The sequence below is a fragment of the Carex rostrata genome, chromosome 27 (assembly GCF_964058835.1).
Source record: "Carex rostrata chromosome 27, lpCarRost1.2, whole genome shotgun sequence".
NCBI classification, from domain to species: Eukaryota; Viridiplantae; Streptophyta; class Magnoliopsida; order Poales; family Cyperaceae; genus Carex; species Carex rostrata.
The window spans coordinates 581,758-639,356 of record NC_135944.1 but is presented as its reverse complement, the minus strand read 5'-3'; the positions used below and the strand labels follow the sequence as shown (position 1 = coordinate 639,356).

General features: G+C 34.5%; 1 protein-coding gene across 1 annotated transcript; it reads right to left on the bottom strand.

Moving 5' to 3' along the window:
• Positions 1 to 31,112: 31,112 nt before the first annotated feature.
• On the bottom strand, positions 31,113 to 33,878 carry LOC144544789 (protein neprosin-like). The gene is made up of 6 exons (XM_078293342.1): positions 33,762 to 33,878; positions 33,050 to 33,136; positions 32,780 to 32,950; positions 32,251 to 32,304; positions 31,881 to 32,033; positions 31,113 to 31,542 (listed from the first exon to the last, which is right to left on the bottom strand). The coding sequence occupies exons 1-6, from the start codon at positions 33,876 to 33,878 to the stop codon at positions 31,144 to 31,146; spliced, it is 981 nt and encodes a 326-aa protein (XP_078149468.1). The 3' UTR covers positions 31,113 to 31,143.
• Between the last annotated feature and the right edge of the window lie 23,721 nt (positions 33,879 to 57,599).

The window sequence follows — 57,599 nt, the reverse complement described above, 5'->3', positions numbered from 1 at the left end:
CCCAAAATTATCAAAGAAGAGACCAAATGCTACAAACAAATTATCAACAAAACCCCCAAACGGGTGCACCGTATTATACTTCAAATGATCCAAACACATTCATTCCACAAGAATCACATCAACTACCACCACCGTATGCATATGGAGGCACTTCTTCCGTTGCATCGTCGAGTCAACTCAACCCCCCTATTTCAGGTACTCCTTCGACAAGTGTCACTGAAATTCAAGAAGAAGGTCTCGCTCCTCCTCCGCCAATTGTCCCCCGCCCCCCACAACAACCAGCAGCAAAGAAGGCTAGAAGACCTCCCGAATACAACCAATATTGGTTTGAATGGTATGATGTGACCAAAGATGACGACGGTTACTTGAAAACTCTTTATTGTAAGGTAGACCATTGCAAGAAACCTTATTTTGTTTATAAACAAGCTAGTGGTATGAGTAGCTTTAAAAGACATGTTGATGTGCATATTAGAAAGGGTGAAAACTATAACCCGAATAATACCCCGCAAATTCAAACTCAAATCACCCCGGATGGTACTTTAACCAACCCAAAATTTGATGAAAAAAGAATGCTTAGTGAATTGGCCCGGTACATAACCCACAAAGCCCAACCAATCAGTATGGGTGGTTGCACAGCCTTTGCCCGGTTGGTCATTCGGGGGTGTGCTCAACCAATGTACAAGAGGATGCATCATAGAAAGTTGGTTGGTGAAATAAAAAAACAGTTTACAACCATAAAAGATGACCTCAAAGGTACATTTGCATATCAATCCAACAAGGTCTCAATTACCTCCGATATATGGACTGCTGGTAAACATGGCCTTGGGTACTCTTGTATTACTGGGCATTGGATCGATGATCAGTGGGTATTACAAAAGAGGATATTAAGTTTTCGAGTGTTAGATTCCCCGCACACCGCAAATGTAATTTTTAAATCTATTATTGAGGTTTTACAAGAGTATAACCTTAAGAGGGATATGGCTAACAAGGTTTTTTCAATATCTTTCGATAATGCTAGCAACAACATTGCTTCCATTGAAATTTTTAAACGGTCACTAAACCCGATTATGAATGGTGAAATGTTTCACCAAAAGTGTGCTTGTCATATACTTAACCTCGTCGTGAAGGCGGGACTTAAAACAGAAGCCATAAAATTATTGATAGTTAAATTTAAGGATGCCCTCAACCACATTGTTTCAAACCATGAAAGAAGACAAGAGTTTGCGAAGTTGTGCGTAACCTATCGAGTAAGCAAGTTGAAAGTACCTTGGGATATAGATACCCGTTGGAACTCAACCTATAGGATGTTGAACCGATGCCTTCCTTATAAAGCTGTCATAGGGGAGTTTTTGAGGGGATCCACCCCTCAGGCAATGCAATTGGAACTCACCGTCGGGGAATGGGACCAACTAGAAAGGCTTTCAACATTTCTAGGAACCTTTTTTGAAGCAACCGTCAAACTATCCTGCTCGTATTCACCGACGGCATTTGAGTTGTTGGGGCAAATCTATCAAATTTCCAAGGTTTATCGTATTTTGGAACAAGCAGAAACCCACGATAAATCTCTCACACCGATTGTAGAGGCCATGAAACTAAAATTTCTAAAATATTGGGAAGATGTACCCCTCTTGGCCATTATTGCAAGCTGTCTCAACCCGGCATACAAGAAATATTACACGATCAAAATGGTTGAAGCGTACAAAGATAATCTACATTTAGTCGCAACCGGGGTCGAGGCATACGTGGATGCGAAGTTCGCTGAGATGTTTAACATATACAACTCAAGAATTAGTGGCAACCAGAACCCCTCTTCGTCCCGGGCTGGTCCTAGGTATGAATAAATATACATTATGCTTTTAATCTTTATTATTTATAATATCTACATTATTTGTCCACTAATTTTTTTTTATTTTTTAATAGTTCCACTTTCAGGAGCACTAGCAGTAGTGGATTGTTAGCAGATTTTCAATCAGATGGCGAACCGCACGCATCCACAAACGAGTTAGTGAGCTATTTGAATATGCGCAACGAAAATGAAAACGTTGACATCATGACGTGGTGGAAGAGGAATCAAAGGTCTTATCCAACACTGGCGATGATGGCCCGCGACGTCTTTGCCGTACCCGTGTCAACCGTCCCTTCAGAAAGTTGTTTTAGTTCGGCGAACAGGATCCTCTCCGACAAACGCAGTAAATTGGGTCCACATGTTTTTGAAAGACTTGTGTGCTTGAAAGATTGGATTAATGCTGACGAGCGCAACCAACATCAAGCTCAAGAATCATCTTCTGCAGCTGATACTGAAGAAAGCGTTACCGAGCCGCAGCCTCAACCTAATTCAGATTCAGACGGTGCGGAAGAAAACGAACAATGGTATATGAATCCAAACTACTAGATAGGTAGTGTCGGTATAATTTTCTAACCTCTTTTAATATTTATGGTTATTTTAAAAATTATAATTTCTAAACATTTCAATTAGTTTTTAAATTATTCATTTTAAAGAACAATTACTAACAAAAAAAAAGTTAGAACTCCGCCTATGTTATTTTACATAGCCGGTCCCAAGCCCGGAATAAAGGAGGAGGGTAACTTTTATTTTTTAATCTATTGTTTTCAAATTATTCATAATTATTTTTAATGTAATAAATTAATTTAAGATATTATTATTTATAATTTATTGTTTTAATTATAATGAGAATTTGAAAATAAAATAAAATGACTTGCTTAAAGAAATAAATAAATAGATTTGTACTTAGCCGTATAAATATACAAATTTTCGTACGAATAATTTTTATATATAAGGTACAAATTTTATTCATTTATAAATTATAAAGACGCGACTTGATAATTTCATGTATATATATACTCTATTTGATATCGAACTATTCATATTATAAAAATCGAATTATAAACACGTAATAATATTTATACGACACTGTAAAAAAAACAGAAAAAAAATATTAAACAAAACAGGAAAAAAAAACAGAAACAAAGACAGAAAAAATAAAAAAACGGAAATACAAAACTGAAAAAAAAAACTGAAAAAAAAAAAACTGAAAAAAAACAGAAAGAAAAACAGAAAAAAAAAACAGAAAAAAAAACGGAAAGAAAAACAGAAAAAAAAACAAGGAAAAAACAGAAAAAAAAAAAAAAAAAAAATGGGCGGACCGGACCCGTACCCGGATACCCGGACCCGTACCCGCGGTACCCGTACCCGTCAACCCGCAACGGGTACGGGTAATAAACGGACCGGATATACATTTTTGGAAATTTACCCGTCTACCCGTTACGGGTTTTACCCGTACCCGACCTACCCCTTTACCCGTCCTACCCGTTACCCGTAACGGGTAACCCGGAACGGGTCACGGGTTACCCGTTAGCAAAAGTCTAGTTTGAACTACATGAATATGGGAAATCATAATCTCCCTCTAATTAATTTCGCATTTATATGTGATAACATATACTTATGACATTTACGATCAAATTAAAACAAATTTGCAAGATTTTTAAAAAAAAAAAATCTTTGCAGAGATAGCAAAATTGTGGGGAAAAATCAAACTCTCAGCCTTTAAATAATCAACAGACAACAGTTCTATAACATTTTCTTCAAACCAAGTATGCTACCTCCCTTTCTCAATTTGCCCCTTTCTCAATTTACAAGATTTCATAATAGACTACTTAATATAATATGCATAAGGTACGTTATAAAATAAGAGTTTAATAGATACTTTATAGTGTCGTAAATATGATCGTGAAGTAGGGCTGGGAACGGACCAAACCAAACCAAACCTACCCCAGGTTCGAGTTCGGGTTCGAAATAATTTCGAACCAAACTGGTTCGAAATAATTTCGAACCAAACTGGTTCGAAATTGAAATTGAATTTTGAACTGAATAGCCCAGTTCGGGTTTGGTACGGTACAAATTCGAACTGATTCGGTTTGGTTCGAAAATGGTTCAAAACATAACCCACTTATATGAGGATTTATAGTTTTAGTGTTAACCAAAACCATAACCCACTTACAATATTTAATAAATTAAAACAGATCTAATATCAGTTCAGTAGGAACCAAAACCGCAACCCAATAAAAATATTCTATTTAAAAAAACGGATCAGATATTTGATAACAACAAAACCTAATCCATATTCTCTATTGCAGCTGAGTTGTTTCTGAAGTTGATCTCAACTGCTTTTATAGGCAGTAAAGAGATGCCTTTTTTGTTTTCAAAAGATGTGGGACTAAACAGAATGGTTATAAACCGGATGGAAGCGCACTTTTTTTCTTTGCTTTTTGCTTGTGGGGCCAAGGGAATCACGTGGCAGTGCATTTCCTCTTCTTTATTTTTGCTTATGGGCTAACTGGACTTTGCTTATTTATCTTTTCTTCTCTTGCATTACACATAATTAATTTCTATGCTTTGAATGTAATTAATTTCTTATGGGCTAACTGGGCCAAGGGAATGACGTGGCTTTGAATGTAATTAATTTCTATGTTTAATTGTAACTCTTATATGAATCCAATTTGTCTTTTCGATTTGATCGGATAAAATGAATGACCAGTGGTTTTATGAGATTCGAATCATAAAAATGATCGAACCCATTTCGATCGAACCAGGCTAGGTTTGGGTTTGGTTTGAATTAATTCCGAACTGAACCTGGTTTGGTTCGTTTCAATTCGAACCCATTTCGAATTGAATTAAACTCGAATCAAACCCGAATCGAATCACGAATCTCAAATTTTTTTGCCAGCCCTATCGTGAAGTATACTAATTAATGTCTAATATCATATCGCCATAATTAAATATGTTATTTGTGCAAGTTTTTGTCATATGAAAGTTATGTTCATGCATCTTACCTCATTTATATATATGACTGGCCTTTTGTGTATATAGAAAATAAGAATCCAAGAATTAGACAATATCTATTATATTTTTCATGGACATATATATATGAATGCCAATGAGATGTTTTGTTATTAATTTTCTTCAATCTCTCAGAATAAATTGTGTAAATATTTTTTTTGAGTTGGATAAATTAATTTGTAATACAATAGCATTTGTTCATATATAGTATTTGATTGATGTGCAAAATGCATGAACCAACTAACACTAGTGGAGAATGTACTTTTAGTATCGGCACATCATCAGACAAAGCAAAAACACGATACTGGTATATATCAAGAACGGGCAAACTTAAAAGCCGACCCTAAAACTAGGTATCAGGAACGCTCATTTATAAAAAAACATTCCTGATAGGTCAAAACAAATCAAGAACGGTTGTTTATAAATGATCGTTCCTTATTTGTTCTGACGTATCAGAAACGGTTTTTTATAAACAACCATTCTTGATTGTGTACTCTCAGGAACGGTCGTTTTTAAACAACCATTGTTGATTTTTTTTTCTTAATTAGCCGCTCCTCTCCTTATTTCGTCTCCTCCAAATTTTCCAACTCCCGTCTACGGTTTTTTCACCTCCTGCGTAGTCAATCCCGCTTCCCCTCTTTTAGTGCCACTGTGATTTCTTTCTTTCTCCGATATCCGTTTCTTTAACCCTAGCCACTTCTCTTTAGACCCTAAATGCACAAGCCAAAACTCGTCAAATCCTTTAGATCCTTCATCGCCATGAGACCACTTGACGAGAACAAGACGACACTGGTGTTCAAAAAGCTGTTCAAGTTTGTCAAATCGATAGATCTCGTCAAAACTCGTCAAGTTTGTCGCCATGAGACCACTTGACAAGAATGAGAAGAAAAATAAACTGTATGATCTTTTAGGTGATTTTCAGGTTCTAATGATTGTTTTTTTCGTGTTTAATCTGTATGATTATGTTTCTTTCAATTGATAATTTGTAACTAATCTGTTTCCTGTTGAGGGGACTCGAGAAATCCAAAGAAAAGGGTGAGACGGATGGTGATTCAGAATTAAATTAATTTCTTGATTCTCAAGTAATATTTATTTTTTCAGATAGATTTCTCATAGATTAAGTGGTCTTGTTCGTTCTATCTTTAATTGCTTTATTATTCCTAAAGTTCTACTATTTTTGTTAGTTTACGCTTATGAGTTGATTGTATAGACCTTAAATTAATTGGTTTGTGTTGAATTGATCAAGCACCAAGTTTATAAGATAACCTTCTTGTATGATAAATTTTCAAAATCAGTGGGTTCAAATTTGCAGGGTGCTGATTATAAAATTGTTAAGTGAATTTGCGAAAATTCACAAGATACACGTGAAATAAGTGTAAAATCATCATTATAACCATATACATTAATTATCATTGTTTTTCTGTGGACCCCTCTGTTGTTAAAGTTTTTCTGTCCCTTAGCGTTTGGTCTAACACCCGACAACCATACTGTGTTATTGTCCTTTGTTTTGTTGTCTATTCCGTTTTGCACGTGGTATGTAGCAAACATGCGCACATATAGTTTATTTATTTATTTTCTTATTTGCAAGATTATATTTATCATTGTACTCAATATAAAACAATAATATTTTTAGAGTGAGTCTATGGTACTATGCATATTACGATTTGGCACTGTGTTATGGTTCTATATTCGAGTTTTCAAATTTCGGTTTGATTATATTTTTTTTCGGTTTGAGCCGAACTAACAACTCAATGAACGTATGATACCCAATCTGAAATTTATCTATGACATTACTTAATTATATGAGAAATGTTCTGGTCCCCAAGCCATTATACTCTAGCGCATCTCTCAACTAGTTTAACAAAAAAAAAATTTTTCAATTTTGTTTAACTTCCATTTTCAGCGCCCATATTAAATTTTTATTAATAACATTTTAAAATGCTATTCACAAGTATTTAAACCTCTGTATGCAAGTAATAAAATTCCAAAACTGTGTAATTTTAATTCCTAACTACTTTTATCTTCAACCCAAATCGTGTAAAAAAATTGATTGCATTTCTTTGTGGATCTCATTTGAAAGAGAAAATCGTGTAAAAAATGTTTGTATTTTTAGATTCATAAAATTAATCACAGATTATCGGGAAAATGAATGAAAATGATCAAAGGAAAAGAAAAACTATGGGTGAAAAGAATCTTTTCTTTTTGACTTGAATACAAAAGTAGTTAGAAGTTATAATTACACAGATTTAGAATTTAGTTGCTTGCAGATAGAGGTTTAAATGCTTGCGAGTAGCATTTTACACTAGTACAAAAAACTCCTTCACTGACTGTTCAAATACCCCTACACCGACTGTTATAGCGGCGTTAGTAAAGCCGGCGCCAGTGAAGGTTATCTTTTACTGACGCTTTAAAAACAGTCAGTGTTGAACACTAACACTCACTACAACAAAGTAGACACTTTTTGCGAGGGAAAAAGCGCATTTATGACAGTACTCCCTTGCGAAAAGTACCGTCACAAAAAGAAAAAGTTGAACAATGAGGGTAGTCCGTCGCAAAAAGTCATTTTTTTATCCTCGCGAAAAGTGTCACATTCTTGTTGTGACTGACTGTTTTTAGGCGTCAATGTTAGCGTTCAACACTGACTGTTTTTAAAGCGTCAGTGTTGGTATTCAACACTGACTGCTTTTAAAAACAGTCAGTGTTGAACACCAACACTGACGCTTTAAAAACAGTCAGTGTTGCAGTTAGCGTTGGTATGGTTCTGTTTGATTCTGGGCTCGCCTCCATATTTTTGCTAGCCATATATTACCATTCAACATTTATTGACGTTAAAAAATTAATATGCCACAATCACAAACAAGTTAATTGCCATTCAAAATGATCCAAATTACATGCCATATATCCACAAAACACACAAAAGACACCAAATTATCCAAGTTAATTGCCATCAAAAATCTATTTACTTAACTTAAATAAAAAATGATTCTCTTTCTTGCAATCTATAACTAATATAAAGGATAGTACCACCCGAGAAGAAATGACATTCAATTGACGAGGCCTATTCAACGTAATCAACCTCACATTGCCACTTCACCTAGTACAACCTACAGATAGCAATTAGTGAAAATTAGAATCTGTGCCATTAACATCTACATGTTAGAAAGACTTTCGTAACTAATTACATCTACATGTTGGATAGTTAATAATAGTTTAAGATATTTGCAGGGATATCTAACCAACCTTAGACACATGAAACAGTAGATAATCTCTCGGCGTATAGCTTAAACAATCTACATCCGGTGTTTATCTACCACAACTTCTGGAGTCTTCAGCATCTGCAATTTCTACAGCATAAATTATAAAACCAAAAATGAGTTTACCAGTAAGGAATGACAACAGCTAGTGAGAACAATCAAGAACAAACTAATTAATAGAAACAATATTTCATCGGCTTACTGTAATAAACATAGGCAGATCGTCCAGACTACTGGCCCCAAGTCTTCTCTTTGAAGTTTTGAGGTTAATTTGTGAGCCACACGCAATTGAGCAAAGAATATGGTAGTGTTTGAACAAAGGGAATTATATAAAATATTAAAATTTCATTTCGTCAAAACCATTATAAATATGTAAGGAATAGGTACCTCAGATCGAGTGGCCCCACCAATCATAAATAAAATTATTCTCTTACCCATCCTCCTCAAGCTGAATTCACTCGAGGCATGCCTCAGAACTGACTCACTGCATAAATACAAAAATTATTTGTTCTCTCAATAATATACAAAATTCTATTTGGAGTTTTATTCTATCATAGAAGTCATTTAAAAGTAACATATGAAAATAGATGCAGAGGACTCATTTCTCAGGTACTGACATAGTAAGATTATAACCAATGGATCATGAATTCAAGTCTACATTAGTGCAATTATCGATGTGCCAGTTTGAGCATCTGTAATCACCATTTCGACAGTAATAGCATGAAGGGATTTTATAACTAGATAACCTGCATCAATTTTTCGCCTTTGTCACCTTCAATTATAGAGTATATACTAATAGCATATGTTAAATCCTCATAACCTTTTCTGGTTCACTTCGATAAATCTCTTTTAGCAGAGATGCTTCGTTTGGCCCATCCATGTAACGGGGTCGTCTTGAAAATCAAGTCGAAGGAACTCCAAACACTGTGCTGCTGGTACTGTCTGCAAATCAGGCCTAAAAACACATCAAGACCCAAAAATAAACCAATTATTTTTACAAACAGAAACTAGACATTATAATGGATATTTAGAAACAAACCTCATGTCATTTGGATTTTTCTAAAATTTATTACAACATTTCAAAGTTCTAACTCTAAAAGGTAAAAAATACTGGTAAATAACCTTGCTGTCCCAGAATATGCCCTTTATAAAATTACAAATTAAAAATAGATTTAGCTCTTCTAATTTCTTGAAACTTTTCGAGGATATAGATTGTGCTTTCCTGAATCTTTTGGTACTGAGAACACCCAAATCAGAATTGTAGTCTGCCCTGTACAAATTTTACAAAAAAGGTCGTCAGCAAATCAAAACTGGTACTGGGCTGAAACTCTCCTCTTATAAAAGTTATTAGAAAGCATGGCTCAAAAATACAGAAAAACATGAAATAAATCAAGGGTATAGGTTGCATCCTCCTGAGAATTTTGGTATAAAGAACAAGAAATTTGGACTTATGGGCTGTCCTGTGCAAAAATCACAAGACAGGCAAGTTAAAAGACCAAAAATACCCTTCAGTTGTCTATTTCAGCAAAATGAAAGGAACAAGCACTGTAAAGGTCATGAGATAAATTGTATAAATCTTCATAAGAACAATATACACTAATGTAGAAGAGAAATCTAAATAAAAAAATGTCGAGCATAAATATAAGCATAAGAGCATCTCAAAGTTCTCAAAGGCCATAAGAGTGCCAAATAAGGCAAGAGGCGCTGACAGTGGCACCACCAGCCAAAAAAGAGCTCTCAAATACAACACTGAAAAGTACAGCAAAAAGAAGACAACGTGGTTGACCAGCTTAAAATAGATATATATATATATTAGGCTAATGTGCTTTCGGTAGCATATGGACTGAAATACACACGGTCTAAATTTGAAATTTCAAAATTCAAAAAGTCGATCTGAACCTTCATCTTGTTCTCCATATTAATATGTGCTTCGAGACCAAATCAGTTTGGGGAGTGCTATAATTAAATGCTTGATGTGATTGGACGTACAGTTTTTGATGTGTGTACAACTTCAACAGATCTTACACTCAAACTGTGTTTACATTCAACCCCCCCCCCCCTTTTTTTTTTTATCAAAAATACTAATTTTGAAGTTTTTGATTGGTAAATACCTACATCATGAAGTTATTATAAATATCTCAATCGGCAATGAGGTTTTAGTGTAGAAACAACAGTGACACCCCTTCTATTTGCCATCTAATCAGAGATGAAAAGTCCCTAATAAATTGATTTGACAGTCAGCTGACGTCATCTCCAATTTTACACCATTGGCCTCTTCAATTCGCCCCAAAATGAAAACAACGTTGGCATCGCTCTCGCTCATCACCTGTCCTCTCTCGCTCTTCCTCTTCCTCTCAGACATCTAAATTCTTCTCTCTGAATGTGTTCATATGACATTTGCTGATGTCGACTCAATTGAATTTACTCTTCGCTTCTCAAATTCATTCGAAATTTTGCAAGCTGTCATCTCCTTCTTCCACGGTTGCCACATGCTACCCCTCCACTACATGCACTAGTACAAAAAACTCATTTACTGACTGTTAAAAAACCCCTTTATTGACTGTTATTGAGGCATCAGTGATGGCGCCGCCAGTATAGATACTCAACATTGACGGATAAAAAACAGTCAGTGTAGATAGCCTACACTGACAGTTTAAAAAACAATCACTGTAAGGTACCTACACTGACTGTTTTTTAAAAACAGTTACTGTAGATTACCCAACATTGATGGTTAGAAAACAGTCAGTGTTGACAGAAAATTTTTGGCATGATTCTGCTTGTATCGGGGCTAGCCTCCATATTTTTGCTAGCCATATATAGTACTATACTACATTCATTGACTGTTAAATAGAAGATCATGCAAATAATGTACACAACATAAACAAAAGACAACACAATTTAATAACATAACATATTCATTCACAAAAAAACCACACTATTGTAAAATTTACATAACACATAGTAACAAAATATGCATTTGAAATTAACAACATGTTATAACTAATTTAGAAGTTGTCCAAGAAAAATGTACACCATTGTCGTGTTATTGCATGAAGTTGCGTCAATGTTTATTTTTCTGTCAGAAAGTCACACTGCATGAATACAAATTAAGAAGTTAATTTTATCCAAGTTATATGAAAAATGAATCAATTTCAATCATAAAATACATGCATTAGGAAAAACATCAAATTGCGTAGTGACTAGGTTTTGCATGTGTTTCATGACATAAAATCCACACACCTAGCCACCTTTTTGCGTAGGGCTCTGAAATATTCAATGTAAGTAAAATAATTGCCCGAGAGAGCTCAATCACAAAGAAGGCAAAAAGTTAAGCATTAAATTAAAACTCAAGTGTACAAGTTCATACCTTAACGAATTGCCACACACATTGCGTTGATCCCTCCTTGTGCACTCCTCCGGACTCCACATAAGATTCAAAAATGCTGAAATTTTATTAAATATCAATGAATTAATTAGTATTACCAACAAATAGTACGATGATTGTAAGTAAATGAAATTAGACTAAATGTTATATTTATTGCTCACTCTATATATAAATGGCACCTTGATTTCATAATCTGGTTCCCTTGGCGCTAGAGAATCAATAACATACACCATACACTAATAATTTCAACTTATAATTTTATATGAAACCCTAAACCCGATACACTAAATTAATTTCACAAAAAAATAGAAAACATAGTTTGGTACCACTATGATTTTGAGGGCTGCTGCCTTCTCCAACCACACCTTCATCTTCAATCGACATTTCAATTCTTCTCTTCCTCATAGAATCAGGAATGCCAAGTTGTTTCATATACCATAAAAAAATCACATGAATTTAGATAAACCCAGAATAAACAAGTTGAGCTGCATAAACCCTAAACCTCACTTGAATTTACGTTCCTCACTTTAATTTTATTCCCACTCAAGGTTACTATCTTAGGATTTATTTGGATTCAAATTAATATTCTAATATGTTAATATTTGATATCTTGTAATCATTCACCATGTTGTGTATTTATTATCATTTTATATATCTAAAGTATGACCTGGATATGTTGTATGAATATGTAGTATGTGGCAGTAATTACTATTATGTTGTTGTTTGTGTATATAATTATTTGGGTAAATTTCGCTGGAGGTCACTAAACTTTGTTATTTGTCACGAATTGGCCACTCAAGTTTGATTTGTCCCTTTTGAGTCACTCAACTTTGTTATTTGTCTCAATCAAGTCCCTCTATACTTTTCCATCCAAAAATTTAACGGAATATTCTTATTCCGTCCAAAAAATTAACGGAATATACTAATTCCCTCCAAAATATTAACAGAATTAGCATATTCCATCCAAAATACTAACAGAATTAGCATATTCCGTTAAAAATTTGGATGAAAAAAATAGAGGGACTTGATTGGGACAAATAACAAAGTTGGGTGACTCAAAAGAGACAAATCAAACTTGAGTGACCAATTCGTGACAAATAACAAAGTTTAGTGACCTACAGCGAAATTTAACCTAATTATTTGCATGCCAAGCACGAATATTTTGGGAATATATATACAAACATCAAAAACTTGTGGTTGTAAAATTCAAGTTCTATACAATTTCGTAGCCCCAAAGTCTTAATAAAATGAATCGGTTTTATACTAAATTATATGTTAAACAAAAGAATCGTGAATAGTTAAATGGAGTTTCTAATGGCTACTGGTACCGTATACCAAAAACAAGTATCAGGTCTCTCTCCTCTCTCTCAAAAACCGACGAAATGCAGTTTTGACTCTAAATACCAGAAAATCTCATACCAGAAATGCAATTTTGGCTCTAAAACCTAAAAGATTGGAATTAAGAAATTGAAGGGAACATTAACCTGAAATTGAAGGGATATTAGGAGGAGACAGGGAGACGGCTGAGCAAAGCGGAGGTGTACTCGGTTCTCAGAGGATTAGGCAGAGGGGTTCTCGGTTCGCAGTTCGTCGAGAGAGATAGGCGGCGGAGCTGTGCTCTGATGAGACGGCAGAGGTGTGCTCGGTTCTCAGAGGAAGACGACGGGGGAATCTCAGAGGAAGACGGCGGAAATGTGCTTGCTTCACAGTTCGTCGAGAGAGCAACGTGGTGTTGATCGACAATAGTTCGCCGAGAGAGAGGGAGAAGAGCAGTTTTGGCCGAGGGAATTTGAAGTGGGAAATGAAAATTTTGGCTAGAGAATTTGAAGGGGGGTATTAATCTTCTGTTGTTTTGGCGAGGGAATTTGAACGGGAAATGAAAATTTTGGCAGCTGATCGGCTTCTATTTCGGGACCTGCACCGACGGTTTTTCCCTAAAAACAGTCAGTGTATGCTACAGACCTATACCGACGGTTTTGTATATTAAACAGTCATTGTATGTAGGGACCTACACCGACGGTTATTAAAGGTGAGCCGTCAGTGTTGTTTTATTTTTTTCCTTAGTTCTATATAATAAGATGCACATGATCAGTTGAATAAACCTTATAAATTCTAATGATCATGTCGTAAATATGGATTTGTGAAAATATTTAATTCTTTCTGTACTAACTCAAAATTTCAAAATTTTATTTGTGCATATATGCATGCATTAATAAAAAAGATGTGTATAGTTCGTATATTATGTATGGTACCTAAAATTGGTAACTTTAAAATCCAGACTATTCAATTGAAGTTTGAACTAATTTAGTCCAATTTTAAAATTTTCAAGTTTATTTAATATTTATGTCAATACAAATTGAACGATATGAATTTTTTATGTAGTAATACAAATTTTGAATTACTATAATATTTGTGCCAATACAAAGAAACACTGACCCTTTTATTTAAAAAACAGTCACTATAGAGTATACTATCAACACTGATCCTTTTATTAAAAAAACTGTCACTGTAGGGTGAGGCAACACTGACCCTTCCTTTAACACAACAGTCAGTGTTGGTATACCGCTCAACACTAACGGTTTTTTTGAAAAACAGTCACTATAAGGTGAGGCAACACTGACTGTTTTTTTTAATAAAATGGTCGGTGTTGGTGTATAGCTCAACACTGACTGTTTTTTAATAAAAGGGTCGGTGTAGGTTGTGATCAACACTGACAATTAAAAAAAAAACAATCAGTGTTGATTCACTGATGGTTGTTTACAATTGAACAGTTAGTGTTGAAATTCTTCTTATTTACGATTTTGCCATGCAGTCTCTACACTGACTGTGACACGTTAAAACCGTCGGTGATTGGGGATCAGTAAAAGGGTTTTTTGTACTAGTGATAATAGGTTCAAGGTTTGAGAAATTTAAATCTATAAATGCCAAGTCAAAAATATTGTTGATATAAATTTTTGATAGCATCTATAATCATTCATAAGAAGTTTGGTGTATGATATATTCGGTCATCATCACATGATATAGTCTGAATAACAATGGTGCAATATTTATTTCTATGTTATACTTGTTGGGAATCATAAAAGTCAAACAATTACGCCTTATCTAGAGATCAAACACTTACATCTCATCTAGGGGTCAAACCTATGTTATTCGGATACTCCAATATAGGGTTCGTATCCGTATCGGACATGTATCAGATATCGATATGTGCCCCATACGGCCACGATACGTATCAGATACGCTAGCTGGCGTATCGGCTAACGTGGCGTATCCTTAACGCACTGATACGATCGCGCGATAGGGCTGCACATGAGCCGAGTTGAGTCCGAGTTGAGGACAACTTGTATTCAACTCGCGAACTCATGAGCCGAGTTGAGTCTGAGTCGCTAATCCAGTTTCGAGTCAAAAACTCCGATTTGGAATCAACTCGCAAGCAACTCGAATCGAAGCGAGTTGACTCATGACTCATAATGTAGTACATAGTGAGGCGGTCTAATTTAATTCTAACAAAATAAATATTACATAGGTTACCAAAATAATACACAATTAAAGGCAATACATAATGAGATAATGGTTAATACATTATTAAAATTACGAAGATACCAAAATAGTATATAATTAAAAATTACCAAACTGAAAAAGTCTAACAAAACAGTACATAGTCTAATAAATTAACAAAATAAAATAAATCGTACATAGTTCATCAAATTATCAAATATTACGATGTTTAACAAAACATTACATAATTATCAAATTACCAAACAAAATTACCAAAAAAAAAGTCTATTAAAGAAGGTATAAGGTTTAGGGGGCACTCAAAAATTGGAAATATATGAATTAGGGTTTGGTGTGATGAGTCCAACAGAGTTGATTCCGAACTGAGTTGGGGCTAACTTGGAATCGACTCATAAATCAACCGAGTCAATAAACTCGAGTCAATTTCGACTCGAGTTATAGTGAGTTGAATCCGAACTGAGTTTCGAGTCATGAACTTTTTGTGCACCCCTAGTCGCCGATACTCGTTGAAATGAACTAATACGGCTCTCTCTGTCTGGACACGGATCTGATACGCGCCTATGCACCGTGCTAAAGCTGTGCGACACGCATCCCGGATGCTCGTGCACCGCGACTACTCCATGCTCCTGCAACTTCATGTACCGCTTAAGAACCAAAATTTAAAATCTATAATTTGGCCGCTGCAGGAATCAAACTGTACTTATGAAGTTCAGCGCCATACCATCTTTCCACTACTCCAACCAGTGTTTTAAAATGCAGTTTTGTTCATGCATGCAGAAGGCCACTGCATACCGCATATGCGGATTTTCATGCGGATTTATATATGCGGATTTTAAAATAAAAATTCACGTATATATATATATATATTCATATTCATATATTTGAATTTATTTTTACATAATAACATAACCAACAATAATTTTTTGATTTTTTTAATATAAATTTTAATTAAAATACAATCAAATTATCAAAACCGCATGGAAGACTGCATGGCTGCATATTTCAGTCCGCATGGCCGCATATTTCAGTCTGCATTGCCGCATATTCAGACCGCATGGCCGCATATTCGGACCGCATGGCCGCATATTCGGACCGCATGGCCGCATATTCGGACCGCATGGCCGCATATTCGGACCGTATAGCTGCATTTTTAATCCGCATGACCGCATATTCGGACCACATATGCGGCTGCATGGAAAAACCACATGGGCATTCAGAGCACGGCTGCTGACCGCATACGCATATGCGGCCCATGCGGCCGCATTTTAAAACACAGACGCCAACTCATTCTTTTTGTGTGAATATAGTATCTTTTCATATATGATATATACTTCACTTATTGTACACATATTTAATATTTATAAAATTAAATTAATAAAATATATATAATAGATGTATCGTATCCGGATTTTTTTAAAATTATCATATCGCCGTATCCGTATCGTATTCGATATGATACCCGTATCCGTATCCGTATCCATGCAACATAGGGTGAAACACTTACACCCCGGGGAAGAAAAAACAGTCCCCATCTTAACCTAAGAACTGTTCTATATATGCCAAAGAGACTCAAAACATAATCTTTAGTGCGGAATACAATACCTGATTCCATGCCGTTTTTCAAGAAATATCCAAAGCCTATGGTGGAGCAACAACCATCTCCGTGAGCATGAGATAAGACTCTTGATGCCAAGATTTTCCTCTCACCCTTTTGATTGAATCGTGGATTAAGTCTTCCAAAGCAACAAGATTCGCTCTTAATAAATCATCTCCAATTTTCTAATAGATTTCTCTTCTCAATTATTTGATGGTGGAAGAAGGAAGAAGACTCTCAAAATTATGTATAAAAATAACATCTTTTAGAATTCTGAGTTGAGTTGGTTATCTTGTGCCGTGGGGACCCATCCTTATATAGGATTACACATCTGGTAGCGTGAGTTCATTTGCATTAGGCCGCACTAGGACTTAGTACGTCCGCACTGGGTTGAGACACATCCAAATAACTGCTTTTGTTTCAGCCTTGAATTTTACCTAAGTCCTGAGTGCTTCCGCATTAGGCTCATACTTTTCTGCATTGAACTTCAGAACATCGTCCAATTCCTGAGTGTGTCCGCACTAGGTTTGGACTTTTTCCTGTGTTGTTCTGAAGTTTAAAAAAATTGGCTAAGTACTGAGTGTGTCCGCACTGGGGCTCAGTGCATCCGCACTCAAGGTTCTGAAATCAGTTTTCTGTATTTGCAAATCTCAGAATCAGTCCATCAATGATTTGATCTTTGCCTAAATTGTTTCTACACATTTATAAACCACATCCTATTTAATATATAGATTGTCTAATGTTTTAATTCCATATTAGATCACTTTAATTATGACAAACATATATGACAGTAAACAATTCATAATTATATTACATATATGCTCAACGTTAGATTAAGATCCAAATGAAATCCACCACATGACATATTTTGAACTTATTCATTAATTCCATTGTTTACACTTTGTTCAAACTGCCTTCTTATTTTTGTACAGAGCAACCGCCTGGTCCTCCATAAAAAAAGTGGCGCCCTGTCTCTTGCTTACTCTCATACCATTCAGAGACATCATAACAATCTGGTCTGTCTATATAGTACTTCACAGGATCATATTTTTCCTCATAAACTTCACCAAATTGATCGAACCCAATGCAATCATTGAAAGAAGCTGCTTTACCCTCTAGCTCTCTGGAGAAATGCCCACTGCCCATGGAAGGACTAGTCTCATTGGAGTAGTGGCTAGCAAATCCTGTCCATTGAATTATCTCAGCTTTTTCAGACAAATACTTGAAGAGTTTCCCTGGCCACCACCCAAGCAATACCACCTTGCCACTAAGATCTTCTGTGTACAATGACCAGTCTCCTGTATGTTCATCCTACACATGATAAAGTTCATACAGATTATTGTAGTTTACTAAAGTTCTATGAAATTTCTATTTCCAGTGATATTACTCATGCAATTACTTTCCTTGAATCAAGGGAAGAATAGTTTTTAAACTATATAATTAAAATGAATTACAGGAATTATCCTAAATCACTGCAATGCAAACTATGCAAGATATGAGTTGAAACAATCTTAATATATAGTGCTATTGAAACTTTCTGTTAATTATAGATAGTATACATGGCAGATAGTGACATAGCCGATTATGCAAAAATGCATGTGTTTAAATATTTGTTTTGTTTAAGAAATAGCACTAAGAACCTTTTTTATCCTAATTATAATTGCTCTCTGTTCCCCATCATAAGTTGATAATGGAGGTTTAAAGGGTTCTCCCGGATAAAGATCGGAACCATCCGCTTGTACGAAACCTCGGCAAGCTTTATTGTAGCAGCCTGTCGAGTAGTCACGTGTAGTCTGCAATAGAGATTGGTTATGTATTCCATATTAAATTGAGAACTAGACTTAATAAAGTACCAATGCGATCCCATGGGAAATTGATTCACATTAAATTGAGAGCCCATCGCTTGAGCTATTACAAAACAATTAATTTGCCTAATAGTCTCTTTTTTCCAGAGTTTTAACTGGTTGAAAGATGAGATGAGTACATCCAATAAATTTTAAATAAAGAGAAGAACTTTTGGAATACTTACAGTCCAGTATGTGAAGAAATGCACCTTATTATCATTATAAAGACTAGGATTTACCTGCCAAAATTTTTCTTCAAAGTTAATATGCAGTAACAAATCAAATGAAGATTATTACTTCACTACTAGAATCTCGGTTTGTTGCATGGTTAAAAATAATTGTTGCATGGTTAAGTAGTGTCCATGCAACAAATATTGGCATTTCTGACACAGTTAAATTTGTTGCATGGGTAGTCCCATGCAACAGTTACTCATGCAACAAGTTTGATGGTTATCCATGCAGCTGCCTCTTATTTATCCATGCAACAAATATTTGATGACCCGTGACCCGCTAGCAAGGATAGAAAGTGTATTCTAATGAATGTCCATGCAACAACTCATCCCATATCCATGCAACAAGTCTTCCAAATTTAGACTAACCAGTTGCATGGGTAACCCATGCAACAATTATTTGAAAACTATTTGTTGCATGGACTTGTCCATGCAACAAATCTCCAAAATCTAGACTAAACAGTTGCATGAGTAATCCATGCAACAAGTCTGAAGGATTATTTGCGAACTATTTGTTGCATGGATTACCCATGCAACAAGTTTTGACAATTTTTTTGAACTATTTGTTGCATGGGCCTACCCATGCAACAATTATTGAATTTCTGGACAGTGACTTTTCTATATATATTTGATCTCTCCTTTTGAAATTGAATATATTCTTATAAATTACAACAAGGGATACATTACAGCAGTATATTAATTTATATTAATTTGTTCACATCCTACTTAATATTCTTCAAATTTAGAAGGAAATTTGATCTCTCATTTGAAATTGAATATATTTTGTAAATCACAGCAATAAAAATTAAAACAGTATATTAAAAAGTAAATGAGATACACAAATAATTCAAAAACTTAAATTAATAAATCTTTAAATTTTGGTTTAAGAATAAACATTAGAAAGTAATTGAGATACATAATAATTCACCAAATTGCAAGACAACACATTACACAAGATTAACCAATTAATAGCCATCTTCATCAAATTCATCGTCGAGGGTAAACCAACCATTCAGTATAGTGTTCCTACAAATTGAATTTGCAATCCTTACAAAATATATATGACAGTTGCTATATAAAGATCATTTGTACATGTCTATGTATGGATGAAATTTCATCATTGAATTGGTCTATCATGTGGACCCTGTCTGCTGCTACAACAGCATTCTCATACATGTAAATTTGATTTCAATGGTAATTATTTATACAATGCTAATTTATCAAGGCCCGTGAAAATATAGTTCTTGCCACTGTATACAAATCTGGTACCAGCCTAAACAAATGGTAATATAGTATAAATAAATAAAAACTTACAGTTTGCCTTACCTTCCAATTGCCAACTCAATTTGTGCATCAATATCACATAAGTATGCCTCAGGCAGCATGCCGAAAAATTTGAATGAACTTGGTACCTTTGACTCAAGCGCATCAGATCTCGTGATTGTTTCCTTGACTTGGTCAACTTTACCTAGCCTAAGAAGCATCTCAGCCCTAAATACCAAGATCTGAAATTAAGGATGTCGATCTGTGAAATTTTAAATTAAGGGATGTAATTTCTGACTTGGGAGGACCCTTCACTGCCTTGGAAATACAAACCCACATGGAAACCACATGGTTATACTAATGAATTATTTCTCAAAGTAGGTCAATATGAAATTGAAGTAATTGAGCAAATTCAGTAATTATGTGCGCTGGTGCGCCATTTCTCTCTTGCTTCCTCAAGTTCTCATTATGCCATATAATCATGGCAAGCTGATGTGTTAGATCATCCTGCTCAAGCATAGATAACCCATTTTGATCAGCCAACATATACATGAAAAAGAACGATATCATTTTTTTTGTACTTTGTCAAAAATAATTTTACCTCACTCCTAGCAAAGGTATCCATCATAACAGAAGGCCTAATAGGGGGAGGAGGGATAGAGAGCACTTGAAATATCATCCAATCCGGCTGGGCATACTTTTGGATTTTAGACCCAATTAGCATATTCGGTTCTCAAGCAATATTTTCATTATGTGTATATATTTTCTTTGTTCGGTTTTCATTTCCTTAAAGTTGCCTCATCTCAATTATTTCAAATGTAGGTTCAGAAAGCATACCAAATATGAGCTTGCAATTTGTTGCTTTAATTGACAGCATGAAGAAGGGGAAAAAAATATCTTACAAAGTATGCATCCAGAAATACTAAGTGAGCAAATGCCAAAAATAAAACAGTAATTATAACAGTTGGTGGTCCAGATCAATCACCGCCTCCATTGCCTTTTCTTCTGGATTTACCATCAATTATAGTTGGTGGTCCAGCATGGTTAACTGCAATATCAAAAGTTTAAATAATTAAATAACTAGCACCCAAATATAACATAGCCTGCAAGTTGTTCGAGTAAATGCCTCACTGAAAATTCATCTAACAAGAAAACTTGGATTGTTAATTAGTGAGATTAACTACCTCGAGAAGCTCAGAGTTGACGGAAAGCTGAATCGCACCAGAATTGCATAGCTGCGCACGGGTCTCGCCTTGAATCGCGCTGGCCGAGCTCGTAGGACTCCGCCTCTTTTTCTAACGGAGAGTGTTTCTCAGAGACGTAGGGTTTTAGGGTAGTAGAGGGAATCAAAATTTAGGAGGGAAAAGAAAACTTTCTAGAGGGAAATGAAGGAGGGAAGTGAAATTTTAGTCTTTTGATACAATGGTGAAATTTTCGTCTTAGAGATCTTTCAAGTGAAATTTCAAAAGAAAAAAAACGCCAAAGTCCAGAGAGGAAAGATGGAAGGGAGATCTATCCACAATACACTCTAAGGTAACATAATATTTGTGTTTAAATCAGAACTATCGATCATCATTATGCACGACTGTTAAAGAATCTAGTGTATCACCTTCACCTAGGACCAAATATAAACAAAAATATTATGTTACTGCAGAGAATATAGACTCCCTTTTCCTAGGAGGAATCCTCTCTGGATGCCATAGGGGACAAAAAATTTTGGCCAAGTGCATATTTTAACAGAGCAATTTTAGCTTCAAGAAGCTTGTTAAATATATTGGACGTTCTTTAAGTTATATAGGATGTGTGTTGCATACAATTAAAATTGCTCTGTTAATAAAATCGCTCAAATGAAGACATCAGGACTTTTAATTGTTTATCGGACGGTTCGGAGCTTGATATTTACTAATTAGATGATGCATGTACAACAAATAATATGAAAATAATTAAAAAAAATTGTTTACATCTTTTATGGACGAATCATACTTTAATTGTCAATTTTAAATAATTTCATGATTATTTGTCCCTTTGAATTTAGTAAATATTTGTGAACCGTTCATTTTCACGTGAGCGATCGACGGTCGATCTAAAATGAAATGATTCCAAATTTATTTTGAAATGATCAAGGGAAACCGTTGAACATAACCAACATAAAAGTTTTGAAGTTTTATTGTGTCCGAGCTTCGATCCAACATAAATCAGTTATAGCCCTTCGATTTTAAATATTCCGTCGTCTCGATGGACAGGTAAATAAAAATAAATTTTCGTTAGACTTTGATGCAAGAAAATAAATGTAATGCTCTTTAATTCTAACGGTTCCGATCGACAAACCGACGACATATTTCCGTTCGTCTTCATTTATTCACAAACAAGAGTTTATGTTTCATAAGACATAAACTCTAGTTTGTAAGTCAATGAAGACGAACGGAAATATGTCGTCGGTTTGTCGATCGGAACCGTTAGAATTAAAGAGCATTACATTTATTTTCTTGCATCAAAGTCTAACGAAAATTTATTTTTATTTACCTGTCCATCGAGATGACGGAATATTTAAAATCAAAGGGCTATAACTGATTTATGTTGGATCGAAGCTCGGACACAATAAAACTTCAAAACTTTTATGTTGGTTATGTTCAACGGTTTCCCTTGATCATTTAAAAATAAATTTGGAATCATTTCATTTTAGATCGACCGTCGATCGCTCACGTGAAAATGAACGGTCCGTAAATATTTGCTAAATTTGAAGGGGCAAATAATGATGAAAGTTTATAAAATTAAAAATTATAAGTATAATACGGTCATAAAAACTGCATCAAATTTAAATATTTTTTTTTGAATTTTTTTTCATATTATTTTCTGTAAATACATTAACTAATTTGTAAATATGTAAATCTGATCCGTTTGATTGAAAATGTGTTGTCCTGATGTCTTCATTTAAGAGATTGTGGGCAGCGAGTCTCTATTCTCTGTGGTAGCATAATATTTTTGTTTAGATCCGAACATAGATGATGCACATGATCCTTTAATACTCGTGTGTAATTATGATCAAACGGCTCCGATCAAAACATAAATATTATATTACCTCAGTGACCATGAATTGGTGGTTAAATCTCCTAGCGCAATACGAAGCCCCTTCTCCTCTCAACTTCTCTGGACTCGGCGTTTTTTTTTCATCTGAACAAGCCTCCAATTATTTTTTCTCTTCCCGCTAATTTACGCCAAAACCCTAACTTTCTTTTTCTTCCCTCCCATTCTACACTACTCGCCCAAATTCCTTCATCCTGCTAATTACCAAAAATCTCCCCTCCTATCCTCTCTTTTGTGGTCTCTCAGACCCGCCTCTCTCTTGCCCAAATCCGATCTGAGTCGCCATGGAGTCGTCCAGCCCTCTGCTTCGTTCCAAGAGAAACCCCTTGCTACCTTGTTAGCTCAGTCGCTTTCACCTCTCTGACCTTGTGTAAGCGACTGGTGGCCGTTATAGGCGGTGGCGCCTCCTAGGACCCTGATTCTAGGTTTGAGATGGTCTTTATTGATTTTGTATTGCATATCTCAATAATTTTGACTTAGATTGGACATGTGAAATCGTTTAGACTTATTAATTGAATGCATGTGATCAATTTCAGGTTTCATTCAAAGTTTAGGGATACCTCTTGAATCAAACACTCCCGGTCACGGTTTAAGAGAGTCTTTTATCGATTCTTTGAAATTTAATTTGTTATTGTAGCTCAATCTTGTTTTAAGTATGCTGATCATACATGGGTATTCAATTTAATGTCAGGTCAAGTTTGGGCATGACTTTCTGTAACACAGCAAGTTTCAATTCAGTTTGGTGGGTTAATGTTTGCCTTCCATCATGATCGAATTTAGGTAATAAGCATTTCACATCCCTATTGTTGTTCTAAAGTCCATTATGAGCATTTTTGGAAAAGCATATTTCAACTTAACATATGAATCCACTGTACCCAATTAATTATATGCTTTCAATTCAAATTATTAGAAATTTTGTGATTTCTTAGGCAACAAAGAAGCACCTTTATTTTGTCAATTCAAATAAAATCTGACTGTATCTTTATTTTCAAGGTTTTTGTATTTGATTCCATCTTTCTTGTTTTCTAAATGTTTATATTTTTCTAAGAGACTGTATTTCTAATGATGCAGGCTTTTCTATAATCAAATGACAAGATGTAATTTTTTTTTATTTTGATGTAACGAGCAGCTACATAAAAATAATTACTTGTAGGTGTATATATGCATGAATGAAATCATGATGCACACTAGTACGAATTTACTTGTAGGTGTAAATTTTCTGCAATGGTTAAAATAGTTAATTGAATAAACTAAATATGGATTTCTAATAATCTTGATGCAATCTAGTATGAATTTATGTTCATGACTTGAAAATGTTTAATGTTCTCAGGTTGCTGGCAAGTTCAGAAACAGTGGCCAAACATGTGTATGTGCAAACAGAATTTTGGCACAAGAAGGTAATTTTACCAAGATCAATGGTAAATGGTAATAATTAAATAAGAATGATGTTATAATAGAAATGATCAATTAATATACTATGACACGTACTTTAGATTTTTAGGGAAGAAAACTAGATTGGAAACTTTTTGTAAACATCTATATATTAAAAGTCAATAACATGCTTCTTTAGTTGCTGGGTCATTGTATTTTAATTTGACTTGGTAAGCAAATTAAAATCTAATTTGACTTGGTACGCAACATAGGTTTAGGGTATAGGGTAATGCCAATTGAAGTGTAAGTGCTGGGTCACTGTATTTTAAGTAATTGCCATAAGTGCTGGGTTATATAAGTAATGCCAATTGAAGTAATTGCCATGTACATATAATTATCTTAGTCTTTATCCCCATGGCTGATACTGTAACAAAATTACTTTTAGTTGAGATGTCTTTGTTTGTACTTGTCTTTGTCTTAAGATTAGCAACATTGGCTAATCCATATGAGCCAATTAAATAAATCTTTCCTTCTAAGTTTTAGAATCAGTGAGGATATTCTTAGTTATTTATTAAAGCAAACTTTTAGTTCGGACCCTTGAAAATGATTATTTTGCAATTGATGCTTTTCTAACTCAATATTTTCCAATTGATGCTTTACTGGTAGTAATTGCAATATATGTTGTGAAATTTTATGTACAGGAAGCTAGCACAGAGAGAGGAAAGGCATAGTTGCACTTCGAGGAAATCCTAAAGAGCAATATTGCAATATATGTTGTGAGTTATTTTATATGGTTATAATTTCAACTAAGTTATGCTTAGGTAGGAGCTATGTATAATGTACCTGACCTGGTTGGTAGAAATAAACTTTGACAAGGTGACCTAATTTGCTATGGTTATAGTTTATTTCTACCAACTAGTGAAGTAAATTAGGAGCATGCATCAGTTTAGTAGAAATATGTCTACAATTCAAAATTTTATATGGTTATAGTTTTCAATTTATTAATTCACACATGTGGTGCTGTTATTATTTTTTGTACTTTTAAATTTTCTATGTTCTTAAGTTCTTAACATCAATTGAAAATTCTCTTAATGCAGAGAACTTCTTGACTGACCTTCAGATTTGTTCAGTCCAGTGTTAAATCATTTATTTTGGATATATGTACAAGTTTATTATATTAATGTGATTGTAATACTTTTTGGTTTTTGCTACAATGTATGCTTGATGACATTATGTTGATTAATTCTTATTGCAATGTGTTGTTATTAATGCTTTTATAAATTGAAATGTAAATTATTAATGCCAATGGGTTGGTACCAAATCGGTACAGGTACCAAATTGGTACGAAGTGAAATATAGAATTGGGCCTGAATTTTTTTTTTTGGAACGACAATTTTTTGCATCGTAAAATCTATACAAATATGGGGACCAGACAATATCTTTGCAAATAACCTGGTGGGGCCCACCTTCTTTATCCATGCAACTAATAAGTTAATTACCCATGCAACAAACCATGTGGGGCCCACGATATTTAACCATGCAACTACTCACTCCCCTATCGTTGCAACTAATCCATGGGACCCACACACTTTATCCATGCAACAACTCACTCCCCTATCGTTGCAACTAATCCATGGGACCCACACACTTCATCCATGCAACTAATCAATGCTATTTCGTTGCAATTACTTCCTGCATCTGATTTGTTGCATGGGTACTTATTGCATGGACACACCGTTGCAACAAGTATTCCAGAAGTTATTGCATGGTAAACCCATGCAACAAGTCGGAAATTGAGTAGTTGCAACGGGGGTTGTTGCAACGGTATTTTTTGGGGCTTGTTGCATGGGTAACCCGTGCAACTGACATTTTTAGGGATTGTTGCATGGGTAAGCCGATGCTACAAGTCAAATTTTATCCATGCAACAAACCGAGATTCTAGTAGTGAGCTTCTTAGCCATTGGTTTTGCTAAATTTCAGAACTAGGATATCATACTTGTATAATTGGTTTGAATTCTTTTAGCTTTTCGTCTTGTTTTGTTTAAATTTGTTGAGGAGTGTTACAAATTTAGTTTTTAATTAAATTTCTGTTTGTGTTATATCTTAATAAACATGTATATTTGATTTATAAACACTGGTTTTTATATATGATAAACTCATGTCTGTTTGTTGCAGAGAAAGGTAGTATAATACTTGTTGACCTTCATATTTTTATAGGATGACAATACCATGTTAAAATACAACTACCTTATTGCTATAATTTGCATACACTGTCTGACGTTTTTTTCTTGATGGATGGTAATCTAAATAAAGACGTACAATATATGCAATGACATACGTGAAATCCAGCTGCGATAAGTTCTTGCCCTGCTGCTTTGTTAATTGCTGCTATGTAAGCCCCGCTGCTTGAAAGAGGTTGCACATTTGATATGTTCCATACAGTAATCAGTGCTCTTACTCCATGCCATAGTGTACCATCATGGCTCTGGTAACCTGCATTCTAACAAGTCCAAGAAACATTAAATCAGAATCAGTATATATCTATATATTATTACCTGAACAATATTTCATTGATAAGTCTGAAATGAAGATTGAATACATGGACTATTTGGAAGTCAGTCTGTTGTTCTTCTTTACTTGAACGGCTACTGGATGAATTTCCTTCTGATTTGATTGCTTGTGGGCCTCTGGCAAAACCAATCTGTAGGATAAGGAGCTTTCCTTTTAAGTTTTTGTTATAAAAATTCAAGATTAGAAACATAATAATTCCATGAATACTGCAATAAATCCACAAGATCCTATATATTAGTAAACCTGACGGAGGGGACCTGTAACAAACCATAATTAATTAAGACCAAATTACTAAAATCGGGTCTGAAACTTCTTCGTTTTTTTCTTTGTTTCGTGAAGATGATGCATACCTACACCCGAGAAAATTAGTAGAGGAGACTTTTGACCAAACTTTTATTGGGTATTAAGCATACGCGTACTATACAAAACTTGCAAACTTCATTGAATACTTTGACTTTTTCACTTTTCTTTTCAAACAAATATTGTTAGGGTGATAAATTTAATTATTAGGAGGACGAAAATGGGTTCATTTGGCAAACCAAATTTGGTCGGTTACCCAGTAGAAACTCTTCAATTCACATTAAGAGTCATACGTGCTTGATGAGCACCAATATTTAAGCGGTTGTCACGAATCTTAAAGTGGATTGAACAACTCCAATTGGACGTCGGACCAAATTTGGTCCGATACCTATCAGATGCCCCCGTCTTCGGATCTCAAAATAAAATAAAATATATATATTCAGGTTACCTTAGAGTTATTTTCAACAACGAGATGCTTTGATAGATCTTGTCCTCTGATTGACATACAACACGATAGACATAAAAGCATGGTGAAAAAAACTAACGTCGTCATTGAAACCAAGGATAAGGATAATATTTGCTGATATATCGACATCTTCAATGTGTGTGTGTGTGTGTATATGCTAATAGTTTTTGTCATTTTAGAAGGTTTTTAAATTTTACGATATTCTGAATCTTGGTTAGATTGAATCAATGCAACAATTTTTATTCTCATAAATATTTATATTGACAGAGGAGATGAATATTTGCTAGATACAGGTGTCAAAAAAATCATTTGGTTGGCATTATCTGGGGCAAATTAATGACCTGCGTTTTGATCAGTATTTCAAATCTTATAATAAATTGACAGAAAATATTTTAAAAGCTAGCCATGGCCCCTTTTCCACAAACTTTTATGGAAACTATTTAGAGAGCAATGATTTCATTATTGGGAAGAGAGAAAAACTTTCTTATATTAATTCCAAATTACCCATCTCTCTTAATATCCCATTTCATATGAAATAGAGATAAATAAGCCCCAACATTCATACATAATTAATTAAAACTAGTATCATACCCGTGCGTTGCAACAGAGATATATTATAAGAAAAAAATATCAATGAAAATAATAATTATCCAAAAATTAAGACACATGTTAATAGAAAATTTATATAATTATGTATTCTTAATTAACTTTAATCGTGATCTCTGATAACAATTTGATGATGTGATGATTCTTTATTTTTAAGTACCAATGATATCAAATAATAGCTCGATTCAAATCTAATGTCAAATATTGTACAACAATTCAATATTGACATATAATATGATATCAAAAAACATAAATAAAAAGTGTTATCGTGCGTATGTATATAATATCTATACACACACACACATATTATAAGAGAAATATATATTCACACACACGTTCCAATATATTCTTCTTTGTTTTTAATTCAGAATATATATACACACACACATTGATATATTCTATATTGGAAACATATTCTAAATTACCCACAACATGTATAGAAACAAAGAAAGAAAAATAAGAAAAAAAAATGATTTACATTGTGATCCCTATAGAAACAAAGAAGAAGTAAGGAAACAAAAAAAAAATAAGAAAATGAAAGGTGGAGTCTTCTCAATTGAAGAGGAGATATATGAAAATAAAGAAATAAGAAAACAAATAAATATATCGCTAACACCCTGTTTGGATGGAGAGTAGAGGAAGGAATGGGAGGTAAAGAATAGAAGGGAATGAAATGGAATAGGAAGGAAAATTAACATATTTAACCTTTTCGTGTTTGGATGATTAATGAGAGAAAATAAATTTAACTTTCCTTTCCGTCTTATTTCTTGTTTGGTTGATTAAAATTTAGGAGGTTAATGAGAAATTCGGTGACTGTTGTAGGTATGAGGAAAAAATCTTGTATGAGAATTACATATGTAAGATATAGAGTTTGGCATTTGTATCACTTTTTCTAAAATATTTGTAACAAAATTTATTTCCATCCGTTACACTCCAATTTGAGAGGAAAACCAATTCTATTAGTTATAATGATAGAAGGTTAAACCTTTCACCTCCTATACCCTTCACCTCCGATATAATTTTATCAATCAAACACGATTCAATGGAAAGTTTTTGTTCCTTTCCATTCCCTCCATTCCTGTACTCTCCATCCAAACAAGGTGTAAATTTCAGAGTCTGTTCAATTTTAATTGTAACGTATCGTGTGGCAGCACATGTGGTAAGTATGTTTTTAACTAAATTTAGACTTATATACATAAAACATATGTATTTAATCAAAATAAAAAAAATTATGTAATTAGAGGGCTGAGATCAAATTTGAAGTTTCATCTTTCAATCGTAGCCGTTGGCGGATCGGACACCCAACGTGTTTAATAATAAAATGGAGATATAATTGTCTATAAATGTGCTCCAACATTCATATATGACTCTTTATTAAGCAACCATGTATGAATAGAAACAATTGTATCCGGTTGTGATTAACTTAATCGTATATAAATGACCTCCAACAATTGTACACAATTTCTTTATCTGAAACAATCAAATCAATTCCCCGCAGATTTTTTTGGAAAATATGTTGCTTGTAATCATACCAGATTTTCTTTCTACCAACTGTGTTTGAATGTTCGGCAGTATTTATCGGACAAAATCTAGTAAATGTATTTCTCTATAATAGTTCAGCCATATTTTTTGGAAAATATATTGCTTGTAATTATGTACGATACCATCTGTGTGATGAAAAAAAAAGGAAAAATTTCTAGTGTATCCATCAAAACTTTTATAATAGCCAATTTACCCATCAAAACATTGAAATGTATCTTATTTCTCCATTCAAAGTTGAAATCATTTCTTATTTCCCCATATTTTGATTAAATTTGAAAATTTAAGCTGAATTTATATTATAATTTTATTTGAAAGTTCAAATATCTATTTTGCCCCTCTCCTTTCTCTCTCTTCACCCCATCTTTTATAATGTTTCTCTTAGCTAAAAATGGTGGTTTAAAAGAGAAAGGAAGAGAACTTCGAATTTATAACTAAATAAACTAACGCATGCTTTTTCTAAATAAATTAACTTCTGATTAGCTGGTGATATGATCCAAACATACAACGACCAGTTAAATCTACAAGTATTAAAAAAACGATACAACCAAAGTAAAAGAGTAATATTCGAGGCACACCTAATTAAAAGAGTAGTATTTTGGAAAAGAAATTAACAATCATGTAAAGAATTACCTAATATGAGAATATATATATTCAATTTGGGGCATTGAATTCGAAGTGGGAGAGAAATAAAAAAAAAATTAACGTGATTGATTTGGAGTTCAAAGTATGAAATGGGAGCTAACAGAGAGAGGGAAGAAGCTCTGGGGTCAATTGAGTGCTCTTTAGGGTATTAAACTTGATTTCCTAGAGAGCAAGGAAGTTAGTTTACAAAGTTGGGAATAAAAGTCTCTTTATTTAATTTCAAAGTCAGTCTTTCTCTTCGTTCAAACAACCAGCTATTTCTGGATTGGAATCGGATTCGAGACTTTCTTCAGAGACGGTCATTATTAAGGCTCTGACAATTTGTTAATTTGTTTAGAAAAAAATATGTTTTAGTTTATTTAGTTATAAATTTGAAGTTCTCTTCGTTTTTTCTCTTCACACCACCATTTTCAGCTTAAGAGCAATATTATGAAACATGGGTTGAAGAAGAAGAAGAAATGAGGGGTAGAATAGACATTTTACCTTTAAAATAAAAATTTTTACGAGCAAATGATGCAATATTTATTTCTTTGTTATACCAATTCAAATAAAATCCACCACACGATATATTTTGAACTTATTGATTCTATTGTTTACACTTTATGCAAACTGACTCCTCATTTTTTCTTTGAGCAACCGGCTGGTCCACCATAAAAAAAGTGGCGTCGTGCGGCATGCTTAGTCACGTACCATTCAGAGACGCCATAACAATCTGGTCTGGGCACATAGGTATCAGGGTCATAAGATTCCTCATAAACATAACCATTTTCATCGAATCCGAAACAATCATTGAAAGAAGCTGCTCTACTGTCTAGCTCTCTGGAGTAATGCCCACTGCCCATGGAAGGACTAGTCTCATTGTAGTTATGGCTAACAAATCCTGTCCATTGAATTATCTCGGCATGTTCTGACAAATACTTGAAGAGTGTTGCTGGCCACCATCCTAGCAATGTCATGCCATTAGTAGGGCCACCTAGATCTTCTCTGTACAATGACCAGTCTCCAGTGTGTTCATCCTACACATGAGATGAAGTTCATAATTATTAGTGTACATACTTTACTAAAATTTTACGATACTTGTGATCCCAGTGATATTGTTCATGCAATTAGTTTCGTTGAATCAAGGGCAGAATTGTTATTAATTAAGCTATATAACTGAATATAAATCCAGGAATTAATACTAAATCATTGTAATGCAGAATTGCAGACTATGCCTGATATGAGTTGAAACAATCTTACTATATAGTGCTATTGAACTTTTATGTTATCTATACATAGTATGCATGGCAGGTAAAGACATAAATGATTATGCAATAATGCATGTTCTTGTTAGGTTTAAGAGAGCTCAGAAAACCTTTTTTATCCTAATTGTAATCCCTCTTTGTTCCCCCTCGTAAGTTGAAAATGGAGGATGAAAGGGTTCTCCAGGGTAAAGATTCGAACCATCTGCTGGTACGAAACCTGGGCAATCTTTATTGTAGCAGCCTGTCGAGTAGTCACTTGTACTCTGCAACAGAGATTAATTATGTATTCCACATTAAATGTAGAGCTTGACCTAATAAATTACTAATGCGATCCCATGTGATATTGATCCACAACCTGTGTTAAGCTATTTCTAAACCATTTGCATACTTGGTATCTTTTTCCAGTTGTGTTTTAACTGGTTAAAAGATGAGACCGTTCAATAAATTTTAAATGTAGAGAATAACTTATTGAATACTTACTGTCCAGTATGTGAAGAAATGCACCTTATTATCATTATAAAGACTAGGATTTACCTGCCAAAAAAATTGTATTCAACAGAACGGAGTTGCACTGGTTAGAAACCGAAGAATTAATCAAAGTTATTACGAACTAACAAAGCAAATGAAGATTGTTACTTCCTAGTCATTGCTTTTGATAAATTTCTGGACTAGGATATCATACTTAGTCATTTCTTTAGCAAAATTTTGGTCTTGTTTTGTGTAAATTTTTTTAGAGTGTCACAAATTTAATTTTCAACTAAATTTTGTGTTACAACCTAATAAACATGTATATGTTGATTTGTAAATATAGCTTTTATATATGATGTAAACTCATGTATGTTTGTTGGAGAGAAAGTGTAACACTCATTGCGCTTTATATTTTTATTAGATACCAATATAATATCAGAATACAAATACCTTATTACTATAATTTGAATGTACTGTCTTACGTTTATTTCTTGATGAATGGTAATCTAAAAAAAGATAAAGAGAAAATGCTATCATCTACATGAATTCCAGCTGCGATAAATTCTAGCCCTGCTCCTTTGTTGATTACTGCTATGTAAGCCCCGCTACTTGAAAGAGGTTGCACATCTAGTATGTTCCATACGGTAATCTCAGCTCTTACTCCATGCCACAGTGTACCACCATGGCGACCTTTACTTCGGTAACCTGAATTCTGACAAGTCCAAGAAACATTATATCAGAAGCTGTATATATGGATATATTATCACCTGAACAATGTTCCATTGATAAGTTAGAAATGGAGATTTAATACATAGACAATATGGCTGTCTTCTGTTGAACCGCCACCGGATGAATTTTCTGCTAATTTGATTGCTAGTGGGCCTCCGGTAAATCCTAGCTGTAAGATCAAGAGTTTGTATATTATTTGGTTATGAAATTTAAAGATTAGAAACATAATAATTCCTTGAATTCTGCAATAACTCCTCAAGATCGTATATATTAGTAAACTGCAGAGGAATTTTATTTCTATCCTTGTTGTATTTATTGTTTTTTTTTTTTTTTTAATGGGTACTCAAATAAACCATGATTAATTATGACCCAATTAGTAAAATCAGGAAGGGACCTTCTTTCTTTTTTTCTTTGTTTTGCGAAGATGACGCCTTCTTGCAGCCTAGAAAACTGGTATATTTCGAAATTAAATGGATAAAATCAAATGTCAATGGAGAAACATTGTGTTTCTCTTTTCCATTTATGAATACTTTGAATTTTGGACTTATATTTTAAAGTAAATACTATTAGGGGGACAGATTAATTAGGAGGACGAAAATGCATTCATTTAGCATACCCAATTCGGTCCGATCGATACCCAGTTAAGAATCGCCCGTGCTTGATTTGCACCAGTTATTATGTGGTTTGCACGACTTGAAGTGGATCAAACTTTTAGATTTGTTCCGAGTGCGTATCGGATTCATGGGATGCCCCCATCTTCCGACCTCAAAAACAAATGTAAATATTCAAATTACCTTAGAGCCATTTTCAATAACGAGATGCTTTGATAGATCTTGTCCTCTGATTAACATAGAACACGATAGACATAGAAGCATGGCGACAAAACCTAACTTTCTCCAGCTTGAAGCCATGGATAAGGATAATAGTTGCTGATCGACATCTAGGATGTGTGTGTGTGTGTATATAAGCAAATAGTTTTTGTCTTTTAAGAAGGTTATTAATTTTTACGATATTCTGAATCTTGTTTAGATTGAATCAATTCATCAATTTTTATAATCATAAATATTTGCATATTTATATTCTTTCTATTTTAACTATAACTACCAATTCTAACTTCATTTCTTTCTTTCATCTTTCTCCCTTCCTCTCCCACCTCCATCTCTTTCTCCCACCTCCGCCTCCTTTTTTCCATCGATAAGCTCCCTCATTCTCCCACCTCTGCCTCTGCTACTGCTTTTCCGTCTATGCCTGCTGCTTTCACTCCAGCGGACGTTCTACCGAAGATCATCAGTCACTCCATTCCAATCAAGCACGCCTCCGCTGGGTATAAATATTTCCACTTGTATGAATGAATACTTGGTATACTCCATCCCAATCAAGCACGCCTCCACCAGGTCAGATCCATCATTGTCAACTGTCTCAAATTGAGTGCTAAATGGATCGAGTTCAACTAATTTTGTCTCTGTGGATGCAATTAATCCATTTCATGTTTATGTTCCTCTTTCTTATGAAGTAGCTAGTTATTTGCAAAGAACAAAACTTCATTAATGATAAATTAGGCCAGTGCGTACTAAGTACTAGAAATGACATAAAAACAAATTTTGAAAAAAAATAGAGGTATATGAATGAATACTTGCTATCTTAGATATGAATACTTCAACGTGTATGAATGAATACTTGATATCTTAGGTATGACTACTTGTGTGACAAGCTATGAATACTTGTGCAACGGACAACTCAAAAGTATGTCATTATGGATCTCATTTGAAAGATAAAATTGTGCAGAAAATATTCGTGATTTTAGATTTGCAAAATTTCTTACATATCGTCGGAAATGTTGGTTAGACTGAATGGAAAAAAAAATCACCTCTAAAAAACGTGTAAAAGATGGATGAGTGATGTGTCCAGTTTTTATATTTACACTTGCACGACGAGGATAAATATTTTCTCGCTGAGGTATCAATACTTGCGTGACGAGAGATGAATAATTGTGTAACGGACAACTAGAAAGTATATCATCATGGATATATCTCATTCATTGTTTTAGATTTACAAAATCCTCACAGATCGTCAGAAATATTGGTTATATTGAACGGAGAAAAAAAATCACATCTAAACACGTATAAATGGATAAGTGATGTGTCCAGTTTTTATATTTACACTTGCACAACGAGGATGAATACTTTTTCGATGAGAAATGAATACTTGCGTGATAAGATATGAATACTTGTGCAATGGACAACTCGAAAGTATGTCCTTATGGATCTCATTTGAAAGATAAAATTGTGTATAAAACATTTGTGGTTTTAGATTTGCAAAATTCCTCATAGATCGTCAGAAATATTGGTTAGATTGAACGGAGAAAAAAAAATCACCTCTAAAAACATGTAAAAGATGGATGAGTGATATGTCCAGTTTTTATATTTACACTTGCATGACGAGGATAAATACTTTCTCGATGAGGGATGAATACTCCCGTGACGAGATATGAATACTTGTGCAACGGACAACTCGAAAGTATGTCATCATGAATCTCATTTGAAAGAGAAATTTTTTTTTAAATACTTGATATCTTAGATATGAATATTTGATGTGTTATATATGAATATTTGATGTATTATATATGAATACTTGCGCGCGCCAATTGTGAAATAATCTTTCAAATATTAGGTGGTCCTCAAATTGTAAAATCTTTCAAATATTTCAATGGATTCATGTACCTGGTATAGTTTCTCCGTTGAATGGTGTGGCGATCACTGCTATATGTAGTTGGGCATGAATCACAAGGTTACAAATGGCATCATAACATTTTGTAGAGTTGCTTGACAAAAAAAATTTCGATACGGATTTTGTCACAAAAAATAATAACTATATTATAATGGTAATAATATGGTACCCTGTTATTTGTTTTAATTAGAACCAATTATTTGTTATTATTAGCGAGAATATGTTATATTTTTTATTTGTATTTTGTCAACTTAATTTATTTGCTACTTGTGTTTTTATATTTTTTTTATTGATGAAACCCGTGACGTCAAATCTGCAAAATCCGACTGTTTATAGTAGCATTCGGATTGGGTAATTTCATCTAATGATCGGTTACTTATGGTTTAAAAATTTTAGTAATCAGGCCATATAATAGTGATTCGCAATGACAGACTAGATGTCCGAGTCATAATGTTCACTGTGCATAGATGTCCGAGTGTGTATAATAACATTGGGATTGCATAATATTTTGTATATATTTTAGAAATTCTTTTTCTCAGAGGGGGGACGTGGTAGATGGGGTCATTTCAATTTTCTGATACATCTTTACTATTGATTACTTATATATTACTTTGTAATGTCACATGGGATCTTAAGGAATTCCGTCAAAACATGATTATATATACTATAGTTATCATAAATACATAGTTTACATTAACATGCCAATTATTTTGCATCAATTTGTTAACTACACCTTTTATGCCCAAATAATTATATGACCATGATGTCTATTTCTTTTTTGTAACTTTTTAAATATGGAAAATAATGTGCGTATAGATTTCTATTATCTTTGATTTACAGATACAGGTATCTTGTGCTATGTTGGTCTTTCAGGGGTATGCATAATATTTCAATTTTTCAGGGTGAAAACGATAATTTAAGGTTTTAAAAAGGGTGCACTAGATGTTTTCACATAGCTAGTTCTGTTATATCTAATTGCAAATGCAAAATGCTTGCGATTTACTCAATAGTTATTTTGCCGCATATAACAAATTTCAGAGAAATATCGATTTTGAGAGATACCAACAAAATACTTATTGCATGATAAAACGCTCGAAATGGCCACAAATAAGTTGTTTTTTACCAACAAAATATTTGGCAGCCAGGCAAAAGGCATTTTCTCTTTGCTTAAAATAATATTATAATGCATCTATATATATATATAGAGTTAGGCTGGGTTGCTATGGATAGCATAGTGGCCTCCCGTGCTACGGCTCAATATTCGAGTTTTCAAAATCCAAACGGTCGATCCGAACCGTTCATCTTATTCTACATATTAATATCTGCTTGGAGACCAAATTTTATAATTTTCTGAATTTTTTTACTATTTATTAAGCCACTTTGAAAATCGCTAATCCAACGGTTTTACTGTTTTGTGCAGCCACCGTTGGATCAACAATTTTGTAAAATACTTAATAAATAGTAAAAAAAATTCAGAAAAATGTAAAATTTGGTCTCCAAGCAGATATTAATATGGAGAATAAGATGAACGGTTCGGATCAACCGTTTGGATTTTGAAAACTCGAATATTGAGCCGTAGCATAGAGGCCTCTATGCTATCCATAGCACCCCAGCCTAACTCTATATATATATATATATATATATATGGAGGGTAAGGACTAAGGGAACAAATTTATCTTAGAGCAAGTGGCATGAATGCTAGTTATCTTAACAGGTCAATCAATTATACCTTACAAATGTATTGCACTATCAGCACGATACAGAAGCGCTAGTAACTTCATAAGTTATTGGAAGAGACCAAAATTAAAATGTACTTTTTGTATCCAAGCTAGCTGTAAATTAGTCTCTACTAATATCTAATTTCATATATTTACTTTCTTTGAAAAAATTTCAGATTGTGCTTATGTTTGTTGTCTCATCAATTCCAATAATATCAGCTGTACAAGCTCAGATATTCCTAACACTCAATTTCACCATTATAACGTGGAGTTTGGCTTCTACATAATCAACATCAGTTATTCTATCAATTCCACTACATTCAATGATGTTATTATTAACTGCTTCACTCAAGTTGGCCTTTTGCTTGGTCTTGCCCAAATGAAACCGCCTTTGGTTTTGTACTTTTGCCACAGCCATACAAGTTGCGCAAGCCTATGATGATGCTGCCAGAGCGATGTTGAATATGATGGAAGAGGATGTTGAAGATCATGACGTGAGTTCCATGCATGGCATGCATGACGATTTATTTCTATACATCTCCAGTAGTTCCTTTTGCACTAAATGAAGAAGAATGGCGAGCAGAAGAAACTAGCTGCGGAAACCTGTCATTATTGTTAATTTCTCTAATAATTTTTCAATTAGTCAATTAATTATTGTAATGAGCACATTATTATGAAAATTTCAATAAACTGTAACAGGTTTTGTTGAATGAAATAAAGTCTCTCTTGATGAATTACTTGTTTGTTTCTCTTTATTCTTTAGTCTTTACCAAACCATAGAGAGTAATTAGTTCTACAGTCCATGCACGTATAAAGGCAATCTTTGTATGAGATTTCTTTTTGATATTTTAACAAATTTCTCATAAATATCTGCGTGTGGATATACAAAAGTTATGGTATAATACAAATCAAATACTTATTCACCATATTTTTTTGCAGGTAGTCAATGCTTAAGTATAAATAGCTAGCTAACTAAACTGATGAATATCCTTTTATTGTTTTTTTTAATTAGTCATCTCTATTAATTTGGAAACATGTCAAAATTGATGAGATTTTTTTTTCAAAGTTCAATTCGTTCAAATATATTTTTCAGATTACTTTTCAATTTTAATTAACTGTTTGCTCACAGTTATTGTGCTGCATATGACAGTTTCAGCAGAGCTTTAGGTGTTTCTTACCTACTATGAATTAATTATACGTATGTATTACATGACAAAACAACGCCCCAAATCAGCACCCCAATCTGATATTTCTTACCGACTAAATATTTAATGGCCATGCAAAAAACATTTTTTTCATTGATTAAAGCTGGTACTAAAATGCATCTATATTGGTTAAAATATTTTTTCATTGATTAAAAGGTTTGTTGGAGACGTAGATCAACGGACCAAGGAAAATTGTAATGATGATGTTATAATCACGCTCCGGATGGTCAAAAATCTGGAATGTGAAATTTTTAAAGAATTATTTGAATATCAAACTGATTTTGAAGGTTAACTGGCAATGTGTTCATTTTTGTGTATATATTATAGATTTATCGAAATATTTTATTCTCCTTTTTGGATGTAATCTTCTTGAATTATAAGGAGTTTTACGGTTAAGTATCTAAAAGAGTATGTGATTCCTTAGAATTTAACTACTTTAATGGATTAAGATATACAAATATTGATTTAATCAACATAATAAATTTGTTATTAAGGCTTTTGAAGGTCATTGTAAGGCTATAAGAGAAGTCATACTTATTTTGTAAAACAACTAATGAATATATATGAATTTTATTGTTTGTTGAGTTTATCTCCTCTTATGCACTGTCGGGTTGAGCTTTGCTCAATAGTTGAACTAGCTTGTGTTCTTATGAATCTCTGTGGCCGGACTGTGTCAGTTATATATATATGAATTCAATTTATAATACTAAGTACACAATTTTAAATCATATTTTCCGACAACTAATTATATGTTTCCAATATAATTAACATACATTGACTTGCTACATAGACATTTGTAGAGTATGAGCACAAAATAATCTTAAATGTTTATTAGATAAGAGTGAAACATAGAAGTATGGCAATGACATTTCATGTCACTATTTTGTAAGGCGTAGTCAAATTTTCTTAATATGGTAGGGAATTTTTTTTAAATGTGACATAAAATTGAAGCATCTTGTTAAAAACCAATTGACATGTCGCCTCTAGCTCTATATGGGTCCTCCACTCCAGTGTTCACTAGTAGTTTTATTTAGATTACACCATAATTTTATGACAACTTGATTCTACTCAAATAATAGTCCATATACATATAGCTGCTTACAGTTCAAGTACCAGGCTGCATATATACCAATACCTGTTTTGGAGCAACAGGAATTAATTTATATTTTCTGGACTTATCCGTACAGTCACAGAAACCTCAACGAAGTGGGAATCTAATTAATAACAACAAGCACATATCATACATTATCCAATAACTCTTCATGTGAGCACCAACTTAGTGTGTCTTACTTACTGTTTAATTAGTTGCAATGCAACTTGTATTTTACTAATTCCCAAAAATGATGTGAATTGATCATCTATATAGCTGCGATGAAATATAGAAAAAATTGGCCTCCACATGCATGCTCTCTTCATGATTTACCAACCAAATATCTTATAACATCCATATATTTCATATGCTTTTTTGGATAAAAATACAGTTTGGTTACAATAAGACACTGGAGGACACCAAGAAAGAAAGAACATATTGGAACATCGATTTTCTAATGTTAAATCAATGACTTTGCATAGGTGAAATCATTTTTTCCGCTCTAACGGATGAAATCAATTCTGCCGCTAGCATTGTAGTAAACAATATTGCTTTCTTATAATAAGAGACACATCATGTCAATTAAACACTAGTTTTCAAAACTCTAATTAGTTATAATAATAAATTAGTGCATTTTTCTAGTTTGACAGAAATTCTCATCTAGGTTTTATGCTTAGAAACTTTTTCAAATGCATGTTTGTATATTGTTATATATCTGGTGATACGCATGCATATGTACAAGTAACATTTTGAAAATATTGCTCTTAACATGATAACAAATTGATAATATTATTTATTAGAATGGCCTCTATTTACTTTTTTTAATCAAATCATTCAATCATACCAGGACCTAACCTACAACAATACATAAATACAGAGAAGGAAATAATATTCCTAATAAAGAGAGTTAGTTATGCCCCTAAATAAGGAAATAAACAAAAATAATAATGAACAATAGATAAATTCTGGTTTAGTAAACTACTTTAATCAATTATATATCCAACGGGTAACTATTGCAACTATATATCAAATTTAGATTATTAGTTTTGTAGTCTTTTCAAATAATGTTGTATCAGTACAGACTATTATGTAACTCTTTCAGTACTTTTATTTGCATATTGCAACTTCTTATACTATTAAAGTGCATAATCTGAGTAACCACTATGTAACAGATTTGAGACAACAGCTACTGCAATAGTTGCCAGTTTAATAGGGCAGGAATTTTCATATTTCAAAAGAAAACACCATGTGAAGATCACATTGCGGGATGCAAAATTATCGGTCGTGTGTGTCAATGATGATGATGTCGAAGTGGTGGTTTGGAGGATGAACAACTACTTCGAGGAGGAATGGGGCCACGACAAGTAGTCAGTTTTAAAATGTCATAAATAGACGACAATGATTAGTTGCCCTTATAGATGGATCTAATTTACTCCAGTTTTTGTCTCAGTAATTGTCTAATAGGAAATGGTAAGGCTCTATCTTTAATTTCTGTTTTATTTTGGTGCATGGTTATGTTTGAATTTTCTAGTCTCATAATATTTGTGTAACATTAATAAATACAGCTCCCACCAAGTAATTAATAAGAAAGAATCAATCTTAACTGAATGTGTAACTCTTGAGTGTTTGAGTCCTTTGATCTTTAATTTCTTCCTTTTAGTTATGCAGGGATGGAGTTTGGAAGGTTAAATTGGATGCACTAGATGCAAATGAATCTTTCCTTTGAGGAGATGTCTTTAGATTTGAATCCAACTCAACTCCTTCTAAGGCTTTGCAGCAATTTGCATGAGAACTTGAGAAATTTAATTTAGAGATTACAAAAATATTCACTTTCCTAATTTTAGTAGTCTATATAGAACATCTGTTCACTTTCTTATTCTATTTTTGACATAATTAATCACTTAATTATAATGGTTCCATGTTTCTGTGCAAAGTTTTGCTTGCATTTAATTTCTATCACAAGTTACTTGAATTTTATCTTCCCATGTTCAATTTTGTGATATGTATGAGTCCAATCTCTCTTGATTCCATCATCATGCGCCTTCTATATATGCTCCCCTCCTTTCCATCTCAGGTCCTATCAATCCTGACCTCTTGGCCGAACGCTTTAATTCACCTTCTCCCTGTCACCAATCTATCCTGTCGTGCTCGATCGGGTACAATTGCATCCTCTCCTCTGCCTCCACTCCCACCTTCGTCAATTCGTCAGCTCTCTTGTACAATATTGTGATTCTTTAATCCTCATAACTAATTAATTTATTTATTTTTAGATTTTAATTTTAGTTGACTCTATTGGATAAATATATTTATATATATAGAACACGAGTATATTTAACCTTATTTGATTTGCTCGTAGTTAACCTTTTTTTTTATAAGACAGGTTTAGGGAAAGCGGTCATGCACGATTCTCTTACCTATTATATATTAATTGGCATGCACTACATGCATTATAAATTCACCCTCCAAATGAGCACAAACTATGTGTTTTTTTACCTAATTTCGTATAGCCACACGCAAAGTTCATTTTGTCACTCTTAAAAAGGGTGTTCAGAATTAAGAATAAGTCAGACCCGTTTAGAATTAAAATAACTATTTCACCTTTGTAGATACCATAGGTACCCGTTAGAATTAATAGACAGTTGTTATTGTCCCAACAGCTATTTTTTTTCTTCTTTAACCTATAAAAGGCCCAACTGTACAATAAAATCTTTAGAATGAAATTATAATTTTCTCTCATTCAAACATTTATGTCTCAAACTCAAAAACTTAACATGGTATCAGAACTGTAGTTTAGATCTCAGCTCAAAGACAAAAAAATTTGCAACAACACCAACAGCTGTAAAATCGGAGAAAAAAGACAGTACCAGTAGCTGTCAAAAAGGGAAAATAGCAACAACACTAGCAGCTGAAAATCAAAGAAAAATTACCAAGAGCTGACCAAAACAGCCATCCATAATTCGCAAATCAAGTGCCTTAAAGGCCACCACGAGCAAGCAAGAATCTGTTCTTATCATATTCGTACCAAGAGAAAATAGCAAAGAACACAATCTGCTCGTATCATATCAGAACGAAACAAAAAAAAACCCAAGAAAAATCACCATGTCCCAACCAACAACAAAACTCTTAGAAATCTTGAGTTACATCCATAAATTTCTTAGTGTATATTACCTCTTCACAACCGATACCTTTTCCATTACAAAATCAAACCATAGCGCGAGCTACCGGTCTCAAAACCCAAGCAGCGAAGTGGAGAAATGCACGATTTGCAAGAAAAAAGGCCACGGTAAGGATCGATGTTGGTGTCTATACCCTCATATGCGACCAGCCCGGAGAGGCAATCGAGCAGACAGAGACCGAAGAAGAGGGCAACCCAAGAGGCACTGGGAAAAAGAGGAATAAAAATGTTCCAATCAGTTTCATCTGTATCCAACTCAAGCACCACATTCGATCCGAGCCGAGATCAAACACAACCTCTGCTCCAATTGCTCTCCATGTTGCTTTAGCAAAATAATCAAATAACCTCTGGTATAGCAGCCTATTTAACTCATAAATTTCAAAGTACAAAATGGATTTTAGATTCCGGTGCTACAAACCATATGACCGGAAATAAAAATATGATTGGTGAAGGATATTTGGAAAATGGACTCTATTTTTTGAATGAAGAAAATTTCAATTTCAATGCTAAAAAGGAAGAAATGAGCACTTTTTGGCATAGAAGAATTGGACATCCTTCCGACAAAATTTTAAAAAACCTTTTTAATTTTTCAAGTTTAGATAATAATGATTGTGAAGTATGCAAACTAGAAAAACCCACTAGATTACATTTTAATTTATCAAGTAGTAAAAGTGAAAACCCTTTGATTTAGTGCATTCGGATGTATGGGGCTCCGCCCCAATTAATTCTTTTAATGGATAAAAATATTTTGTTATATTTATAGATAATTTTTCTAAAACAACTTGGTTATATTTATTAAAAAGTTAAAGTGAAGTGTTTTCACAATTTTTAGATTTTTATAACTTCATAGAAAACCAATATGAAGCTAAAATTAAAACTTTTAGATTCGATAATGGCACGGAATTTATAAATCAAAATTTCTCAAACTTTTTCAAATCAAAGGGAATTTTTGTATCAAACAACATGTGTCTATACACCCGAACAAAATGGAGTTTCCAAAATAAAAAATAGACATTTGCTTGAAATGACTCGGGTACTTTTATTTCAAAACAATGTACCCAAATCTTATTGGTCAGATGCCGTTCTCACCGCAACATATTTGATAAATAGATTGCCAAGTGCCAATTTAAATTATAAGAGTCCATTAGAAATTATTTACAAAAGAAAACTCAACATTGAGAATAAACGAATTTTTGGTTGCACATGCTATGTACACAAAAACAAACAAGATAAGTTGGATTATACCTCAATTAAAGCGATCTTTTTAGGTTACTCATCACAAAATAAGGGATACAAACATTATGACCCAATAAATAAATAAATTGTACATCTCTAGAGATGTAATTTTTTTGAAATTGAGCCCTATTATAAAGAAAAATAATGAGGAAAATCTTGTAGAACCTCTTAAAGAATTTGCATGGTCTCATCTTAACTCACCAAGAGAAGAGGTCAGGCCAATAGAAAATGAGGTTGCACCCAAAAATGAAAATGAAAATGAAAGTGAAAATGAAGAAGAAATAGAGGAAATTTCTTCAAGTGAGAAAAATGGAACTGTTGAAGAAGCACCTTTGAGAATGTCAATTCGAACAACACAACCCTCAACCAGGCTAAGGGATTTTATAACCTACAAGGTACAATATCCTATACAAAATTTTATTACATATGGTAAGGTCTCTTCCAACCATAAAGCTTTTTTGACCTCAATTGCAAAAGAACAAAAGCCATAAAAAATTCTACATGGATCAAAGCCATGAAAGAAGAGTTAAAGGCTCTTGAAAAAAATGAAACTTGGTCATTGTGCAATTACCAAAAGGTAAAACACCCATAGATTGTAAATGGGTATATAAAATTAAGTATAATTCGGATGGTACCATAGAACGGTACAAAGCTCGCTTAGTTGCGAAAGGGTATACTCAAACTTATGGTATAGACTATCAACTTTTGCACCCGTGGCCAAAATGAATACGGTGAGAATACTATTTTCTATTACAGTTAACCAAAATTGGAAACTAAACCAAATGGAAGTCAAAAATGTCTTTCTTCAAGGAACACTTGAAGAAGAGGTATATATGACTTTACCACCCGGTCATGAAAAAGAAAGAAACCATGAATTAGTTTGCAAATTGAAGAAAGCAATATATGAATTGAAGCAATCTCCAAGGGCATGGTATGACAAATTAAGCTCTTATTTAAAATTTTGCAATTTTAAGATTAGTAGTGCCGATCATTCCTTATTTACTAAAATTGAAGGAAATAACACTACCATCATCTTAATATATGTAGATGACATTATAATCACCGGAAATAACCAAGAAGAAATCAATAAAATAAAATTTCACTTGAAGGAAAAATTTGACATCAAAGACCTTGGTTATTTAAAATACTTTCTAGAAATAGAAATAGCATATTCCAAAAATGGTCTCTTTATTTCTCAAAGAAAATATACCCTAGATTTGTTAAAAGAAACTGGTAAATTAGGTTGTAAACCGGCATCAACACCAATAGACGGTAGACATAAATTGAATAGCGAAGAAGGTGAACCATTAGATGATATAAATCAATTTCAAAGACTTATTGGAAAATTAATATATCTAACGGTAACTTGGCCGGATATATCATTTTCCGTAAGTCAAATTAGTCAATTTATGCATGCTCCAAGAACACCCCATTTGGAGTCAATAAATAGGATTTTAAAATATTTAAAAAAAAACACCCGGAAAAGGAATTTTTATGAAAAATAACAATTCTAATAACGTGTGTGGCTATTCCGATGCAGATTGGGCCAGAAGTTTTGATAGAAAATCGACAACCGGTTTTTACACATTTGTAGGTGGAAATTTAGTCACATTCAAAAGCAATAAACAAAATGTCGTGGCAAGATCAAGAGTCAAGGCGGGATATTGAGCCATGGCATCCACTGCAAGTGAGCTAACTTGGATCAAACAACTTCTTGCAGATATTGGAATCAAAATACAAGAACCAATAAAAATGTTTTGTGATAATCAAGCAGCATGACACATAGCAACCAATCCGGTGTTTCACGAAAGAACAAAATGTATCGAAGTGGATTGTCACTTCATTTGAGAAAAAATTCAAGCAAAAGAAATTGAAACTCCATTTGTGAAAAGTGAAGAGCAATTGCCGGACATCTTTACAAAGGGTCTAGATCTGAAACAATTTGAAGAAAATCTAAGCAAGTTAGGGTTGATCGATATTTACACGCCTAACTTGAGGGGGAGTGTTGAGAATTAAGAATAAGTCAGACCCGTTTAGAATTAAAATAGCTTTTTCACCTTTGTAGATACCTTAAGTACCCGTTAGAATTAATAGACAGTTGTTGTTTTCCCAACAACTATTTTTTTCTCCTTTAGCCTATAAAAGGCCCAAATGTACAATAAAATCTTTAGAATGAAATTATAATTTTCTCTCATTCAAACATTTTTGTCTCAAACTCAAAAACTCAACAAAGGGGTTAAATTAAATGCATTGATGGCATGCCATACAATATGGAACAAATATATCCCAAAGTTTGTTGCATTATAGTTTCTTGAGATATGATATATCAATCAAATACACAGGATTGCATATGTTTTTACTGTATAACATGAACTTTTAATTGTTAAGTCATTGGAGCGAACAAAAAATAAATGTTGTTCAAATTAGGCAAGTTAATAATAAAATTAAATTCTACTTCCTGCTCAAATCTATGCATTAAGGTAATGACTTGTGCTAAATTAAATAATGCCTTATTTGCACATGTTATACAAGTTTGGTTGGACTGACTCCAACTTGAGCTAGGCAATATGTCATTTAAAGACTGCGAATGAACACCTCCATACAATCCTGTGGGAGAAGGTTGTTCGTTTTTGTTGCACTACAATTGGATGTGCCATGTTAGGATCGTTGATAAACTTATGTCAGAATCGAAGAAAACCGTGGCTACAATTTTTACTATTTGATATCGATACCCCGTGTCTCATTTCAATGGTGTTGCATAACTTGCAGGTGTTGTAGGCAATCTTATCATCTTTTAGCTTGACAAGTTGAATTTTTATGGTTCGTCAAAAACTGATGTTACAATCGTGGTGCTTGATCTTCATATATTTTAATGGATTCATGTACCTGGTCTAGTGTCTCCATTGAATGGTGTGCCGATCACTGCTATATGTAGTTGGGCATGAATCTCAACCAAGGTTAAAAATTACATTATAACATTTTGTAGAGTTGCTTGACAAAAATATTTTCGATACAGATTTTGTCACAATAGAAAATACAAAAAACACGACTCTTTTCAATTGGAGTGTTGTCTTAAGGTTGCAAGCATCCTCTTTTCTCGCCATATGGGGACAGTACTAGTGTCCTGAAAAGACCTTCAATTGAAGTGTTGTATTAGGGTTGCAACTACTCTCTTCTCTTGCAATATACAGACACTCTTAGAGTACCGCAAAGACCATCAATTGAAGTGCTGTATTAGGGCTACAACTACCCTCTTGTCTTGTCATCTAGGAACACAACTAGTATGCTGCAAAGACCTTCAATTGGAGTGTTGTGTTAAGGTTGCAACTACCATCTTCTCTTACCATATGGAGGTACTCCTAGAGTGCTGCAAAAACCATCATTTCATGTGTTGTATTAGGGTTGCAACTACCCTCCTGTCTTGCCATATGGAGACACTACTAAAGTGCTACAAACAACTTCAATTAGAGTGTTGTATTTGGGTTGCAAGTACTATCTTATCTAGCCATATGAAAGCACTACTAGAGTGCTCCAAAGACCTTCAGTTGTACTGTTGTATTAGGGTTGCAACCACCCTCAACTTTTGTTCTTTGAAGACACTAGCAGCTGCAAAGACCTTTAATTGGAGTGTTGTATTGGGGTTACAACTACCCATTTCTCTTTCCATATGGAGTCACTACTAGAGTGCTTCAAAGACCTTCAATTCGAGTGTTGTATTTGGATTGCAAACACCCTCTTCTCTTGCCATCAGGAGACACTACTGGTGTGCTGCTAAGGCCTTCAATTGGAATGTTGTATTAGGGTTACCACTATCCTTTTCTCTTGCGATCTAGGAACACTATTAGTGTGCTGTAAAGACTTTTAATTAGAGTGTTGTGTTAAGGTTGGAAGTACCCTCCTATCTTTCCATCTAGGGACACTACTAGTGTGTTGCATGGACCTTTCATTGGAGTGTTGTATTAGGGTTGCAACTACCCTCTTTTCTTGCCATATGGAGACACCCCTAAAGTGCTGAAAAGACCTTCAATTGGAGTGTTGTATTAGAGTTGCAACTATCCTCCTCTCTTGTCATATGGAGACACTCCTAGAGTGTTGCGAACACCTTCAATTGTATTGTTGTATTTGGGTTGCAACAACCCTCTTCTCTTGCCATATGGAGGCACTTCTAGAGTGCTACAAAGACCTTTAGTTGTACAGTTGTATTAGGATTGCAACTACCCACTTCTCTTTCCATATGGAGTCACTATTAGAGTGCTACAAACACCATCAATTGGAGTGTTGTATTGGGATTGCAATCACCTTTCATTTTCTATGTAGAGACACTACTAGTGTGCTGCAAAGGCCTTCAGTTTGAGTGCAGTATTAGGGTTGCAACCACCCACTTCTTTTGTTATCTGGAGACACTACTTGTGTGCTGAAAAGACCTTCAATTGGAGTGTTGTATTAGAGTTGCAACTATCCTCCTCTCTTGTCATATGGAGACACTCCTAGAGTGTTGCGAACACCTTCAATTGTATTGTTGTATTTGGGTTGTAACAACCCTCTTCTCTTGCCATATGGAGGCACTACTAGAGTGCTCCAAAAACCTTTAGTTGTACAGTTGTATTAGGATTGCAACTACCCATCTCTTTCCATATGGAGTCACTATTAGAGTGCTACAAACACCATCAATTGTAGTGTTGTATTGGGATTGCAATCACCTTTCATTTGCTATGTAGAGACACTACTAGTGTGCTGCAAAGGCCTTCAATTTGAGTGTAGTATTAGGGTTGCAACCACCCACTTCTTTTGCTATCTGGAGACACTACTTGTGTGCTGCAATGATCTTTAATTGGAGTGTTGTTTTAAGGTTTCAGGCACCATTTTTCTTGACATCTAGGGACACTACTAGTGTGCTGCAAAGACCTTCAATTGGAGTGTTGTATTAGGGTTGCAACCACCCTCTTATTTTGCTATCCAGAGACACTATTATTGTATTGCTAAGACCTTCAATTGGAGTGTTGTATTAGAGTTACAACTACTCTCTTGTCTTGTTATCTAGGAACACAACTAGTGTGCTGCAAAGACCTTCAATTGGAGTGTTGTGTTAAGGTTGCAAGCTCCCTCTTTTCTTGCCACCTGGGGACACCAGTATTGTGCTACAAATACCTTCAATTGGAGTGTTGTATTAGGATTGCAACTACCCTCTTCTCTTGCCATATGGAGACACTCCCAGAGTGCTGCAAAGACCTTCAATTGGAACGTTGTATTAGAGTTGCAACTACTCTCCTCTCTTGCCATATGGTGACATTACTAGGATGTTGCAAACACCTTTAATTGGAGTATTGTATTTGGGTTGTAACTACTCTCTTCGCTTGTCATATAGAACCACTATAAGAGTGCTTCAAATACCTTCAATTGGAGTGTTGTACTAGGGTTGTAAATGCTATATTATATTGCCATCTTGAGACACTACTAGAGTGCTCCAAAGACCTTCAATTGGAGTCTTATATTAGGGTTGTAAATGTCCTATTATCTAGTCATATGCAGACACTACAAGAGTGCCCCAAACACCTTCAATTGGAGTGTTGTGTTAGGGTTGTAAATGCCATACTATCTTGCTATATATGTTCACTACTAGAGTGCGACAAACACCATCAATTGGAGCACTCCAATAGGGTTGTAAATGCCATATTATCTTGCTATCTAGAGACAACTAGAGTGCTCCAAACACTTTCAATTGTAGTGTTGTATTAGGGTTGTAAATGTATTATCTTGTCATCTAGAAACACTACTAGAGTGTACCATGCACATTCAATTGGAGTGTTGTATTAAGGTTGCAAATGCCATCTAATATTGCCATCTAGAGACACATCTAGAGTGCTCCAAACACCTTCAATTAGAGTGTTGTATTTACGGTTGTAAATGTCATATTATCTTGCGATCTGAAGACACTACTCAATTGCTCAAAACACCTTCAATTGGAGTGTTGTATTAGGGTTGTAAATGCCCTATTATCTTGCCATCTGGAGACACAAATAGAGTGCTTCAAATTCGTTCATTTGGAGGGATGTAAATGCCATGCTATCTTGCTATATAGGGTCATTACTAGAGTGCACCAAACACCTTCAATTGGAGTATTGTATTGGGGTTGAAAGTGCTATATTATCCTGCCATCTAGAGACACGACTAGAGTGCTCCAAACACCTTGAATTGGAGAGTTGTATTATGGTGGTAAATGCCCTATTATCTTGCGATCTGGAGACATTACTAGAGTGCTCCTAACACTTTCTATTGGAGTGTTGTGTCAGAGTTGTAAATACCTTATTATCTTCCAATATACAGTCACTACTAGAGTGCTATAAATACCTTCAATTCGAGTGTTGTATTAGGGTTGTAAATGTCATATTATCTTGCCTTCTAGAGACACAACTAGAGTGTTCCAAATACCTTCAATTTTAGTGTTGTATTAGGGATGTAAATGCCCTATTATCTTGCCATCTAGAGACACTACTAGAGTGCTTCAAACACCTTCAATTGAAGTGTTATATTAGGGTTGTAAATGCCCTATTATCACGCTATCTGGATACACTACTCGAGTGCTTCAAACACCTTCAATTGGAGTGTTGTATTAGGGTTGTAAATGCCCTATTATCTTGCCATCTAGAGACAGTACTAGAGTGCTCCAAACACCTTCAATTAGTGTGTTGTATTAGGGTTGTAAATGCCCTATTATCTTGCCATCTGGAGACACTACTAGAGTGCTCCAAACAGCTCCAATTGGAGTGTTGTATTAGGGTTCTAAATGCCATATTATCTTGCCATCTAGAGACATAGATTTCTCCAAACACCTTCAATTGGAGTGTTGTATTAGGGTTGTAAATTCCCTATTATCTAGTTATATATTGTCACTACTATAGTGCGTCCAACACCTTCATTTGAAGAGTTTTTAGTTGGGTTGTAAATGTCTATTAACTAGTCATCTGGAGGCATTACTAGAGACCTTCAAAGACCTTCAATTGGAGTGTTGTATTAGGGTTGTAAATGCCCTATTATCTTGCTATATACAGTCACTACTAGAGTGCTCCAAACATACTTCAATTGGAGTGTTTTATTAGGTTCGTAAATACCCTATTATCTTGCTAAATAGAGTCACTACTGGGGTGCTCCAAACACCTTCAATTGGAATGCTATATTAGGGTTGTAAATGCCCTATTATCGTGCTATATAGTGACTGCTAGAGTGGTTCAAACACCTTCAATTGGAGTGTTGTATTAGGTTCGTAAACACCCTATTATCTTGCTATAGAGAGTCACTACTAGAGTGCTCCAAACACCTTCAATTGGAGTGCTATATTAAGGTTGTAAATGCCCTATTATCGTGCTATATAGAGTGACTGCTAGAGTGCTTCAAACACCGTCAATTGCAGTGTTGTATTAGAGTTATAAATGTCCTATTATCTAGCATTATGGAGTCACTCCTCGGGTGCTACAAACACCATCAACTGGAGTGTTGTATTAGGGTTGTAAATGTCATATTATCTTGATATATAGAGACACTACTAGAGTGCTCCAAAGACCTTCAATTGGAGTGTTGTACGAAGGTTGTAAATGTCATATTGTCTTGCCATATGGACTCACTACTAGAGTGCTTTAAACACTTTCAATTGGAGTGTTGTATTAGGGTTGTAAATGCCCTATTACCTTGCCATCTAGAGTGTGCTGTATAAGGGTTGCAAATGCCCTATTATCTAGTTATATAGAGTCACTCCTCGGATGCTACAAACACCATCAATTGGAGTGTTGTATTAGGGTTGTAAATGCCCTATTATCTAGCTATATAGAGTCACTACTATAGTGCTTCCAACACCATCAATTGAAGTGTTTTAGTAGGGTTGTAAATGTCCTATTAACTAGCCATCTGGAGGCATTACTTGAGATCTCCAAAGACCTTCAATTGAAGTGTTGTATTAGGGTTGTAAATGCCCTATTATCTTGCAATATAGAGTCACTACTAGGGTGATTCAAACACCTTCAATTGGAACGTTATTTTGGGGTTGTAAATGCCATATTATCACGTCATCTGGATACACTACTCGAGTGCTCCAAACACCTTCAATTGAAGTGTTGTGTTAGAGTTGTAAATGCCTTATTATCTTACCATATATAGACACTACTAGAGTGCTCTAACCACTTTCAATTGGAGTGTTTTATTAGGGTTGTAAATGCCCTATTATCATGCCATATAGAGTCACTACTAGAGTACTACAGAAACCATGAAGTGGAGTGTTGTATTAGGGTTGTAATTACCAAATTATCTTGCAATATAGAGTCCTTACTAGAGTGCTATAAACAACATTATTTAGATTGTTGTATTGGGGTTATTATCTTGCTATATAGAATCACTACTAGAGTGCTCCAAACACCGTCAACTGGAGTGTTGTATTAGAGTTGTAAATGTCCTATTATCTAGTTATACAGAGTCACTCCTCGAGTGCCACAAACGCCATCAATTGGAGTGTTTTATTAGGGTTGTAAATGTCATATTATCTTGATATATAGAGACACTACTAGAGTGCTCCAAAGACCTTCAATTGGAGTGTTGTACGAGGGTTGTAAATGACATATTATCTTGCTATATAGAGTCACTACTAGAGTCCTTCAAACACCTTCAATTGGAGTGTTGTATTAGGGTTGTAAATGCCCTATTATCTCGCCATCTGGATACATTACTCGAGTGCTTCAAACACCTTCAATTGGAGTGTTGTATTAGGGTTGTAAATGCCCTATTCTCATACCATATATAGACACTACTAGAGTGCTCTAAACACTTTCAATTGGTGTGCTGTATTAGAGTTGCAAATGCCCTATTATCTTGCCATTTGGAGACACTACTAGAGTGCTCCAAACAGCTCCAATTGGAGTGTTGTATTAGGGTTCTAAATGTCATATTATCTTGCCATCTAGAGACACAAATAGATTTCTCCAAACACCTTCAATTGGAGTGTTGTATTAGGGTTGTAAATGCCCTATTATCTCGCCATCTGGATATACATTACTCGAGTGCTTCAAACACCTTCAATTGGAGTGTTGTATTAGGGTTGTAAATGCCCTATTCTCATACCATATATACACACTACTAGAGTGCTCTAAACACTTTCAATTGGTGTGCTGTATTAGAGTTGCAAATGCCCTATTATCTTGCCATTTGGAGACACTACTAGAGTGCTCCAAACAGCTCCAATTGGAGTGTTGTATTAGGGTTCTAAATGTCATATTATCTTGCCATCTAGAGACACAAATAGATTTCTCCAAACACCTTCAATTGGAGTGTTGTATTAGGATTGTAAATGCCCTATTATCTATTTATAGAGAGTCACTACTATAGTGCGTCCAACAACTTCATTTGAAGAGTTTTTAGTTGGGTTGTAAATGTCCTATTAACTAGTCATCTGGAGGCATTACTAGAGACCTCCAAAGACCTTCAATTGGAGTGTTGTATTAGGGTTGTAAATGCCCTATTATCTTGCTATATACAGTCACTACTAGAGTGCTCCAAACATACTTCAATTGGAGTGTTTTATTAGGTTCGTAAATACCCTATTATCTTGCTAAATAGAGTCACTACTGGGGTGCTGCAAACACCTTCAATTAGAATGCTATATTAGGGTTGTAAATGCCCTATTATCGTGCTATATAGTGACTGCTAGAGTGGTTCAGACACCTTCAATTGGAGTGTTGTATTAGGTTCGTAAACACCCTATTATCTTGCTATAGAGAGTCACTACTAGAGTGCTCCAAACACCTTCAATTGGAGTGTTGTATTAGGGTTGTAAATGCCCAATTATCTTACCATATATAGACACTACTAGAGTGCTCGAAACACTTTCAATTGGAGTGTTGTATTAGGGTTGTAAATGCCCTATTATCTTGTCATCTAGAGACACTACTAGAGTGTTCCAAACATCTTCAATTGGAGTGTTGTATTAGGGTTGTAAATAACCTATTATCTGGCAATATAGAGTCCCTACTAGAGTGCTATAAACAACATTATTTAGAGTGTTGCATTGGGGTTATTATCTTGCTATATAGATTCACTACTAGAGTGCTCCAGACACCGTCAATTGGAGTGTTGTATTAGGGTTGTAAATGTCCTATTATCTAGTTATATAGAGTCACTCCTCGGGTGCTACAAACGCCATCAATTGGAGTGTTTTATTTGGGTTGTAAATGTCATATTATCTTGATATATAGAGACACTACTAGAGTGCTCCAAAGGCCTTCAATTGGAGTGTTGTACGAGAGTTGTAAATGACATATTATCATACCATATATAGACACTACTAGAGTGCTCTAAACAATTTCAATTGGTGTGCTGTATTAGGGTTGCAAATGCCATATTATCTTGCCATAAGATGACTCTACTAGAGTGCTCCAAACAGCTCCAATTGGAGTGTTGTATTAGGGTTCTAAATGCCATATTATCTTGCCATCTAGAGACACAAATAGATTTCTCCAAACACCTTCAATTGGAGTGTTGTATTAGGGTTGTAAATGCTCTATTATCTAGCTATATAGAGTCACTACTATAGTGCGTCCAACACCTTCATTTGAAGTGTTTTAGTTGGGTTTTAAATGTCCAACTAGCCATCTGGAGGCATTACTAGACAGCTCCAAAGACCTTCAATTGGAGTGTTGTATTAGGGTTGTAAATGCCCTATTATCTTGCTATATAGAGTCACTACTAGAGTGCTCCAAACAAACTTCAATTGGAGTGTTTTATTAGGTTCGTAAATACCATATTATCTTGGTAAATAGAGTCACTACTGGGTTGCTCCAAACACCTTCAATTGGAATCCTATATTAGGGTTGTAAATGCCCTATTATCATGCTATATAGAGTCACTGCTATAGTGGTTCAAACACCTTCAATTGGAGTGTTGTATTAGGGTTGTAAATGCCCTATTATCTTACTATAGAGAGTCACTGCAAGAGTGCTTCAAACACTTTCAATTGGAGTGTTATATTAGTGTTGTAAATGCCCTATTATCACGCCATCTAGATACACTACTCGAGTGCTCCAAACACCGTTAATTGGAGTGTTGTATTAGGGTTGTAAATGTCCTATTATGTAGCTATATGGAGTCACTCCTCGGGTGCTTCAAACACCATCAAGTGGAGTGTTGTATTAGGGTTGTAAATGTCATATTATCTTGATATATAGAGACACTACTAGATTGCTTCAAAGACCTTCAATTGAAGGGTTGCACGAGGGTTGTAAATGTCAATTATCTTGCAATATAGAGTCACCACTAGAGTGCTCTAAACATTTTCAATTGGAGTGTTGTATTAGGGTTGTAAATGCCCTATTATCTTGCCATCTAGAGACAGTACTAGAGTGCTCCAAACACCTTCAATTGGTGTGCTGTATTAGGGTTGCAAATGCCCTATTATCTTGCCATCTGGAGACACCACTAGAGTGTTCCGCACCACTCTAATTGGAGTGTTGTATTAGGGTTCTAAATGCCATATTATCTTGCCATCTAGAGACACAAATAGAGTGCTCCAAACACCTTCAATTGGAGTGTTGTATTAGGGTTGTAAATGTCCTATTATCTAGCTATATAGAGTCACTACTATAGTGCGTCCAACACCTTCATTTGAAGTGTTTTAGTTGGGTTGTAAATGTCCAATTAACTAACCATCTGGAGGCATTACTAGTGAACTCCAAAGACCTTCAATTGGAGTGTTGTTTTAAGGTTCTAATGGCCCTATTATCTTGCTATATAGAGTCACTACTAGAGTGCTCCAAACCAACTTCAATTGGAGTGTTTTATTAGGTTCGTAAATACTCTATTATCTTGCTAAATAGAGTCACTACTGGGGTGCTCCAAACACCTTCAATTGGAATGCTATATTAGGGTTGTAAATGCCCTATTATCGTGCTATATAGTGACTGCCAAAGTGGTTCAAACACCTTCAATTGCAGTGTTGTATTAGGTTCGTAAACTCCATATTATCTTACTATAGAGAGAGTCACTACCAGAGTGCTCCAAACACCTTCAATTGGAGTGCTATAGTGGATCAAACACCTTCAATTGGAGTGTTGTATTAGGGTTGTAAATGCCCTATTATCTTGCTATAGAGAGAGTCACTACAAGAGTGCTTCAAACACCTTCAATTGGAGTGTTATATTAGGGTTGTAAATGCCCTATTATCACGCCATCTGGATACACTACTCGAGTGCTCCAAACACCTTCAATTAGAGTGTTGTATTAGGGTTGTAAATGCCCTATTATCTTACCATATATAGACACTACTAGAGTGCTATAAACACTTTCAATTGGAGTGTTGTATTAGGGTTGAAAATGCCCTATTATCATGCCATATAGAGTCACTACTAGAGTGCTACAGACACCATCAAGTGGAGTGTTGTATTAGGGTTGTAAATGCCAAATTATCTTGCAATATAGAGTCCCTACTAGTGTGCTACAAACAACATTATTAAAAGTGTTGTATTGGGGCTATTATCTAGCCATATAGAGTCACTACTAGAGTGCTGTAAACACGTTCAATTGGAGTGTTGTATTAGGGTTGTAAATGCCGTATTATCTTGCCATCTAGAGACAGTAGTAGAGTGCTCCAAACACCTTCAATTGGTGTGGTGTATTAGGGTTGCAAATGCCCTATTATCTTGCCATCTGGAGACACCACTAGAGTGCTCCACACAACTCCAATTGGAGTGTTGTATTAGGGTTGTAAATGCCATATTACCTTACCATCTAGAGACACCAATAGAGTGCTCCAAACACCTTCAATTGGAGTGTTGTATTAGGGTTGTAATTGCCATATTATCTAGCTATATAGAGTCACTACTATAGTGCTTCCAACACATTCAACTGAAGTGTTTTAGTAGGGTTGTATATGTCCTATTAACTAGCCATCTAGAGGCTTTACTTGAGAGCTCCAAAGACCTTCAATTGGAATGATGTATAAGAGTTGTAAATGCCCTGTTATCTTGCTATATAGAGTCACTACTAGAGTGCTCCAAACAAACTTCAATTGGAGTGTTTTATTAGGTTCATAAATACCCTATTATCTTGCTAAATAGAGTCACTACTGTGGTGCTCGAAACACCTTCAATTCGAGTGCTGTATTAGGGTTGTAAATGCCCTATTATCATGCTATATAGAGTGACTGCTAGAGTGCTTTAAACACCTTTAATTGGAGTGTTGTATTAGGGTTGTAAATGCCCTATTATCTTGCTATAGAGAGTCATTACTAGAGTTCTTCAAACACCTTCAATTGGAGTGTTGTATTAGGGTTGTAAATGCCCTATTATCTCGCCATCTGGATACAATACTCGAGTGCTCCACACACCTTCAATTGGACTGTTGTATTAAGGTTGTAAATGCCCTATTATTTTACCATATATAGACACTACTAGAGTGCTCTAAGCACTTTCAATTGGAGTGTTGTATTAGGATTGTAAATGCCCTATTAT

What these genes read in the sequence shown, in the direction of transcription:
- LOC144544789 (XM_078293342.1), bottom strand. Translation starts at nt 33,878, where the DNA reads ATGGCTTCAAGCTGGAGAAAGTTAGGTTTTGTCGCCATGCTTCTATGT. An exon ending in AAGACAGCCATATTGTCTAT is followed by an intron (nt 32,951 to 33,049) that starts GTATTAAATCTC and finishes TGGACTTGTCAG; the next exon opens with AATTCAGGTTACCGAAGTAA. An exon ending in ATTTCTTCACATACTGGACA is followed by an intron (nt 32,034 to 32,250) that starts GTAAGTATTCAA and finishes TCTCTGTTGCAG; the next exon opens with AGTACAAGTGACTACTCGAC.